The sequence below is a fragment of the Heterocephalus glaber genome, unplaced genomic scaffold (assembly GCF_053883595.1).
Source record: "Heterocephalus glaber isolate CG9 unplaced genomic scaffold, H.glaber_assembly_v1.0 deba00000281, whole genome shotgun sequence".
NCBI classification, from domain to species: domain Eukaryota; kingdom Metazoa; phylum Chordata; class Mammalia; order Rodentia; family Bathyergidae; genus Heterocephalus; species Heterocephalus glaber.
Window position 1 is genome coordinate 33,927,814 of NW_028258139.1, and position 72,089 is coordinate 33,999,902.

The 72,089-nt window shown below is 40.5% G+C and overlaps 1 long non-coding RNA gene and 2 pseudogenes across 1 annotated transcript; all 3 read right to left on the reverse strand.

The window, feature by feature from the left end:
- Window positions 1–16,666: 16,666 nt before the first annotated feature.
- Window positions 16,667–24,985, reverse strand: LOC147830274 (uncharacterized). Its single transcript, XR_015441725.1, has 2 exons — window positions 24,564–24,985; window positions 16,667–18,677 (listed from the first exon to the last, which is right to left on the reverse strand). It is a non-coding gene; the product is annotated as an uncharacterized LOC147830274 (long non-coding RNA).
- A 4,955-nt stretch (window positions 24,986–29,940) lies between these two features.
- On the reverse strand, window positions 29,941–33,668 carry LOC101698037 (RNA exonuclease 1 homolog; annotated as a pseudogene).
- Window positions 33,669–54,480: 20,812 nt separating this feature from the next.
- Window positions 54,481–55,567, reverse strand: LOC101698413 (transcription factor Dp-2 pseudogene; annotated as a pseudogene).
- Window positions 55,568–72,089: the final 16,522 nt, after the last annotated feature.

Consider the following 72,089-nt stretch of genomic DNA (forward strand, 5'->3'; position numbering starts at 1 on the left):
TAGCAGCTGCTGGATTGATTGCTTGTGGTCCCTTACAATTTTGAAGCTGGTCACTAATTGCAATCTTACCTTCTATATCTGAAATTCTGTCCTCACATTGGCTCATTTTGCTGTGTAGACTTTCAATGGAGTTTTTCATCTCCTGGAAATCTGTTTGTATCTGTTTTATGGATTCCATTTGTTTCGTATGTTGGAATTCCATCATGTTCCTCAGCTCCTCTCTAGATTTATTAATCATGTCTTTGCACTAGGGGCACAATTTCTCCTGTTATCTGAGAAATTATTTCTGATTTTATTTTTTCCAGATCCTCTTTTGTTGCCAGTTCAGGGAGTCCAGATGTTTGAGTATCAGAGGGTTCCATCTCATTTCCCTTTGGGGTTGCTGTAGGTGATCTGGAAATTTGGTTTTGAGACTTGTTTATGTGTCTTCTCATTTTGTCATGGCGGGGTGGGGGTCTATTGGCATCTGTGTGGCTCAACTCCTCTGAGCTGGGAGCAGTAGAATGGTGGCCCAGAAGTCCTTTCCTCTGGGCTGGGAGTGGTGGAATGGTGGCCCAGAAGCCCCTACCTCTGGGCTGGGAGCAGTGGAATGGCAGCCTGGACGCCCCTTCCTCTCAGCTCTGTTTCTTCTTTTATAAAATTTGAGGTGGGGCTTTAGCTTAGTGGTGCTGCTCCTGGCTTGCAAGTGCAAGGTCCTGAGTTTGATATCTGGTAAAATGCAGTCCCCACTGGCTACATCCACTGAAGCAAAACAGGATTCTGCCAGTTCTAGTTATTTCTATCAATATCCCCAAATGCAAGTTGTCTTCAGAACCCACCTTGGCAAACACCAGCCATAGCATGGAGATGGTCTGCTGGCCTGGCCTCCAAAGCCTTCCATGATCTGGCCCTAGTGGTCTGCCTAGCCTGATTCTTGACTCTGTCTTTTACATCCTATTTTCTGGTCAAGTAGGGTCACATGCTGTTGCAAACTTGTCTTTGTCCCAAGATATGACTGCTTGGCTAATCTCTGTCCAAGTCCCACCTACTATTCAGGACTCAGAGATGTAGCTCAGAGCCACAAAGGGACAAAAAAAATCCCTTTAGCTAGACTCTGCGGCTCCAAGGGCCCTAGGTGATAGAGCAGGCCAGAAAGGAGAGGCAGGAGACACAAGGGAAGAAGCAGGAAGTTTCAATACCCCACACCTGCCTTCCAAACACAAAAATAGGGTGAAGCAATTCTGCAGGTCAAATGTTTGAGGAGAAGTATCATTTGGGGTTTCTGGAATCTTAATAATTATATCCTTATGTGTAGATTTTTTTGATCAAGGCTAGTTGCAGTCCTATATGCCTCACTTATCTGTCTGTGAAGTTCTTTTCCCCTGCTTGGGAAGTTTTCTGCCATCACTTCTGTGAACATTTTTTTTATGTCATCTGCAATGTCTCCTGTTTCTTCATTGACTCCAATCTGTCTTATGTTATTCTTCTTTGCATCCTCTAGCAGCTGCTGGATTGATTTCTCATGGTCCCTTACAATTTTAAAGCAATTTTTCTTTTCCTAGTCACTAATTGCAATCTTATCCTTCATATCTGAAATTCTGTCCTCAAATTGTCTCATTCTGCTGTGTAAACTTTCAATGGAGTATTTTTTTAAATCTGTGTCCTCTCTAGATTTATTAATCATGTCTTGCACTATGCACACAATCTCTGCTGTTATCTGAGAAATTATTTCTGATTTCATTTTTTCCAGATCCTCTTTTGTTGCCAGTTCGGGGAGTCCATGTTTTTGAGTATCAAATTGTTCCATCTTGTTTCCCTTTGGTGTTGCTTTAGGTGATCTGGAAGTCTACTTTTGAGACTTGTTTATGTGTCCTCTCATTTCAATGGGGTGAGAGGGATTGTGTGTTGCTGGCAACTGAGTGGCTCACCTCCTTGGCAGTGGGGATGGTGGTACAGTGGCAGAGAAGGGTCCTCCTCAGCACTGGGGGCAGCTCTGATCCTCAGTACTGGGTGTAACTCTGCTCCTTGGTACTGGGAGCAGTGCTACAGATGTTCAGAAGGCTCACCTCTTCCTTAGCACTGGGGGCCTGCTCTGGTCCTTGGCACGGGGGGTGGTGGTACAGATACCTGGAAGGCTCCTCCTCAGCCAGTCAGCTGACATTATTGCTTTTAGGCCCTTTGTGACATTCCCCTAGTTATAGTTAGCTTGCCTTTTTTTTTTGTATTAAATTCTTTTATTGGTACATTGTAGATATACAACACAATTACATTTCTCATTGGGAATTGTACCTTTATATAATGCATCTTGGTTCTTATTTTTTCCCCATTCCTAGCCCTCCCTTCACGCCCTCCACCCTTCCCTATTTACAGAGACTTTATTTCCATTTTTTCCATTTCTCATCATTTTTTCCTTTCCCTTCTTTCCTTTCCCCTGCCCCTCCCACTACCCCTACCCCTTTGGACCTTTTCTTCCTATTTTACATTATTGATTATTCATTCTAATCATTGGTACATTTTAGGTAGACAATATAATGACATTCATCATTGGAAATTTGCACCTTTACATAGTCTCTCTTGGTTCTTATCTTTCACCCTTGCCCAGCCCTCCCTTCAACCCCTCCATTCTTCCCTGTTTACAAAGATTTTATTCCTATTTTTCCATTTTCTCATATTAATCCCACTCCCTCCTATCCTTTCCGCTAGCCCTCCCACTTCCTTACCCTTTGCCCCTCTTCTTCCTATTTCACATTACCTGTTATACATTTTAGTCCTTACTTACACTTTCAGTTTCTCACACCAGAGAAACTATTTGGTATTTACACATGTGTGTCCTATTTATTTCACTTAAGAGTATTGCCTCAATGTGCATCCACTTAGCTATAAATGTCTCTAAATTCTCATATTTTATGGCTGAGTAGTACTCCATTTTATTAAAAAAACCACATTTTCTTTATCCAGTCTCCAGTTGTTGGGCATTTGGGCTGTTTCCAAGTTTTAGCTATTACAAACTGTGCTGCTATGAACATGGGTGCACATATATCACTGTGGTATGATTCTTTTAATTCTTTGGGGAAGATCCCCAGCAGTGGAATAGCGGGGTCAAATGGGACTTCCAGTCCTAGTTCTTTGAGGTATCTCCATACTGATTTCCACAGTGCTTGCACCAGTCTACACTCCCACCAACAGTGGAGCAGGGTTCCTCTTTCCCCACAGCCCCGCTAGCATTTGTTATTGGTTGATTTCATGATAGCAGCCATTTTTTCTGGAGTGAAGTGGAATCACAGCGTTGTTTTCATTTGCATCTCTCGAATGACCAGTGATGTTGAACATTTTTTCCTGTATTTATTTGCTATTTTTATTTCTTTGTCTGAGAAATGTCTGTTCATTTCAGATGCCCATTTTTGGATTGGATCTTTAAATTTGGGAGGTCTGATCTTTTTAAGTTATTTATAGATTCAAGATAGTAGACCTTTGTCTGAGGAAGAGCAGGTGAAGGTTTTTTCCCACATTGTGGGTTGTCTCTTCACACTGCTGGTGGTTTCTCTTGCTGTGCAGAAGCTTTTTACTAAGAACAGAGCCCATTTGTTGATTGTTTGTGCTAGTTAACAGGCAACTGAGGTTTTGTTCATAAAATCTTTTCCTACACCAATGTCTTCAAGGGTTCCACCTAACCTCTGTTCCAATTGGTTCAGAGTTTCTATTTTAATATTTAGATCTTTAATCCATTTTGATTTTAGTTTAGTGCATGGTGAGAGATACAGGTCTAATTTTAATCTTTGGCAAGTTGAAGCCCAGTTTTTCCAGCACCATTTATTAAAGAGGCTATCTTTCCTCCAGTGAGGGTGTTTGGCTCCTTTGTCGAAGATGAGATGGCTGAGTTTGTCTAACGTTGTTTCTGCATCTTCTAATCTGTTCCACGGGTCTTCAGGTCTGTTTCTTTGCCAGTACCATGCTGTTTTTATCACAGTAGCTTTGTAGTATAGTTGCAGGTTGGGGATTGTGATACCCCCTGCCATGTCTCTGTTACCTAGAATTGCTTTTGCTATTCTGGGTCTCTTCTTGCTCCAAATGAATTTTTGGATTGTTTTCTCAAGGTCTATGAGGTATGCTGCTGGGATCTCAATTGGAATTGCATTAAATCTATATAGCAGTTTTGGAAGGATGGCCATTTTCACTATATTAATCCTCCCTACCCAGGAGCAGGGGATGTCTGTCCATTTTCTGATATCATCTTCAATCTCTCTTTTCAGAGTGCCATAGTTTTCAGAGAAGAAGTCTTTGATATCTTTTGTTAGGTTGATTCCTAGATATTTAGGTTTTTTGGATGCTATTGTGAAAGGAATTCTTTGCCCTATTTCTCTCTCAGTGAGTCTGTCATTGATGTAGAGGAAAGCTATTGATTTTTGTGTGTTGACCTTGTAACCAGCTACTTGACTGAGTCTGGTTATTAGGTCTAGAAACTTTTGGTGGAGTTCTTGGGGTCTTCTATATAGAGTATCATGTCATCTGCAAATAATGACAATTTGACTTCTTCATTTCCTATCTTTATTCCTTTATTTCTTTCTCTTGTCTAATTGCTGTGGCTAACGTTTCCAGAACTATATTGAATAAGAGTGGTGATAGTGGACATCCTTGTCTTGTTCCTGATTTTAGTGTGAAGGATTTCAGTTTTTGACCATTTAGTATGATATTGGCTGTTGGTTTTTCACAGATGGCTTCTATCAGTTTGAGGTAGAGACCATCTATTCCAATTTTTTGTAGGGTTTTTATCATAAATGCATGTTGGATTTTGTTAAATGCTTTTTCTGTGTCTATGGAGATAATCATATGGTTTTTGTCCTTGGCTCTATTGATATAGTGTATTATATTAATTGATTTGCATATATTGAACCATCCCTGCATCCCTGGGATGAATCCCACTTGATCAGGGTGTATGACCTTTTTGATGATCTTCTGCATTCTGTTTGCCAGTATCTTATTAAGGATTTTTGCATCTATGTTCATTAGTGAGATTGGCCTATAGTTCTCTTTTTCAGTTGGGTCTTTCTCTGCTTTGGGGATCAAGGTGGTGCTTGCTTCCAGGAATGAATTTGGGAGTATTGCTTCCCTTTCAATTTCATTGAAGAGTTTAAACAGTAGTGGCAGCAGTTCCTCTCTGAATGTCTTGTAGAATTCTAGCTTGCCTTTTTAAAAAAACTAATTTTATTCATATATTTTAGGTATACAATACAGTTATATTTATCATTCGAAATTTGCACCTATACATAGTCTCTCTTGGTTCTTATTTTTTCCCCATTCCCCTTCAACCCCTCTATCCCTCCCTATTTACAGAGAATTTCTTTCCATTTTTTGATTTTCTCATATTGATTCCATTCCTGAAGCTCCTTTAAAAACACATCACTTACCCCTCTCCTTTCAATCTGACCACTTTGATACAGCTGAGTTAGCTATTTATATTTATTCATCAGTATCTGTTATTCTTTCTTCTAAAGCAAGGTGAGAAAATTTTTTTATAAAGTGCTAATTAGTAAGTATTTTATGGACTAACTCACTCTATCATTGTGGTGTGAAAGCAGCCATATGTAAATAAATGAGTATAGCTGTGTTCTAATACAAGTAATTTGTGAACATTAAAATTTGAACATATAATTTTTATATCACAAAACATTCTTTTGATTTTACTTAAAAATGTGAAAAGAATTCTTAACTTGCAAGTCACTTAAAACTAGGTAGACTTGGCCCATGAATATAGTTAACCAATTCCTGAACTAAATTCATAGAATTATTGATATTTGGCTGGCATCTGCATGCCCAAAATAAAGACAACATATTTTTAGACTGACCACATGACTATGTTACAGTCAACATGATGTAGGCAGAAATGATATTTGTAGATTCCAAGCCACACTCCTGAAGGAAAGTTGTGTGCTATCTCTTCTTTCCTTTTACTCCTTCCTACTGGCTGGAATGAAAATTGTCTTAGACTATGTAGGTAATGCAACTGTCCTTGGTATGGTGGAAAAGAAAGAGCAAGAATTTTTCCTCTGGACTAGGGATAGCCATGCTGTTTAGAGAATGAGAAACTACAGCCTTGTTACAACCTCTTTTTTTAGGTTCCTTTTCACACAACACCAGATGTGTATTCTACTTAATTCAGCTGGATAGACTGGTTCTGATTTCTTCTCAACAGAACAACAGCTTAAGATGTTTCACTTTGAACAAGCAACATGGGCAGTGGTTCACAGAACCACTGTATGGAGTTAAAAAAATTCTTTCTTGGTTCGTCACCATGTCAGGGTAATTTGAACAGGGTAACTTTAACTTTAAAAAAAGCACTAGAATTTCTAAAAATTTACAATTATGGTGTGTTGATTTCCTTGGCATTGGAATTGAATTGAAAAAAAAAGTGCCTTTGTATCTTTTTTCTCTTGCTACCATCATACCCAGGGCAAGGGTGGGGTAAAACTGATTTGGAGAACATAAATAAGTTCTTATCATCTCTGAGGATGAATTCACTCACACTGTCCTTTGTGGCACTTATTTTTACAAATGATCAGTTTTAAAATTTTGTCCCTAAAGTATTTCATGGTTGTGTGGGTATTCATGTTCCTGCTACAATGGGAAAAATTGTAGTTATAAAGGACATACTTATCCTATGAGTGTTTCATATTTCCTACAGCAAAATTTGGGGGCCCCAAGCTGTGAACAACAGTGGAAAAGTCTAAAAGACACAAGAATTATCAACCACCACTTGGAAGGAACAGTGCCTCAGGCATTGTCAAGATATAATGTTTTGCATTTTTGTGCTAACACAAAATATTTCCCATTCATCTCTCTCCCTCTTTCTCTCTTCCTCTCACTGCCAAAGACTCAGATCAATTTGAGTAAGCACAGTGTTCAAAGTCCTGGCTGCTGGTGTCCCGCAGAGGTTTCAGAGAGAAGCAATTCTGAGAGTTAGAGCTAGTTGAAGCTGGCCAGTTCAGGGAGCAATGTCTGGGTTTCGAGAACAGGTGGAGCTTTGGAGGAAGAAAAGCAGCTTCGTGGATGGGGAAAGAATGTGTGAGTCACTTCAGAAGTGAGAGACTTAGATTTCCCTCCCACCTCTGCCAACAAGTATTTATTGGAAAGGGCACAGCAGTAGTGATGGAAAGTGGCTTTTGTTTTGGAATTTATGGAATTTTTCAAGTTTATTTTACCTTTTCAAACAGCAGATAAATGTACAAATCCCACAATATAACCACTCTGAATTCTGCTAGTGTTTTTATTGGATATGAGTATTGTTCCTCAGAGTGATTTGTAAGAATGCCACCTCTGGCTCATGTTGAAACTCTGTTTGTTTTCCTTACATGTAATCTAATATTTGTTGCAGGAATTTTGGAGGAAAGTAGCAGAGAGTATTAAATGAAAAGTGAAGACCCTGAGGGGATGGATCCTGATCTGAGAGCATGAGCCAAATTTACAGTTGGAGAAAAAGATGGGTTTACTGAGATAAAATGAGGAAGTGTCAGCTGAAACCACAGGTGAAGCTCTGAAAAGTTAGAGAAAAAAGTTTTTAAGATGTCATATTTTGATTTTTCTGTGATTTTCTTGAATTCTAATGGAAATGGATAAAACAACAATGACTATTTTCCTGTTGTGAATTTCCATTTGTGAGCCTGGAAAGTGAGACTTGATTTAAGTATCTCTTATAAAACAACAAAAAGACATTCCAATATTAATATTCAAATAATAATTGCTATCATTTTAAGATCTCTTGGCTGCCTTTGTCAACTCTCAACAGCTTTGCCTACTTCAGGATTGCCACAAACATTCTCTAGTTCCAGCTATGTGACAGACCCCTGTATCCAGTACTTTCCTTGTAGGAACCTGCGAAGTAAGAATTATTACACTCACTCTAAAGGTGAGAAATTGGCTCTCCTTGAGGGTCTTCATAACTTTTCTAGTGTAATCTGTATTAGCTTTGCCATCACTGGGACATGATACACAACTTAAAAGAGGTGAGGTTTAATTTGGCTCACTTTTAAAGGAAATTAAATCAATGACCACTTGAAATGGTATATTCTTGTCCCCAGCTCCTTCCCTGTCTCTGTTTTTTGGCCTCCATAGGTTGAGCAGCTTCCCTCTGCCATATCTTTCCACCATGACATTTTTTTGCCTTGAAGTTGGCCAGCCAACTGTGTGGGCCAAGATAAACCTCTGTTTTTGTAAAGTTGATGGTGGTAGGTATTTTGTTCCAGTGATGGGAAAGTGACTAATACAGATTTTGGTACCAGGAGTGAGGTTGTTGCTATGACTATACTTGACAATGTAGCTCAAAAGTCTTTAAAACTGGCTTACATGAAGAACTGCAAATGGCTTGGAAATGCTGGCTAGAGAAACCTTAATGTGCTGAAAACAGAGATAAACGAGAAATTCTGGTCAGAGCTCAAAAGGCCAAAATGCTAGTAAAATTGTTGATAATAAAAGCCAGGCTCATGAAGTTTCAATTAAAAATAAATACTCTATTGACAATAAGAGCAGCAGCCATACATGTTACATTATGACAAAAAAACCTGTTTACATTTTGTTCATGTCCCAAGAATTTTATATGAGGCTAAATTTAAAGATAGTGGACTAATCTAGTGAATAAGGAAGGGAAGGAGGGTTGAAGGGAGGGGAAGGGGACTGAGAAAAATAAAATAAGATATATTGTGTACAGGTACAAATTTCATATGATGAATGTGATCATTATGTATATCTGAAATGTACCAATACAATTAACTAAAAAAAAAGGAAATAGGCAACAGAAATGAAGACACTTCACAGAGGAAGAAATGCACATGTTCAATAAATATATGAAAAAAATTCAATATTTCTGGCCATTAAAGAAACACAAAGTAAAAAACTAAGATTCCATTTACTCCAGAAAGAATGGCAATCATTAAGAAATCAGACATTTAACAAATGCTGATGAGGCTCTGATGGAAAAGAAACCCTGATACATTGTTGGTAGGAATGTAAACTAGTAAAATCTTTATGGAAATCAGTATGGTGATTTCTCAAAGAAGTGAAACTAGAAATTCCACATGACCTATGTATCTTTCTTCTAGGTATCTTCTCCAAAGAGCTTAAGACATCATACTACAGTGATACATACATACCAATATTTTTAGCAGCACAATTCATAATAGCTAAATCCTGAAAGCAGCTTGTATACCCATCAACAGATGAATGGATAACAAAAATGTGGTATCTATCTTTAATGGAATACTATTCAGATATAAAGAATGACAAATTTGAGACAATTATAGGAAAATGGATGCACATTTATAATGTGCATTGTATATAATATAATGTTGAGTGAAATAAACCAGACACACAAGCTTAAATGTGATATGGTATCTCTCATTTGAGTGAGGCAAAGTACAAACAAAAACAATGATAAAGGATGGATGGAAAAGGACAAGGGCATGGATCTCTAGCAATAGGGAAAGTGTCCAAACAAACAAGGGTGAGAGGTGCAGAGGAGGAGAAGGGGCAATAATTAGAAAAAAGTTATACCATATACAGGAACCTAATAACCTCAGTTAATGGAAACATTATATGCCATAACATGAGCTAAGATTAATAATATAAATAAGAATGAAAATTTCAATGATTGCAAAGTGGCTGTACTGCAAACATGTACTAATAAAATTTTTAAAAGTTAAAAATAATAATCTAGTGAAACAAATTTTAAGGCTGCCCAGTGTTCATGTTGTGGCATGAATATTGTTGGCTGCTTTTAGTCAGATCTACAGTAAAAATTTCTAAAAAGGGAGATAGAGATAAATTATCTTAAAATCTTGCAGCTTGGCAAAAAAAAAAGTACCTGAGAAATTTGAGCCATGAATATAATGGTTGCCAAAAAGATAAACATTAGTAAAAGCCAAATATTTTACATGTGAACAATAAAAATGGTTTAAACAAACCTCAAAAGTCAACAAGAGACAACATTTCCCAGGCTCAGAGGTACAAACATGTTAACCTTTCATTTGAGAAGAGAGCCTCCGGACTCCCTGCTTCCAGGTACTAACAGCTAAGAGTTTGCTTTCAGTCTCAGAGGAGACTTGAACTTGAACTTTTACAAAATGCCAAAACTGTTAAAATTTTGACAACTCTTGGTTCTTCAAAAGAATCAACAAACCTTAGCCAACCTTGTCAGAAAAAGGAAAGAAAAGGCACAAATCCATGCAATTAGCAATGAAAAGGGTGAAATAATGACAAACCCAGCAGAAATCCAGAGGATCATCAATATCTACTTCCAGAACCTATACGCCAATAAGATGGACAACACAGAAGAAATGGACAGATTCCTAGATACATATGAATTACCAAAGTTGAACGAAGAAGACCTAAAAATTCTGAACAACCCAATATCAACCAATGAAATTGAAAATGTAATTAAAAACTTATCAAGTAAGAAAAGCCCAGGCCCTGATGGCTTCACTGCTGAATTCTATAAGACATTTAGAGAGGAACTGCTGCCACTACTGTTTAAACTCTTCATTGAAATTGAAAGGGAAGCAATACTCCCAAATTCATTCCTGGAAGCAAGCATCACCTTGATCCCCAAAGCAGAGAAAGACCCAACTGAAAAAGAGAACTATAGGCCAATCTCACTAATGAACATAGATGCAAAAATCCTTAATAAGATACTGGCAAACAGAATGCAGAAGATCATCAAAAAGATCATAGACCCTGATCAAGTGGGATTCATCCCAGGGATGCAGGGATGGTTCAATATATGCAAATCAATTAATATAATACACTATATCAATAGAGCCAAGGACAAAAACCATATGATTATCTCCATAGACACAGAAAAAACATTTCACAAAATCCAACATGCATTTATGATAAAAACCCTACAAAAAATTGGAATAGATGGTCTCTACCTCAAACTGATAGAAGTCATCTGTGAAAAACCAACAGCCAATATCATACTAAATGGTCAAAAACTGAAATCCTTCACACTAAAATCAGGAACAAGACAAGGATGTCCACTATCACCACTCTTATTCAATATAGTTCTGGAAACGTTAGCCACGGCAATTAGACAAGAGAAAGAAATAAAAGGAATAAAGATAGGTAATGAAGAAGTCAAATTGTCATTATTTGCAGATGACATGATACTCTATATAGAAGACCCCAAGAACTCCACCAAAAGTTTCTAGACCTAATAACCAAACTCAGTCAAGTAGCTGGTTACAAGGTCAACACACCAAAATCAATAGCTTTCCTCTACATCAATGACAGACTCACTGAGCGAGAAATAGGGCAAAGAATTCCTTTCACAATAGCATCCAAAAAACCTAAATACCTAGGAATCTTCCTAACAAAAGAAATCAAAGACTTCTTCTCTGAAAACTATAGGACTCTGAAAAGAGAGATTGAAGATGATATCAGAAAATGGACAGACATCCCCTGCTCCTGGGTAGGGAGGATTAATATAGTGAAAATGGCCATCCTTCCAAAACTGCTATATAGATTTAATGCAATTCCAATTGATATCCCAGCAGCATACTACATGGACCTTGAGAAAACAATCCAAAAATTCATTTGGAGCAAGAAGAGACCCAGAATAGCAAAAGCAATTCTAGGTAACAGAGACATGGCAGGGGGTTTCACAATCCCCAACCTGCAACTATACTACAAAGCTACTGTGATAAAAACAGCATGGTACTGGCAAAGAAACAGACCTGAAGACCCGTGGAACAGATTAGAAGATGCAGAAACAACGCCAGACACACTCAGCCATCTCATCTTTGATAAAGGAGCCAAACACCCTCAGTGGAGGAAAGATAGCCTCTTTAATAAATAGTGCTGGAAAAATTGGGCTTCAACTTGCCAAAGATTAAAACTAGACCTATGTCTCTAGCCATGCACTAAACTAAAATCAAAATGGATTAAAGATCTAAATATTAAAATAGAAATTCTGAACCAGTTGGAACAGAGGTTAGGTAGAACTCTTGAAGATATCGGTGTAGGAAAAGATTTTATAAACAAAATCTCAGTTGCCTGTTAACTAGCACAAACAATCAACAAGTGGGATCTCTTCTTTTTAAAAAGCTTTTGGACAGCAAGAGAAACCACCAGCAGTGTGAAGAGACAACCCACAACGTGGGAAAATATCTTCACCTGTTTTTCCTCAGACAAGGGTCTACTATCTTGAATCTATAAAGAACTTAAAAAGATCAGCCCTCCCAATTTTAAAGACCCAATCTGAAAATGGGCATCTGAAATGAACAGACATTTCTCAGACAAAGAAGTAGAAATAGCAAATAAATACATGAAAAAATGTTCAACATCACTGGTCATTCGAGAGATGCAAATGAAAACAATGCTGAGCTTCCACCTCACCCCAGAAAGAATGGCTGCTATCATGAAATCAACCAATAACAAATGCTAGCGGGGCTGTGGGGAAAGAGGAACCCTGCTCCACTGCTGGTGGGAGTGTAGACTGGTGCAAGCACTGTGGAAATCAGTATGGAGATACCTCAAAGAACTAGGACTGGAAGTCCCATTTGACCCCGCTATTCCACTGAGGGGGTACTTCCCAAATGAATTAAAAGAATCATACCACAGTGATATATATGTGCCCAAGTTCATAGCAGCACAGTTTGCGATAGCTAAAACTTGGAAATAGCCCAAATGCCCATCAACTGGAGACTGGATAAAGAAAATGTGGTTTTTTAAATAAAATGAAGTACTACTCAGCCATAAAAAATGAGAAATTAGAGACATTTATAGCTAAGTGGATGCACATTGAGGTGATACTCTTCAGTGAAATAAATAGGACACACATATATAAATACTGAATAGTTTCTCTGGTGTGAGAAGCCTAAAGTGTAAATAAGGACTAAAATGCATAATAGGTAATATGAAATAGGAAGAAAAGGGGCAAAGGGGGAGGGGAAGTGGGAGGAGTAGGGGAAAGGAAAGAAGGGAATGGAATTAATATGAGAAAATGGAAAAATAGGAATAAAATCTTTGTAAATAGGGAAGAATTGAGGGGTTGAAGGGAGGGCTGGGCAAGGGTGAAAAATAAGAACCAAGAGAAATTATGTAGAGCTGCCAATTTCCAATGATGAATGTCATTATATTGTATACCTAAAATGTACCAATGATTAAAATGAATAATCAATAATGCAAAATAGGAAGAAAAGGTTCAAAGGGGTAGGGGTAGTGGGAGGGGCAGGGGAAAGGAAAGAAGGGAAAGGAAAAATGCTGAGAAATGGAAAAAATGGAAATAAAATCTTTGTAAATAGGGAAGGGTGGAGGGGGTGAAGGGAGGGCTAGGAATGGGGAAAAAATAAGAACCAAGATGCATTATATAAAGGTACAATTCCCAATGAGAAATGTAATTGTGTTGCATACCTACAATGTACCAATAAAAGAATTTAATAAACAAATTTATATTAAATCTTAATGAAAGTTTGAATACAAAAAAAAAAACTTTGACAACTCTTAAATATCCCCTAAATAAATTTTATGTAATGAGATGGCATGAGCATTTTGGGAGCCAGGGACATAATGTTATGATTTAGATGTAAAATGTCCCTCAAAAGTCTCAGCTTTCTTCCACCTTACCTTTCTACCACTTACTTCTGCTCTGGACTCAGCCAACTGTGGATCAAACTGTGAGTCAAAACACACTTCTTCTTTAAGTTGTGTGTGTCAGGTATTTTGTCCCATTGATGGAAAAGTAACTACTACAATGGGTCTCTTTAGATTTTCTTTCTTTTTGATTCAATTTCCATAGTTTATATGTGTTAAGGACTTTATCCATTCCTTTTAGGTTTTCCAACTATTTTTTAGCTCATGATTAATCAGAGTAGTTTCTTAAGTAGTTTTTTTTTATTTCTGTGGTATTAATCTATCATTTTTCATGTCTGATTTTATTTATTTTGGCATTGTCTTTATTTCTTGATTATTATAGGTAATGGTTGAACAATTTCCCTTTTCAAACAATCAATTCTTTTATTGATCTTTTGTATTGATTTTTTAGTTTTGATTTTATCTATTTATGTTTTGATCTTTATTATTTCCTTCCATTTATTAATTTTGGATCTGGGTTCTTGTTTTTCTAAATCTTTGAGGTGATTTGTTAGATTGTTCATTGGATTCTTTCTACTTTTTAATATGTATATTTATTACTGGTTGATTTCTTTTTTTATTTATTAAGTTTATTGGTACATTTTAGGTATACAATATGATGACATTCACCAATGGGAATTTGTACCTTTACATGATATATCTTGGTTCTTATGTTTTTCCCCATTCCCTGCCTTCCCTTCAACCATTTGATTTCTTTTTTTTTTTTTTTTTTTGCTACTGAGGATTGAACTCAGAACCTTGCACTTGCTTGCAAGGCAAGTGCAGTGCCACTGACCTAAATGCCCAGACCTACTGGTTAAATTCTTTCTCTCTCTCTCTCTCCTTCCTTCCTCTTTCTCTTCCTTCCTTCCTTCCTTCCTTCCTTCCTTCCTTCCTTCCTTCCTTCCTCTCTCTCTCTCTCTCTCTCTCTCTCTCTCTCTCTCTCTCTCCTTTCTTGTACCGGGGATTGAACTTGGGACCTTACACTTGAGAGGCAGGTGGCAGAACCACTGAGCTAAATCCCCACTGCTATAGGTTAATTTCTTGATAGCAGCCATTCTTCTGAAGTGAGATGGAATCTTAGCATTGTTTTCATTTGTATTTCATGAATGACCAGAGTTGTTGAACATTTTTTCATATATTTATTTGCTGGTTCTACTTCTTCATCTGAGAAGTGTCTTTTCATTTCAATTACCCATTTTGGATTGGGACTTTAAATTGGGGGGTCTGATTTTTTTGAGTTCTTTATATATTCTAGATAATAGTCTTTTATCTGATGAATAGTTGGTTAAAAATTTTTCCCAAACTATGTGTTATCTCCACTCTGTTGGTGGCTTCTCTTGTCGTGCAAAAGCTTTTTAATGAGATGAAGTTCCAGCTATTGATTCTTTGTAGTATTTTCCATGCTGTCTGGGTTTTGTTCATGAAGTCTTTGCCTACTGCTATGTCCTCAAGCATTCGAGCTATTCTCTCTTCCAATAGATTTAGTGTTTCCATTTTAATATTTAGATATTTGATCAATTTTGATTTTAAGTTATTGCATGGTGAAAGATATGGGTCTAGTTTCAATTTTCGGCATGTGGAAAGCCAGTTTTCCCAGCACCATTTATTAAAGAGGCTATCTTTCTTCCAATGAAGGTGTTTGGTTCCTTTGTCAAAGATTAGGTGGCTGAGTATGTCTGGAGTTGTTTCTGCATCTTCTAGTCTGTTCCATTGATCTTCAGGTTTGTTCTTTGCCAGTACAATGCGGTTTTTTTTTTTTTGTATTAAATTCTTTTATTGGTACATTGTAGGTATACAACACAATTACATTTCTCATTGGGAATTGTACCTTTACATAGTGCATCTTGGTTCTTATTTTTTCCCCATTCCTAGCCCTCCCTTCATGCTCTCCACCCTTCCCTATTTACAAAGACTTCATTTCCATTTTTTCCATTTCTCATCATTTTTCTTTTCCCTTCTTTCCTTTCCCCTGCCTCTCCCACTACCCTTACCCCTTTGGACCTTTTCTTCCTATTTTACATTATCAATTATTCATTCTAATCAACAATGCTGTTTTTAATCACAGTAGCTTTGTAGTATAATTTCAGGCCAGGGATTGTGATACCTCCTACTTTGCCCTTGTTGTCCAGAATTGATTTTGCTCTTTTAGGTCTCTTCTGGTTCTGAATGAATTTTAGGATAATTTTTAATTCTGTGAAATAGGCTGTTGGAATTTTAATTGAGATTGCGTTAAATCTGTATAACAATTTTGGAAGTATGGTAATTTTCACTTTATTGGTTCATTCAATATAGTTCTTGTTCTATCCAGGAACAAGGGATATCTTTCCATTTTCAGATCTCCTCTTCAAATTTCTTTTTGACAGTACTGTAGCTTTCAATGTAAAGATCTTTACTTCCTTCATTAGATTGATTCCTAGGTATTTAATTTTTTTGGATGCTATTGTAAAATGGGTTGCTTCTCTTATTTCTCTCTCAGTGATTTTGTTATTTGTGTAGAGGAAGGCTAGTGATTTTAAAAAATATTTTATTTTATTGGTATATTTTAGGTATAAAATATAATGACATTCATCATTGGAAATTTGCACCTTTACATAATCTCTCTTGGTTCTTTTTCTTTCCCCCTTCCCTTGCCCCCCTTTCAACCCCTCTATCCCTCCCTATTTACAAAGACTTTGTTTCCATTTTTCATTTTCTCATATTAATGCCATTCTCTTCTTTCCTTTCCCATACCTCTCCCACTTCCCCTTTCTCTTTGCCCCTTTTCTTATTTCATATTATCTATTATACCATTTAGTCCTTATTTACACTTTCATTTTCTCACACTAGAGAAACTATTCAGTATTTACACCATGTGGGTCCTATTTATTTCACTTAAGAGTTTACCTCAATGTACATCCATTTAGCTACAAATGTTGCTAATTTCTCATTTTTTATGGCTGAGTAGTATTCCATTTTGTAAAAAAACATTTTCTTTATCCAGTCATCAGTTGATGGGCATTTTGGCTGATTTCAAGTTTTAGCTATTACAAACTGTGCTTCTGTGAACATGGCTGCACATATATCACTGTGGTGTCCCGGCCCGCGGGTAAGTCAACGGAGACCCTAGAGGGGGAGCGAGGATGAGAGGGGACAGGGGACACGAGAGATGGAGACAAGACAGGTTTCTGATCAAGTCTCGTTTATTGCAGAAGCTGTTACAACATATATACCGTAGGGCTAGAGGGGAGGAGCAAGAGGAGGGTACTGGGGCTACTTCCTTGTTGCCGGGTAGATTTGTAGCAGGCCCGGATATGTCCGTAAAAGGCACTCAAGATTTCCAGCGGGGGGGGGCAGGGCCCCCTACAGGTCCTCCCTTTTAAAATTATTTTTTAGAAAAGCGTCAGGAGAATCAAGCCTGCGGGGGCTGAGCCTGTCTTGGGTCAGAGCAACATACGTGTCTGCACCGTGCACCTTACCCGTCATCGGTTAACCAGAGAATCAAGGCTCTGGCACCTGTCTTAGGCGGCACACGAGGGCTCTCTCATTGCATGGCACGCTTGCTCAGTTGCCCGTCATTGGCTTGCCAGCCCGCTCACCAGGTGGGGCGAGAATTTTACGCCGTGGCAGAGATGGAATCGGCCCATGTAGCGTATGTCCAGCCAACATCCCGACAGTAATTTACCGCTGATTTTGACGTACATCTTTGTCTCCACTATAGCTCCAGGGGAAATCACAACCTTACAAAATCAGAACTATCCGAGGACATTTTAGTTACTAAGATTAACATAGGTTAAAATACAAAGGGGAATACAAGGCTTTTAAATCATATCAGCCTGAACCTTTTATCTAAAAATCAAAGCGATTTCTACGTATAAGCATTGGTATCCATTGTATGCAGCAGCATGACAATAACAGACAAACACATACAATTGCAATGGCAAGAAACAATTGTTTTACCCATCGTAGGTTGGGTAGCCATGAGGTCAACCATTTAAATAGGTCTCCGCCATCCTCATTGTGCACCTTATTAGCCAGGTCTTTCAATTGTTTTATTGTATCATCGATTTTTTCTCCATTGTCAGTCAAATTAAAACAACACATATTTTTTATTTTTTCACAGCCCTGGTGATGAAAAAGCAACAAATAATCTATTGCTGCTCGATTATCCAAAATAGCTTGTCTTTGTTCCTGTAATTCTTGATTAATCAACGCCAGGGCGGTGGAGGTGGCATTCAATCCTTTTACCACTTTACAGGCTAATCTTCGTACTGCCGCTTCCGCGTGCACCCCGATGGACGGCAGAGCAACAAAAGACCCTATCATGACTAACACTTCTGCATCAGTCAATAGACCCACATCATCATTACATCCCGGGGCGGTATACGGCGACCACCGTCTAATTCGATTAGGTACAATCAAATCAGTTCTGTCTGGTAATATCACAGCCAACCGACTCAAGCAACAACGAGTGTCACTCAAGTTGGCCGGAATGTAATTAAAAGTTTCCCTTTCACAAGTGTAAAACCAACCCATTGGCAAAGAGACATGGCAATTACTATACATAATTTCTTGTTCAACACGGCAGGACATGTTTTCCAAACGTTTAACTTGCAGGCATTTAGTTGTACAATTTCTGTATACAGCACATTCGGTCTTATTAGACATAATTACCTTAGGTGAATATAATTTGACAGCATTCTTGGGCCTGTGACAAGTAGCAGATCCCCAATTGTAACTATCTGCATATGTGAGATTTTTTCCTGGGATATCTTTAAACAGAGTATAAGGCCGCAATGATTCCAATGGGGTACATACAGGAACGAGGCAACTTCCCAACATATAATGAAAGTTTACATCAGCACTTAGACAAAACTCAGACAAGTTGAGTGAGCCTGCCAACTGAATCCATATATTTTTCATGTGGTCTAACCCTTCTGAAGGCGACACCACCCATACCCTGGTCAGCAACATCAGGGGAACTAGGCATTTCCAGCTCATCCTATTCTTGTTTTCGGATCGTTCATTCAGCCAGATGTCCTTCATGAGTTCCCTCTTCATTGTGCGCCGGAGGTCCAAACTTTAAATGATGACGATGTTCCCTAAGATCACATGATATAAATTTCACTAAGGAGTCCCTTTGAGGAATTAAGACCAGAACAATATTTTCTGGGTGGCCACTTCTATATTCATCAAAGGGAGTTCCCATCTAAAAATCACTTTAATCTAATAAATTCCAGTGATACCTTGATCCAAGAGAAAAGCATATCTTTAACAAAATAACATCATCAATGTAACAATGGGTGAATATCCCTTGAAGAGAAAAGAACATTTTGAGCTCAATTACATGACCACAAACAACAAACACTAGACAAACATGTAAGACGGTGTAGAACATCAGGGTGCACCCAAACATTACTAGATAAGCTGAATTATATCCTTGCTCATTTTAAATTGAAATTGTGGGCGCCATTGTTAACTGATCAGGATTGGACAACGTCAGGTCATCGGCATCATCAGCACGCCCATCAACTTGTTTTACTAGGCGTTCTGGGAGCCATCTGGCTGACTTCATTTCCTTGGAGTAAATACACACCGATCCTCGGCCCCAGATAAGTACAGGATCGGGCCCATGCCATGAGTGGTCCAGGGGGTCTTTCCACATCACCGAGGCAAATTGTCGTTGCTTCTCTGGTTGCCAGAAATGATTGGCTGCAGATGAACCTTTGGCATCCAAATTTAAGAAGTTAAGAATAAATAGTGCATGTGATATCAGGTTTCTAGGAGACCCCTTGGTAGGGTACCATTCCCCCTTTTTTATTTTGTCTAAAGTAATTTTGAGTGTGAGATTAGCCCTTTCTATAATGCCTTGTCCTTGAGGATTATATGGGATTCCCGTTATATGTGTTATTTCAAATTGTTTGCAAAAGTTGGAGAAGCCAGAGCTGGTATAGCCGGGACCATTGTCTGTTTTAATTTGTTGTGGACATCCAAGTACTGAGAAGGCAATGAGGAGATGAGCGATGACATGTTTAGTAGCTTCCCCGGACTGCAGGGTGGCAAATATGAATCCACTATAGGTATCAATGTTGACATGTATATATTTAAGATGTCCAAATTCAGGGTAATGCGTGATGTCCATTTGCCAGAGGGCATTTGGAATCAAGCCACGAGGATTAACTCCCAGATGAGGTGTAGGAAGGTGTAGAGTGCACGTAGGGCAGGCCTTAACAATTTGTCTAGCTTGTTCTCTAGTAAGCTTATACATAAGGCGAAGCGTGTGAGCATTAAGATGATGCAGTTGGTGTGCCTTTTGTGCCTGGTCAATTGGAATGGGGGCATCAGTATTTATTGAACAGGCCAAAACTTGAGGTCTTGTAGCTAGGTCTGCTAAGCGGTTGCCCTGTGTGAGTGGGCCAGGTAAGTTAGAGTGGGCACGAAGGTGTCCAATGAAAAAGGATTCGGATCTCTTTCTGATTAAATCTTGTAATTGGAGGAAGAGACCACCAGTCTGAGAAGCAAGTTTGATCAATCCACATGTTTCCAATAAGGGGACAGATTGAGCAATATAAGCACTGTCAGTAAAAAGATTAAAAGCTCGGGCAGGGAATGTAGAAAAGACCGCTATAACTGCCTGCAGCTCGGTTAATTGGGCCGAAGAGTGGGCGGTTTGGAACTGGGCAATGTTATCGTCCCACACATAGGCAGCCATCCCAGTGGAAGAACCATCTGTAAAAACGGATAGGGCTTCTGGCAGAGGAGAACAAGAAGTGACCTTCGGGAAAATGAAGTCATGTCTGTTAGCAAAGTCAATGAGTTTGTTGGGAGGATAGTGATTGTCCAATAATCCTGAATAAGAAGCGAGAGCAATTGGCCAGGAATCGGTAGTCTGCATAAGCCAATCGATTTGATCTTTAAGGTAGGGTTGGATAATGACATCAGGTTCCTTTCCAAAGTACATCTTTCCATGGTCTCTACCTAGAACAATCAGGTCTGCAACTGCAACATAATAAGGGTAAAAGGCCCGCTTAGGGGAAACTGGGAGATGAACCCATAAAAGGGGAGCGGTTTGCCAAAAGACAGCGGTGGGGGAGAGAGAGGTTCTGCAAACGATATATTGTAAAGGAGAGTTATAATCTACAAAGGTAATTGTCTGATTTTGAATGGCTTGTTCTACCGTGCTAATGGCTTTGCGCCCCTCAGCAGTGAGCTCCCGAGGCGAAGTGGGGTGGCTATCACCTTGCAGGGTATCATAGAGAGGCTTCAGGTCATGTTTAGTGAGCTTTAAATAGGGCATAAGCCAATTAATATCTCCGAGCAGTTTTTGGAAGTCATTCAGAGTTTTAAGACCGTCCAGCCGCAAGGTGAGCTTCTGGGAGGAAATATGACGTCCCTTCATCTGAAATCCGAGGTAACTGTAAGGGTCTTTTAGTTGAACCTTATCAGGGGCAATCTGGAGGCCACAAGATTCAAGGGCCCGCCGAAGGTCAGCATAACAAGCCAAAACCTCACTTCCCAATTGTCCCGCCACGAGAATATCATCCATGTAATGGATAATATACATTTGAGGCCAATTGTCTCGGGTGGATTGAAGTGCTGTGGCTACAAATGACTGGCACAGGGTGGGACTATTGGCCATGCCTTGGGGTAGCACTAGCCATTGAAAGCGCTGCATTGGGGCGCAGAAATTGGTCGCCGGGAGGCTAAAAGCGAAGCGTTTTTGATCTGCAGGATGTAAGGGAATGGTGAAAAAACAATCCTTTAAATCAATAATAACCTTATAATATCCAAGGGGGATGGCTACCGGTGAGGGAAGACCGGGTTGTAAAGCTCCCATGAGTACCATAGTTTTATTAACTGCTCTGAGATCTTGCAAGAGCCTCCATTTTCCCGACCGTTTTTTAATGACAAAAATGGGAGTATTCCAAGGGGAGTGGCTAGGAATGATATGGCCAGCATGAAGCTGCTCCTGCACCAGCTGTTGAGCTGCTAACAACTTCTCCTTGGAGAGGGGCCACTGATCGACCCACACTGGATCATCCGAGAGCCAGGTGATCTTTTCAGCATGGACCGCAGGAGTGTCAGCGACCCCTATGGAAAATGGCCCAACCCTGCTCGAGGGGGCCGAGGGACAGGCTCAATGGGGTGAGTAAGGCTAGTAGGGTGTTTTCCCAGCCCTGTTCCTGGAATGTACCCATTTTTAAACATCTGCATAGTGACAATTTCATTGGGGCTGGAAATAATTATCCCCATTTGTGATAATAGGTCTCTCCCCCATAAATTAATGGGTAACCCTGAGATGATATAAGGTTGAATGGTGCCCTGATTACCATCTTGGTCCCTCCAGGTCAGATCTTTGGCACTTTGTTTAGGATTTTGACTCTGCCCTATACCCTTGAGATGGGTGAGGGTGTCCTTCAATGGCCACGCCTGAGGTCAATCCTCTCCCTTTATGATAGTTACATCGGCACCAGTGTCGACCAACCCAGAAAACTGTCTCCCATCTAACCACAAGGTCATGAGAGGCTTTTGTGCTGAAAGTACCTCCGACCAGTAGACATCAGATGAGCCGAAACCCTGGCTGCCTCGGGCGTTTTTAAGAGCCTTATTAGAGGTGGAGAGAAGGGGAAGGAGTAACAATTGGGCAAACCTTTGGTCTGATTGAATGGTATTAATAACTTTGGGGGAAGAAACCATAACTTTAATTTCCCCAGAGTAGTCACTATCAATCACTCCTGGGTAAACCAGCAGTCCATTCATGGTACTGCTGCTTCGGCCTATTACGAGGCCAAAGGTCTCCTTAGGTAAGGGTCCAAAGACTCCCGTAGCAAGGGCCTGAACTCCCATTTCTGGGGTTAATACTGTGTGGGTGGTGGCACTGAGGTCCAATCCGGCACTTCCTTTTGTGGCTCTGACGAGGTCCGAAATGGATTGCTGTTTATTGGAGCAAAATTGAGCGCCCCGTAAATTTGTTTGGAATTGGGGGCCCGGGGCTGGCCCCCTTTCCCGTTTCCCGAATTCAAACCCTGGAGAGGGGGGAGGGGTCGACCCTGGGCATCAGTCTTGGATCGGCACTCACTCGCCCAATGCCTCCCCCGATTGCATCGGGGGCAGGGCCCTGGGGGCGGAGCGTCGGGGCCCTGCATTTTAGCGGTCGGGCATTCTCTAGCAAAATGGCCGATGGCCCCACACCGGAAGCATTTATTGCCGATGTGGCGTTGTAAGAATTGTTTGACTGTGAAGCCTTGCATGGCGGCCGCCATGGCAAGGCCCTGTTGGTAGGCGGCCCCAATCTCAGAACAAAGGCGAATGTAGCCGGAAAGGTCAGTTTTCTTTTTATAGGGGCGGATAGCGGCCTGACAGGCGGCATTGGCGTTCTCAAAAGCAAGCTGTTTAACAAAATCTGTCCCTGTCTCCGCGCTCCCAAAAATCCGGCCTGCCGCCGTGAGAAGGCGGTGGACAAAGTCCGCAAACGGCTCGTCCGGCCCCTGCCGGATATTAGTGAGGGAGGCACTCACGTCTCCTTTGGAAGGGAGTTTCCTCCAGGCCCTAGTGGCTGCGGTCTGAATCTGGGCATACAACCCCACGTCAAATTGCATTTGCTGGTCGTTAGCGGCGTAGGCCCCCTCCCCAAGAAGCATGTCAAGCACCCAACCATTCCCCGCCTGAGCATTGCGTCTAGCGGTCTCTCGACAATTCTCAACATACTCAGATTTCCATAATAAGTAGTCACCTCCTGCAAGGGTGGCACGGGCCAGAGTCTGCCAATCAATTGGGGTGAGCCAATTTTCTGCCACCGATTCTAGAATAGCCATGGTGTAAGGTGCAGTGGCCCCGTACTGAGCCGCAGCCGTTTTAAGCTCTTTAATAACCTTAAAATCAAAGCCGCCATGGTGTCTCCATGCCTGACCCTGTGCGTCAACAGTCTCAGTGACAGGGAAGGCTTCCACGGGCTCAAGTTCTAGGGGTACCCTTGACCCGGACGGCACCCTGGGGGTCGCCCCTCTAATGGGGGGTTGTGGCTTATGGGTGTCCTCTCTAGGGACATTTCCATGAGCCTTGCCTGTTCTTAAGCCCTCAAGCTGGGTAATAAGTTCTTGATGTTCCTTTTCTAACCTTATCTGTTCTTTTAGAAAGTCTATTTTGTCCCGGAGTTCCTTTTGGGGATCAACAACAGGATAGGCCAAAGCGGGAGTGCTGGGGCCTGGACGGATATAAGGAGGGGGGCACCCAGAGCCGCCCCGCAATGCTTCCCCCGCAGACTCGTCAGTTCCGGAGTCCTTTTGGGGTGGATCTGGTGGCGGAGGCAAGCAGCGATAGGCTTGAAGGGAGGGATATAGGGGCGGAACCTCCCGCGAGGGTGGGGTTGCCTTAGAGGCAGTGATGGAGGAAGAGGAAGCGGGGGTCCGGCAAGGCTTTGCCTTATAGGGCTTGGCAGGGATCGCGGCCGTTTGGGATTGGTCCGAGGGAACGTTATGTCCGTCGGGGGCGGGATCATCATCACTGTCAAAGGACATCAAGTCCTCTTCCTCGTCTGGCGAGGAAGGCGTGGCCTTAACTGGCCTGGGTCCCGGCGCCATATTGGCGTCCCGGGGAACTGCGTCAGTGTCACCAGCGGGTGTCAGCTCCTCACCACTACGGAGGGCTACCTCCCCAACCTGTATAGCCTGAGCTACCAGTGGATCCCTTGCTTTTTGGGAAATAATATCATTAATCAAATTCCAATATGAGAACGCCGCAATCGGGACCTTCCCGGGTCCGCAAGTGGCATAATAATCCTGGAGAGCCTCCCCCACCTTTTTCCATCTCTCTTCGTCAATGGTTCCCTCAGCAGGGAACCAGGGACAGAGATGTTTAATAAAATCAAAAAATTTCAGCAATTGTTTGACTGTAACCTTTACCCCTCGTGCCTGTAATGTCTTCTTGAGACCTTGCACAAACAGTTCGTGCTGACTAATGCCCTGTCCCATAATCGCTGCTCAACTTACCGAGGTGCAAAAAGACGGCAGGTCCACGTCAATCGCAAGCCTCTTCTATGTCGAGTATGCTCTTTGTTCCTCAATCTTAATCTTAGGGCCCCTGAGCAGCGTCCTTCACTGGATCCCCCGTTCTCTGGCCCCACGTTGGGCGCCACTTGTCCCGGCCCGCGGGTAAGTCAACGGAGACCCTAGAGGGGGAGCGAGGATGAGAGGGGACAGGGGACACGAGAGATGGAGACAAGACAGGTTTCTGATCAAGTCTCGTTTATTGCAGAAGCTGTTACAACATATATACCGTAGGGCTAGAGGGGAGGAGCAAGAGGAGGGTACTGGGGCTACTTCCTTGTTGCCGGGTAGATTTGTAGCAGGCCCGGATATGTCCGTAAAAGGCACTCAAGATTTCCAGCGGGGGGGGGCAGGGCCCCCTACACTGTGGTATGAATCTTTTAATTCTTTGGGGAAGATACCCAAAAGGGGAATAGCTGGGTCAAATGGGTCTTCCAGTCCTAGTTCTTTGAGGTATCTCCACACTGATGACCACAGTGGTTGCACCAGTCTACACTCCCACCAGCAGTGGAGCAGGGTTCTTCTTTTCCCACAGCCCCACCAACATTTGTTATTGGTTGATTTCTTGATAGCAGCCATTCTTTCTGGGGTGAGGTGGAATCTCAGCATTGTTTTCATTTGCATCTCTCAAATGACAAGTGATTTTGAACATATTTTCATATGTTTATTTGCCATTTCTACTTCTTTGCCTGAGAAATGTCTGTTCATTTCAGATGCCCATTTTCAGATTGGGTCTTTAAATTTGGGAGGTCTGATTTTTTGAAGTTCTTTGTAGATTTTTGATAGTAGATTTTTGTCTGAGGAACAGCTGGTAAAAATTTTTTCCCACATTGTGGGTTGTCTTCACACTGCTGGTGGTTTCTCTTGCTGTGCAGAAGCTTTTTAGTAAGAAGAGATCCCACTTGTTGATTGTGCTAGTTCACTGACAACTGAGGTTTTGTTCATAAAATCTTTCCCTACACCAATGTTTTCAAGAGTTCTTCCTAAACTCTCTTCCAGCTGGTTTAGTATTTCTGTTTTAATATTTAGATCTTTAATCCTTTTGGATTTTAGTTTGGTCCATAGTGAGACATACAAGTCTAGTTTTAGTCTTTGGCAAGTTGAAACCCAATTTTTCCAGCACCATTTTTAAAAGAGACTATCTCTATCCTTCAGTGAGGTTGTTTGGAACCTTGTCAAAGATGAGGTGGCTGAGTGTGTCTGGAGTTATTTCTGCACCTTCTAATCTGTTTCACTGGTCCTCAGGTCTGTTTCTTTGCCAGTACCATGCTGGTGGTTTTTTTTTGTTTTTTTGTTTTTTTTAGGTTGGAAGTTCTTTTCTTAAATTCTTGGTACATTGTAGGTGTACAACAGGATTACATTTCTCATTGGGAATTGTACCTTTACATGATGTATCTTGGTTCTTATTTTTTCCCCATTCCTAGCCCTCCCTTCACCCCTCCACCCTTCCCTATATACAAAGATTTTATTTCCATTTTTTCCATTTCTCATCATTTTTTCCTTTCCCTTCTTTTCTTTCCCCTGCCCCTCCCACTACCCCTACCCCTTTGGACCTTTTCTTCCTATTTTACATTATCGATTATTCATTCTAATCATTGGTACATTTTAGGTATACAATATGCCATTCATCATTGGAAATTTGCACCTTTACATAATCCCTCTTGGTTCTTATTTTTCACCCTTGCCCAGCCCTCCCTTCAACCCCTCCATTCCTCCCTATTTACAAAGATTTTGTTCCTATTTTTCCCTTTTCTCATATTAATTCCATTCCCTTCTTTCCTTTCCCCTACTCCTCCAACTTCCTTCCCTTTTTCCACTTTTCTTCCATTTCACATTACCTATTATACATTTTAGTCCTTATTTACACTTTCAGTTTGTCACACCATGCTGTTTTTATCACAGTAGCTTTGTAGTACAGTTTCAAGTTGGGATTTGTGATACCCCCTGCCATGTCTCTGTTACCCAGAATTGCTTTTGCTATTCTGCATCTCTTCTTTTTCCAAATGAATTTTTGGATTTTTTTCTCAAGGTCCGTAAAGTATGCTGCTGGGAATTCAATTGGGATTGCAGTAAATCTATATAGCAGTTTTGGATGTATGGCCATTTTCATTATGTTGATCCTTCCTACCCAGGAGCAAGTGATGTCTTTACATTTTCTGATATCATCTTCAATCTCTCTTTTCAGAGTGCTATAGTTTTCAGAGAGGAGGTCTTTGATTTCTTTTGTAGGGTTGATTCCTAAGTATTTCAGCTTTTTGGATGCTATTTCTAAAGGAATTTTTTGCCCTGTTTCTGTTATTCATGTAGAGGAAAGCTATTGATTTTTGTGTGTTGACCTTGTATCCAGCTACTTGACTGAATTTGGTTATTAAGTCTAGAAGACTTTTGGTGGAGTTCTTGGGGTCTTCTATAGAGTATCATGTCATCTGCAAATAATGACAATTTGACTTCTTCATTTCCTATCTTTATTCCTTTAAATTTCTTTCTCTTGACTAATTGCCATGGCTAATGTTTCCAAAACTATACTGAGCAGGAGTGGTGATAGTAGACTTCCTTGTATTTTTCCTGATTTTAGTGTGAAGGATTTCAGGTTTTGACCATTTAGTATGACATTGGCTGTTGGTTTTTCATAGATGGCTTTTATCAGTTTGAGGTAAAAACCGTGTATTCCAATTTTTTGTAGGGTTTTCATCATAAATGCATGTTGGATTTTGTCAAATGATTTTTCTGCATCTATTGAGATGATCATATGGTTCTTATCCTTGGCTCCATTGATATAGTGTATTACGTTGATTGAATTGCACATGTTGAACCATCCCTGCTTCCCTGGGATAAATCCAACTTGGTCAGGGTGTATGATCTTCTTGATGACCCTCTGTATTCTGTTTGCCAGTATCTTGTTGAAGACTTTTGCATCTATGTTCATTAGGGAGATTGGCCTGTAGTTCTCTTTTTTTCTTGGGTCCTTCCCTGGTTTTGGAATGAAAGTAACACTTGCTTCCAGGAATGAATTTGGAAGTATTGCTTCCTTTTCAATTTCCTTCATGAGTTTAAAGAGTAATGGTGATAGTTCTTCTCTAAATGTCTTATAGAATTCAGGAGGGAAGCCATCAAGTCCTGGGCTTTTCTTTGTTGGTAAATTTTGAATTATGTTTTCAACTTCACTCATTGTAATTGGGGTGTTTAGACTTTTTGTATTTTCTTTGTTCTACTTCATTAACTCATATGTATCTAGGAATCTGTCCATTTCTTTGGTGTTTTCCATTTTATTAGAGTACAGCTTCTTGAAGTAAGTATTGATGATCCTCTGGATTTCTGCTGGATCTGTTGTGACTTCACCTTTTTCATTCCTAATTGCATGAATTTGAACCTTTTCTTTCCTTTTTTGATAAGATTGGCTAAGAGTTTGTCAATTTAGTTTATTCTTTCAAAGAACCAACTCTTGGCTTCATTGATTTTTTTTTTCGTCATTCTCCTAGTCTCCATTGAATTGATTTCTGCTCTGATCTTTATAATTTCCTTCCTTGTATGGGCTTTGGGTTTGTGCTGCTCTTCTTTTTCTAGAAGCTTGAGGTTCAGCATCAGTTTGTTTAATTGGGCTCACTCTGTTTTCCTAATATGACTATTCACTGCTATGAATTTCCCTCACAAGACTGTTTTCATTGTGTTCCATAGATTCTGATATGTTGTATTGTCATTGTCATTTGATTGAAGGAATTGTCTGATTTCTTCTTTAATTTCCTCCGTGACCCATTGGTTGTTCAGGAGGGTGTTATTCAATTTCCATGTGTTTTTGGAATTCTTATGGTTTCTTTTGCTATTGATCTTCAATTTCACCACACTATTGTCTGATAATATATGGGGGATGACTTCAATTCCTTTGCATTTACCTAAACATGTTCTATGAGCTAGCATGTGGTCTATTTTGGAGAATGATCCATGTGCAGCTGAAAAGAATGTGTATTCTGATTTTGTGGGGTGGGACATTCTGTAGACATTCATTAAATCCATTTGTTCCAAAGCTTGGTTCACTTCTAGTATTTCATTGTTGATTTTTTGTTTAGATAATCTATCTATTTTTGACAGTGGGGTATTGAGTTCCCTCACTGCAACTGTATTGGTGTTTATTTCATTTTTCATGTCCATTAATATTTGTTTTGTATCATTGGGGCCATTAGTATTTGGTGCATATATATTTATGATTGTCTTCTCTTCCTCTTGGATTTTTCCTTTTATAAGTATGTAGTGGCCTTCTTTGTCTCTCCTAATTAGTTTTAGTTTGAAATCTACTTTGTCTGTGATTAAGACAGCTACCCCTACTTTTTTCTGGATTCTTGTCACATGCAGTATTGTTTTTGACTCTTTAAACTCAGTTTATGAGTTTTTTTTAAAGTGTGTTTCTTTTATGCAGCATATTTTTGGATTTTCTTGCTGATCCATTCTGTCAGTCTCTTTTGATTGGTGAATTGTGACCATTAATATTGATGGATGGTTATAACTGTTATGTATTCACTTAGCCTTGTCATATTATTTTCCTGTTGTTGGCTCTTTTATATTTTATTTTCCCCCCTCTCCCTTTAATTTCTTCCCTTGCCTGGTGGATTTGCTCTGTTGGGCCTTATGGTGTTGTGACCTTTATTGACGTTTTCCAGGATATATATATTTTTTAAGTCTAAAATTCATACAAATGTTTATTCCGTCCCTGCCTAGGGGCCATGGGGAAGGGGATACAGAGAGCCCAGGAAGGATGGGGGCTCCTGTGGGAAGACAGTGTCCCAGAGGCCATCAGGTCACAGGGCATCCAGCAGGCGAGGCCCTGGGCCAGGCTGGCTCACTTCTTGGAGGTCACGGAAGTCCGTGAGCCAGGAGGAGACTAGGGAGCCACCACCCCAAGGCAGCAGGACTGCCCAGAGGTGGGGTTACTGCCACACTTGGCTCTGGCTCCTTCCCATGCCCATCCCCAAGGAGGAAAGCAGCACCAGGGCCTTGCTTCTGGGGTGGGGACAGTAACTGCACGAGTCAATGGGTTTAAGTTAAAAAATAATAAAAATAATACAAAAAAAAGAGAAAAAGACAACCCCTGTCTCAAACAAGCCCACAACACCACCCTGCCCCACACAGGGGACAGGGGACTAGAGGGGAGGGGCAGGGCTCTACAGGCCTGCCTGGGCACCTGTCCCACCTGTCTGCCTGTTGCCCATTTTGGCATGGCGGCCAGGTGACTGGATTAGCTCTCAGATTTATTGCACTGTTTTGGAAGACGCCTGGGGCTGGAGGGGGCAGTGTGGGGGCAGGCACCACGGGGAGGGCAAAGCGGTGGTGTCATCGCTTGGTCTTGGCGTCCTCCCGGATCTTCCAGATCACCAGGTGCATGCAGGCGCTGGCGTTCTCACTGGAGCTATGCCCGTCCACATTGTCCTGGATGATCTGTCTGAGGTAGTCCGCCATGAGGTTCCGGAGGGAGCGCTTGTAAGGGAGGCCCAGGCGGTGTGGGAACAGCACAGCCGTGTCCACCACGGTGCTGTGGATGACCTTCAGGGCCAGCAGGTCGCTCTCCAGGCTGTGCCCAATGAGGATGGTGTCGGTGCTGAACATGCTCAGCAGGACAGCCTGCACATCCCGCAGCGTGATGCTCGTGTCTGCGAGGTCGGCCTCTGTCACCCCTGAGAACCTGGTGTTGTAGTCCACAATCTTGTTCTCAGGCTTGACGAACGTATCATACACCACTTGCATGTCCGTGTCCACCACCGTGACTTGGGTCAGCTCCAGGCCGTATGTGGTGTAAGACATCTCACAATAGAGGGCATAGATGTGCTCGTGGGCATCCCCCGAAAGCTCCTTCTCGAGGGTCCTCGCAAAGCCATCGAGATTCTCTTTCCGGCCCTCCTGCATATGTTGCTTCGCAACCTGACAGCCGACGGAGCCCTCGGAGGCCGAGCAGCACATGTACTGTGTCTCCCAGCCCCCAGCCACTCAGTTCCAGCGGAGCCGCCCCCAGTGGTAGTAACACTCCTCATCTCGGATACAGCAGCCAGAGGAGGACACGAGGTACTCAGAGCCACAGCGGCAGCAGATTCTTCAGGAGGGGTCCTTGGGCTGCTTCTCCTGGGCTGTGAAGATAACAGCGCCCCCTGGCTGCTCGGGGTGGGGAAAGGGGTAGCCGTTCTCCTTGAGCTGCTCCTGGGTGAGCAGGTAGTCCCTGAGGTGGCTGTACAGGGTGGCCCCTTTCAGGTCTTCCACTAGGGGGCTGCTGGGCCGGCTGAGCGAGAAGCTGGTCTTGGCGTCCAACTTGCCCCCCAGCACCACCTCATGGGACACGACCCTCTGGCCACTGGGTTTGCTGAGGCTGGGCACGGGGCTGGGGCCCTCAGCTTCTTGAGGGTGTTCACAGCGACGTTCAGGTAGATGTTCTTGCTGGGGCTGCAGTCGTAGGCCACCTTCTCCTCATTCAGCGCCTTCTCGATGGGCTCCTGATTAGACGGGCAGAACCGGAGGCACTCCTCGATGAACAGGTTGAGATAGCGCTGGCGGATGGCGGTGGGGACCTTGCCCCCAAACTCCTTCAGGATAATGGGTTTCTTTAGACTCTGGAGAAATAGGCTGCTCGCAATGGGCTTGGGGGTGATGGTGGTGGTGGTCTTGGACGCCATCCCCAAAGCTTGCGGGTCTTTAGCGGCTGGCTGCCAGGCTCCAGGCCATGGGGCACCTGGCTGCTGCTGGCTGAGAGGGTTCTCTTGGCACCTGTAGGGGCCGTGGCCAGGCGGGTGTTGGGCACGTGGGGAGTCCTCCTCTTCTCTCCAGGGCAGAGATGTGGACAGAGGTGAGTTTCTCTGGCTGTCTTGGGACAGCCTGTAGCCAGCTGGCTGACTCCCTCTGAGCCTGTTGGGCCCTTCGGTAGCACACTTCCTGTTGGGCTGGGGGCGTTGCTGGGCCCCTCCTGGGGGGGCTCCACCTCCTTGCCTTGCTTGGTGAGATGTGAGATTCTCCTCTTCTGCCCCAGGAACAGAGTGGTCAGGCTCGTGTGCCCCTTCTCCTCACTTTTCTCATCCTTGGGGGGCTGCCGCACCAGCCGGCCCTTGTCCTCTGTCTTCACGCTGGTGGACTCATTGAAGATCTGCAGGCATTCCTCCATAGGGTCTGAGTCAAAGTCAACTTCCTTCTCCAAGGCGAAGTAGTCCATATCCTCCTTCTCTGACTCCTCCCTGGCCCCCGGGAAAGAGGAGGAAGACAAGGAGGAAGAAGGAGAGGGGGACAAGGACAAGGCTGCCAGGCTGCGGTGGTGGTGGCTGAGGCTGCAGTTGAGGTGGCTGGGAGTTCGGGGGTGAGGTTGAGTGTGGGCGTGGGTGTCGGAGAGGACCTGAGCCACTTGGGCAGCTGCACTTCAGAAAGACCTAGGCTGGATTCTCAGTCCAAGTCTGAATCTGAGTCTGAGCTGAGGCTGGGGAGGGCAGGGAGCCAGGCCTGTGGCATCCCAACCCCTGGGCCAGAGTCCTCATCCTCACTCTCATCCCCAAAGAGCTCAGCATGGCTCAGGGCCCTCTTCTTCAGCTTGGGGGCATCCTCATCCAGTGATCGGGCCTTGCGCTCCCCTAGCTTGCCCGCTGGAGCCTTCCTGCTGCCTTTCCTCTCTGGCAGCTGCTGGGGGCCTGGACGAGAGTCTTGGGCCCAGGGGGCCCCACCACTTGGGCAGTCAGGCTTCCCTTTCCCTGAGCTGGCCACTGGAGTGGTTGAAGATGGCTTTTTCTTGGTCCCGTTTGGCTTCTCAGCCTTGTGCTGGGGGCTGCTGGCCTGCAGGCTCCTCTTATCCAGCCCAGACTTACCCTGGGCCTGCCCTCAGTCTCCGTTTTTCAGCTTGTCTTTCTTCTGGGACTTATCCTTGTGGCTGCGGGTGGGTGGAGTCCCACATTTCTTCTTGGGTCTGTCCTCCTTGGGGCAACCCCCATCCTCCAAGGCCCTGGCTGGGGAGCTGGACTTGGCTGGGGGCACCACATCCAGGTCCTTTGGGGCCTGCCCAAGGTCCCCAACATCATACTGAACGGCTATCTCTTTGGTCTCCTGAAGGCCACCCTCCTCAGGCTCCAGGCGCTCCCTGGAGGATGGCTTCCCAGTGGCCTTGCTCTCAGGGCCAGCACCGGCCTTGGGGGCGCTGGCTATGACAGGCCTGTCGCCACCTGGGGGCATGGTAGTATCATCTTCAGAGTCTGAGAACCTGGCTTCACAGCTGCTGAATGGGTCATAGGGCTTCTTGACAGCAGGCATGTAGGGCTCATTGCTACGGGGGCACCGGGGGTGCTTTGTGGCCCTCTCGTCCCTGGAGCTGGCCCTGCTAAGGTGCTGGGCTGAGTAATTGGAAAGTGGGTCATATTCCAGGTCTGTGGATGGCTTGGAGTTGTCCACTACGTACTTGCTGCTGGCCATGGGGCGGCTGTACCGCTGGGGCTGGCCTATGGCCTTGGGTCCGTACTCCAGGGTGGCCCCCACCTTCCCCTGGCCCCTCTCCAGAGACTCCAGTGAGTACTTGCTGCCCGGCTCCGCAGGGACCAGTGGAGTGGGCTGGTAGCTGGCTTCTGGGGTGAGCAGGCCATGGCTTCCGGGGGTATAGGTGAAGGCCAGTGGAAAGGCCCCCTCATCCAGGCCCCCGGAGGGGCTGGCAGCCAGGCCTTGGGGTGCCAGGGCGCAGGCCCCGCCAGCACTGGGCTCGAGCTCTCTCCAGGAGCTCCTGGTAGAGCCGCTGCTCCAGCTCCACCTTGCTGCGCACAGCCTCAATGGCCTGGTTGAACAGCTCTAGCTCCAGGATGTCTGAGCTGGACTCATCACCGCGGCCTAGCACGCCATTCTCCCGTTGCACTGGGGGCTTGGGGAGCTCGAGGTTGTACGGGTCATAACCGAGGCCTGCTGCCGGGGGCGTCGCTCCGCCGCGGCTGAGTGCCCCGGGAACCCGGCCCCTCGGTGTCGGAAGTGGCAGTAGAGCCGCCGGCCTGGGCCCCCGGGACTCCCCGCCCAATAAGGGCAGTGGATAGCCCGGAAGAAGCCAGTGGAGCGTAGCATAGTCCGTCCCGCGGCGGCACCCCGGCCCGGAGCCCGCCGGGCCCCCGGGCCCCTCACAGGCCCCGCAGTCGTCTCTGCCCTCGCCTCACGAACTCTGCAGCCGCCATCTTGCTCCGAGGCCCCCCAGGATATTGTTTATAATTGTTTGGAGTGCTGGTTAAGTATTCATGAAGTTGCTCAGGTGTTCTTTGTCGTGGAAATATCTTATTTCTCCATCAATTTGAAAAGATATTTTGAAGGGTACATCAGTCTAAGTTGAAGGTTGTTTTCTTTTAGGGCTTGAAATACCTCACTCCAGGCTCTCCTTGACTTGAGGGTTTGTGCTGATTAGTCTGTTGTGATTTGGCTGGGCTTTCTGTTGTATGTGATCTGTATTTTTCTCTAACTGCTTGTAGTATTTTGTTCTTCTGTTGGATTTCTGGAACCTTGATTATGATATATCTAGGTTTAGATTGTTTTTGATCATGGCTAGTTGGAGTCTTACATGCCTCACTTATCTGTGCGTCAAATGCTTTCACTCTGGAGTGTATTCTGTCATTAATTTGTGAACGTTTTTTAAAAAAATTTAAGTTGTGCTTTCTTGTGCTTTTCCATGGATTTCTATCAGTCTTAAATTATTCTTCTTTGTACTATCTAGGAGCTGCTGGATTGATTTCTCATGGTCCTCTACTATTTTTAAAAGATCTCTCTTTTCACAGTCACTGATTGCCATCCTGTCTTCTCTACCTGATATTGTGTCTTCACTTTCACTCATTCTGCTGCAAATACTTTCAATAGAATTTTTAATCTTCTGGATATCTGTTTGAATCTGCTTCATGGATTCTATTTCTTTCCTATGCTGTTTGTTCATGGTTTCCATTTCTTTCCTATGCTGGACATTCATGGTTTCTTTTTCTTTTCTTTTTTTCTCCCCATTAACTTTATTGGTACATTTTAGGTATAAAGTACAGTTACATTCATCATTGGGATCTTGTACCATCACATGAGTCTCTTGGTTCTTATTTTTTCCCCCTTCCCTTGCCCTCCCTCCACCCCCTCCACCCTTCCCTATTTGCAAAGACCGTGTATCCATTTTATTCCTCTTCTCATATTTTTTCCTTTCCCTACCCCTCCCAATTCCCCTGCTCTTTTAGACCTTTTCTTCCTGTTACACAATATCAGTTACACATTTTTTAAATTACAATATTAAGATCTAGGAGACATTACCAGATTTTACAGAATTGAAAAGGATATAGAAAGCATATTACAAAAATCTTTTTTGAAATAAATTTGACAACTTCTAAGAAGTAACTTAGAAGACAAATTAATGAAACTAACTCTGGAGGAAATATAAAATTTGAATAGGACCTATTAAAGAAAGTATATTCCTAGCTTGAAAACCTACCTATATGACAACAGCAGGCTCATAAACATTTTAACTGATAAATTATATCAAACAATTAAAGCAGAAAAAAGAAGGAACACTTTTCCCCTCATTTTAGGAACTTAACATTGTGCTAATCCTAAAACTGGATAAAGATAATAGAAGAAAAAAGTATGAACATGGATAGAAATTTGCTTAACAAAACAAACTATTAGAAGTCAGATCTGGCAGGATGTAGAAAGTGGTTTTATTATCGGGATGGCAGTGTTGGTTCAGCATTGGAAGATCCACCCCCAAAGTCATCATTTTAAGAGAGGAAAGGAAAAAGCCATATGAACCTGTCACTAGTTGGAGAAAAAGTATTGGACCAAGTTCTACAGCTGTTCATGGTAAAAGCTGTCAGGAGACTAGAAGTAGAACAGAACCTTCTCAACAGATTAAAGACATGTACTCCATACTTCCAGCGAAAACGCCTTGTATGAATGGAGAAGATACAATGCTTTCTCCTTAAGGTGGGGAACAAGGGCAGATATGCTTACTCTTCATCTGTCCATTAAACTTTGAAACATAAGCTCAAACCAAAATAGTCTGGCAATAAAATGACACAACTAGGATAGGATTGGCACGGCAGAAGCAAAATCTTTATATGTAGATGAAATGATCATCTACAGAGGAAATATTAAGAAACCTCTAGGAGCCCCTAGAACTTGTACTTGACTTTAGCAGGATTAGAAAACACAAGGTATATATAAAAATTCAGGTCTGTGTATACTTGCTATAAATGAAGAACTGGATATTGAAATTTAAAAGTTATGTAGGAGTACAAAGGACCCAGAAAAGCCAAAACCAAAAATGAAAACAAAAACAAAAACAGTGTTGGAAGACATTTAGCACCCAATTTTAAGACTTCTTCTAAAGCTACAGTAATCAAGGCAGTGTTGGTGTAAGGAAAGACATATAGATCATTGGAATAAAACAGAGAATCTAGGAATAGAAACACACATATATGGTCCACTGAGTTTTGAAAGATTATTTAACATTAGCATTTTATAGAATATAAACTTGATTCAAGAGCCGAGGAAGAGATAGTATCTTCAGCAAATGGCACTGGAACACCTGGTATCCATATATAAAAAATTAACCTCAACCCTTTTTTTCCATACATGAAAATAACTTGAAGGGATCTATGAACCTAAAGAAGAAAGCCTAAAAGTATAAAACTTTAAGAAGAAATTATAAGGGAAAATATTTATGAATTCAGGGTAGGCAAGAACTACCTAGGATGCAAAAAACATGATGTATAAAAGAAAAAAATTGATAAATGAGATTCCATCAAAATTTAGAACTTTAAATGACATCATTAAAATGAAAAGTAGTCCTTAAACAGACCATATTTACAATGCATATAACCTATGAGCAGAATATATAAAGAATTCTTAGAGCTCATTAATAGACAACCCAATTAAAATGTAGACATAAGATGATAAATAGCCAGTATAGCACAGGGAATGGTGTGCAACTCTAGAATCAGAAAAATACTAATGAGTACAATAATAAGATTGAATTATACACTCATTAGGAAGATGAAGTCAAAAGTTTTAAAAGCCTTGTTATGACTTTTCCTTTTTGTTGGATTCTCCCCCTTTGCGTTTAATTTGTCACACCCAATGGATTCATTCTGCTGGGTTTCCTGGGGTTGTGATCCTCATTGTCTTCTCCTAGGGTATCGTCTAAAATTTTTTGGAGTGCTGGTTTAGTATTCATGACGTTCCTGAGGTGCTCTTTATCATGAAAGTATCTTATTTCTCTATCAATTTTGAAAGATAGTTTTTCAGGGTACATCAGTCTGGGTTGGAGGCTGTTTTCCTTTAGAGCTTGAAATATATCACTCCAAGCTCTTCTTGCCTTGAGGGTTTGCATTGAGAAGTCTGCTGTGATTCTGATGGGCTTTCCTTTGTATGTGACTTGTTTCTTTTCTCTCACTGCTTGTAGAATTTTATTCTTCTGTTGGATTTCTGGAATCCTAACTATTATATGCCTATGTGTAGATTTTTTTTGATTAAGGCTAGCTGAAGTCCTATATGCCTCACCTATCTGTATGTCAAGTTCTTTTCTCCTCCTTGGGAAGTTTTCTGCCATCACTTCTGTGAAGAGTTTTTTTATGTCATCTGCACTCTCTCCTCTTTCTTCATTGACTCCAATCAGTCTTATGTTATTGTTCTTTGTATCGTCTAGCAGCTGCTGGATTGATTTCTCATGTTTCCTCACAATTTTAAAGTAATTTTTCTTTTCCTGGTCACTAATTGCAATCTTATCTTCTATATGTGAAATTCTATCCTCACATGGGTTCATTCTGCTGTTCAGACTTTCGATGGAGTTTTTAATCTCTTGAAAATCTGTTTGTATCTGTTTTATGGATTCCATTTGTTTCCTATGTTGGGATTCCATCATATTCCTCAGATCCTCTATTTTTTTTTATCTGTGTCCTCTCTAGATTTATTAATCATGTCTTGCACCATGAGCAAAATCTTTGCTGTTATCTGAGTAATTATTTCTGATTTCATTTTTCTCAGATCCTCTTTTGTTGCCAACTCAGAGCGTCCAGGTGGTTGAGTATCAGTGTTCCATCTCGTTTCCCTTTGGGGTTGCTGTAGGTGATCCAGGAGTCTGTTTTTGAGGCTTGTTTATGTGTCTTCTCATTTCCATGGGTGGGGGGGGGGAGAGTGCTCCTGACACCCATGCAGTTCTCCTTCTCTGCCCTAGGAGCTTGGGATGGCAGCGGGGGAACTTCCTTCCAGGTGCTGGGACTGGCTAAGCTTCTCTACCCTAGAAGCTTGGGATGGCAGTGGGGGAGCTTCCTTCCGGGTGCTTGGACCGGCTCACCCTCTCTGCCCTAGGAGCCTGGGATGGAGGTGAGGAGCTTCCTTCCAGGTGCTGGGACCGGCTGTGCTTCTCTGCCCTAGGAGCCTGGGATGGAGGTGGGGAGCTTCCTTCCAGGTGCTGGGACCGGCTGAGCTTCACTGCCCTAGGAGCCTGGGAGCCATTCATGGTTTCTATCATGGTCCTGATCTCATCTATTTTTTTTTTTTTATCTATTTCTGTTCAAGTCTCTAATCATGTGTTTCATTCTGCTCACCGTCTCTGTGGTTATCTGGGAAATTATTTCTCTTTTGAAGTTTTCTAGAGCCTTGTTCATCTGTTTTGTTACTTCCTGTGCTATCAGTTCAGGGTGTCCATGTGATTGATTATCTCAGATTTTTACACTTTGTTTCCTCCAGAATTTGCCTTTGATGATGTGGTAGTCTTCTTTTGTGCCTTGGTTGTCTTCTCATTTCTTTTTTTGCGGTTGGTACTGTTTTTGTTTTAATTCTTGGGTTGATACTTCCATAGTGGTTGTTGCAAGTACCTTTGTTGGTTGCCTTTAAAATCCTTATGGATGATTGCTTCACAGAGGTGTCTTCCATATATAGCTGGTCTTTAGGTTTTGAGTCTCTAATGACTCTTAGGCAATCTCATTTGCAGTATACCAAGGACAACTGATTAGATCAATCACAACACCTTAGCCCAAGTGATACAATCAGCAGTAACAATAGCTAGACCATATCCTTAATTGAAATAAATTGGACACATGATTGAGTGCTACATTGTTTTTCTGATGTGAGAAACCCAAAGTGGAAATAAGGACTAAAATTCAGGACAGTGAGTCAGTAGTGTCCAAAATTTGTGAGTTTCTTCCTATTCTGGGAAAGGAGAAGAGGCCATCCTTATGTCCAAGATTGAATGAATGTTTGAGACTTTGTCTAATGGGGAAGACATCTTTAGAATGGTATTTCCTAAGTCATGGGCAAGAATCCACTAGATGAGGGCTGTGTTTAAGGATGGTGCCTTTGAAATATTGGTGGTCCCTGCACCTGTTTATCTACTCAAAGGCCTGCATTTTAACCTTTTTAAACATCCACTTAATCTGGCAGTCTGGACCTTTTTTCCCAAGAGAACTCTGGATTCATGCTCTGAGAAAATATCCCACAGGATTAGGCCCTCCTTAACTGTCTATCTTCCTCCTAGTCTATGGAAATTACTCTGGTCACTATCTTATGTAAAATACATAGCTTGTACATAGCTTCTCTAAAATATTAAAGAAACATGAAAATAAGAAGAGAAATAGGAAGTAGGAAGACATTCTAATAATTCTTCAAATTACGCATTCCTTGCTTTCCAAAATATTTTAATATATATGCTATTTTGTTTCATAGTTCATAGAAAAGAAAGTTTTGTGCTATTATCTATTTTTCTCCTTTTTGTAAGAGTCCTTTTTATCTATGACTTGTACTCTAACATTTTTGCCATTCTTTTAACATTATGGTACACACTGTATTAACTAATGTTATTCTTTAATTTGTTATGAAATTTTGCTTTATTTTTTCATAGAAGACTGTTTAAAATATTTTCTTTATTAATAACAACTTGTATTACATTGAGATAAAAAATGTAAAAAGAAAAAATATATTTATTGCTATAAATTTCTTTCTCAGTCTTGCTTTGCTTCATCCTACAGATTTTGATACATTATATTTTCATTTCTAGAATTTTTAAAAATTTCTCTTTTAATTTCCTCAATTACCCTTTGGTCATTTAGAAGCATGTTGCACAATTTCCATGTATATGTAATCTTTTCATTCTTCTTCTTATTGATTTGTAGTTTTATTACATTGTGACCAAAGAAGATACATATGGCTCAGTTTTTAAAAATTTTTATGGAGGAATTGCAGCTTAACATCTGATCTATTCCAGAGAATATTCCATGTGCTAATGATAGGAATTGTATTGTTATTATTGTATGAAACATTCTGAAAATGTCTGTTAAATCCATGTACTCTATAGTATGGTTCAACTCAGATATTTCTTTGTTGATTTTCTGTCTGGATGATCTGCCATTGAGAAAAGTGGGATGGATAAGTAGCCAACTAAAGGAGAAGCTATAATCATATCAGATAAAGCAGACTTTAAATCCAAAATTGAGAAGAAAGAAAAAATGTCACTATATATTGATAAAAGGATTGATTCAGCAAGAAGATATATAAATTGCAAATGTTATGCATAATATGCATAATAGTACATAATATGTATAATATTTACAACTAGTATTATTGCATTAGAATCTATCCCTCCTTTTAGATCTAATGATATTCATTTTATATATTTTGGTCGTCTCATGTTGCATAATTATGTGAAGTAGATTTTTAAGGCTTTTCTTCTTTTCTTCACTTTCTGGAATTCCCATACAGAAATATTTGGAGGCTTTCTTCATTTTTTAAAATGTCTTTTTTGGAAGACTTTATGAACAAAACCTCAGTATCAAGGGAACTAGCACAAAGAATCAACAACTGGGATCTCATCTTATTAAAAAACTTCTGCACTGCAAGAGAAACAACCAACAGAGCTAAGAGACAACCTACAATGTGGGAAAAAATTTTTAGCAGCTGTACCTCAGACAAAGGTCTACTATCTAGAATATATAAAGACTTGAAAAAAATCAGATCCCCCAAATTCAATGACCCAATTCAAAAATGGGCATCTGAAGTGAACAGACATTTCTCAGACAAAGAAGTAAAAGCAGCAAATAAATATATGAAAAAATGTTCAACATCACTGGTCATTCAAGATATGCAAATGATAACAATACTGAGATTCCACCTCACCCCAGAAAGAATAGCTGCTATCAACAAATCAACCAATAACAAATGTTGGCAGGGCTGTGGGGAAAGAGGAACCCTTCTCCATTGTTGGTGGGAGTGCAGACTGGTGCAACCACTGTGGAAATCAGTATGGAGGAACCTCAAAGAATTAGGGCTAGATGTCTCATTTGACTCAAATATTCCCCTGCTGGGTATCTTCCCAAAAGAATTAAAAGGATCATATCACAGTGATATATTTGCACCCATGTTAATAGTGGCATAGTTTGTAATAGCAAAAGCTTGGAAATAGCCCAAGTGCCCATCAACTGGAGACTGGATAAAGGAGATATGGCTCTTTTTATAAAATGGAGTAATACTCAGCCATAAAAAATGGGAAATTAGAGACATTTATAGCTAAATGGATGCACATTGAGGCGATACTCTTAAGTGAAATAAATAGGACACACATGTATAAATACCAAATAGTTTCTCTGGTGTGAGAAACTGAAAGTGTAAATAAGGACTAAAACGAATAACAGATAATGTGAAATAGGAAGAAAAGGGGCAAAGGGGGAGGGGAAGTGGGAGGAGTAGGGGAAAGGAAAGAAGGGAATGGAATTAATATGAGAAAATGGAAAAATAGGAACAAAATCTTTAAATAGGGAGGGATGGAGGGAGTGAAGGGAGGGCTGGGCAAGGGTGAAAAATAAGAACCAAGAGAAATTATGTAGAGGTGCCAATTTCCAATGATGAGTGTCATTATATTGTATGCCTAAAATGTACCAATGATTAGAATGAATTATCAATAATGCAAAATAGGAAGAAAAGGTCGAAAGGGGTAGGGGTAGTGGGAGGGGCAGGGGAAAGGAAAGAAGGGAAAGGAAAAATGATGAGAAATGGAAAAAATGGAAATAAAGTCTTTGTAAATAGGGAAGGGTCGAGGGGATGAAGGGAGGCCTAGGAATGGGGAAAAAATAAGAAGCAAGATGCATCATGTAAAGGTACAAGTTCCCAATGAGAAATGTAAATGTGCTGTATACCCAAAATGTACCAATAAAAGAATTTAAGTAAAAAAAAAAAAAAGGAGTACTACTCAGCCATACAGAATGAGAAACTAGAGACATTTATAGCTAAATGAATGCATATTGAGGCCATACTCTTCAGTGAAATAAATAGGACACACATGTGTAAATACTGAATAGTTTCTCTAGCATGAGAAAATGAAAGTGTAAATAAGGGTTAAAATGATTAAAATGAATAATTGATAATTTCAAATAGGAAAAGGTCCAAGTGTGTAGGGGTGGTGGGAGGGGAAGGGGAAAGGGAAGAAGGTAAAATAAAAATTATGAGAAAAGAAAAAAAAATGGAAACAAAATCTATGTAAATAGGGAAGGGTGGAGGGGGTGAAGGGCACACTGGTAATGGGGAAAAAAATAAGAACCAAGATACATCATGTACAGGTACAATCACTCAATAATGAATATAAATGTATTGTATACCTAAAATGTACCAATAAAAGAATTTAAGAAAAAAAAACATTCTTTTTTTGTCTTGCTGTGTTAATTTAAAAGGGCTGCCTACTCATCCAGAAATTCTTTCTTCTGCTTATTTTAGTATTTTGTGGAAGCTGTTATTGTATTTTTATTTCATTTACTGCAGTTCTAGCTCTAAGAGTTTTGTTTGATTCCGGGGATGGAACTCAGGACCTTGCACTTTCGAGGCAGGCGGTGGCACCACTGAGCTAAATCCCTGGCGAACCTCTAAGATTTTTTTTTATTTTTTATTTTTTAGTTCTCTTATTGGTACATTTCAGGTATAAAATTCATTTACATTTATCATTGGATGTTTGTACCTGTACATGATATATCTTGATTCTTTTTTCCCCCCCATTGCCTGTGCACCCTTCACCCTTTCAGCCCTTCCCTATTTACATAGATTTCATTTCCATTTTTTTCTTTTCTCATAGTTTTTCCTTTCACTCTTTTCCTTTCCCCTTCCCCTCCTTTCACTCCTTTGTTTTTGGACCTTTTTTCCTATTTCATATTATCAATTATTCATTTCAATCATTTTAACCCTTGTTTACACTATCAGTTTCTCACACTAGTGGAACTATTCGGTATTTACACATGTGTGTCCTATTTATTTCACTTACGAGTATGGCCTCTCAGCCGTGGAATTTAGCTCAGTGGTTCCACCACCTGCCTTGCAAGTGCAAGGTCCTGAGTTCGGTCCCCAGTACCAAAAAAACAAAACAAAACAAAACAAAACCAAGAGTATGGCCTCGATACGCATCCATTTAGCTATAAATGACTCTAGTTTTTCATTCTTTATGGATGAGTAGTACTTCATTTTATAAAAAAACCCACATTTTCTTTATCCAATTTCCAGTTGATAGGCACTTGGGCTGTTTCCACGCTTTAGCTCTTACAAACTGTGTCGCTGTGAACCTGGGTGCACATATATCACTGTGGTATGATTGTTTTAATTCTTTTGGGAAGATACACAGCAAGGGAATAGCTGGGTCAAATGGGACCTCCAGTCCTAGCTCTTTGAGGTATCTCCATACTGACTTCCACAGTGGTTGCACCAGTCTGCACTCCCACCAAAAATGGAGAAGGGTTCCTTTCTCCCCATAACCCCAACAGCATTTGTTATTTGTTGATTTCTTGATAGAAGCCATTCTTTCTGGGGTGAGGTGAAATCTCAGTGTTGTTTTCATCTGCATCTCTCGAATGACCAGTGATGTTGAACATTTTTTCATATATTTGTTTGCTGCTTTTACTTCTTTGTCTGAGAAATGTCCGTTCATTTCAGATGCCCATTTTTGAACTGGGTCTTTGAATTTGGGGGGGTCTGATTTTTTTCAAGTCTTTATATATTCTAGATAGTAGACCTTTGTCTGAGGTACAGCTGCTAAATTTTTTTTCCCATATTGTAGGTTGTCTGTTAGCTCGGTTGGTAGTTTCTTTTGTAGTGCAGAAGCTTTGTAATAAGATGAGATCCCAGTTGTTGATTCTTTGTGCTAGTTCCTGTGCTGCTGAGGTTTTGTTCATGAAGACTTTTCCTATGCCAATGGCTTCAAGAGCTCTATCTAATTTATCTTCCAGCAAGTTTAGTATTTCTGGCTTAATATTTATATCTTTAATCCACTTCAATCTTAGTTTAGTGCATGGTGATAGGTATGGGTCTAGTTTCAATCTTTGGCAGGTTGAAATCCAGTTTTTCCAACACCGTTTATTAAATACTCTATCTTTCCTCCAATGATGGTGGTTGGCTCCTTTGTCAAAGATGAGGTGGCTGAGTATGTCTGGAGTTGTTTCTGCATCTTTTAATCTATTCCACTGATCCTCAGGTCTGTTCCTTTGCCAGTACAATGCTGATTTTATCACAGTAGCTTTGTAGTATAGTTTCAAGTTGGGGATTGTGATACCCCCAGCCATGTCTCTGTTGCTTAGAATTGCTTTAGCTATTCTAGGTCTCTTCTGGTTCCAAATGAATTTTTGGTTTGTTTTCTCTAGTTCTGTGAAGTATATTGTTGGAATTTCAATTGGCATTGCATTGAACCTATATAGCAGTTTTGGAAGTATGGCCATTTTCACTATATTGGTTCTTCCTACCCAGGAGCAAGGGATGTCTTTGCATTTTCTTGTATCCTCTTCAGTCTCTTTTTTCAGAGTGCTGTAGTTTTTAGTGTAGAAGTCTTTTGGTTCCCTTGTTAGATTGAGTCCTAGATATTTCATTATTTTGGATGCTATTGTAAAAGGAATTGTTTCCCTAATTTCTCTCTCAGTGAGTCTGTTATTTATGTACAAGAAGGCTATTGTTTTTTCAGTGTTGACCTTATATCCAGCTACTCTACTGAATCTGTCAATTAAGTCTAGAAGAGTTTTTTAGTGGTCTATGTAAAGTATTATATCATCAGCAAATAATGACAGTTTAACTTCTTCTTTTCCTATCTCTATTCCTTTTATTTCTTTCTCTTTTCTAACTGCTTTGGCTAATGTTTCCAGAACTATATTGAACAGCAGTGGTGATAGTGGGCATCCTTGTCTTGTTCCTGATTTTAGCATGAAAGTTTTCAGTTTTTGACCATTTAGTATGTTGTTGGCTGTTGGTTTTACACACATAGCCTTATTGAGGTTAAGATAAAGACCTTCTATTCCAATTTTCTGTAGGCTTTTTATCATGAATGGGTGCTGGATTTTGTTGAATGCTTTTTCTGCATCTATTGAGATAATCATATGGTTTTTGTCCTTGACTCTGTTAATATGGTGTATTACATTTATTGATTTATGAATGTTAAACCATCCTTGCATCCCTGGGATAAATCCGACTTGGTCAGGGTGTAAGATCTTCTTGATGACCCTCTGTATTCTGTTTGCCAGTAACTTGTTGAGGATTTTTGCATCAATGTTCATTAGTGAGATTGACCTGTAGTTCTCTTTTAGGGTTGGATCTTTCCCTGGTTTTGGAATCAAAGTATCACTTGTTTCCGGGAATGAATTTGGAAGTATTGCTTCCCTTTCAACTTACTTGATGAATTTAAAAAGTAATGGCATTAGTTCTTCTTTTAATGTCTTGTAAAATTCAGCAGTGAAACCATCTGGATCTGGGCTTTCCTTTGTTGGTAAGTATTTTATTACATTTTCAATTTCACTCATTGTAATTGGGGTGTTTAGAATTTCTATATCTTCTTCATTTAACTTTGGCGATTTGTATGTATCTAGGAATCTGTCCATTTCTTCTGTGTTTTCCATTTTATTGGAGTAGAGGTTCTCAAAGTAGGTATTGATGATCCTGTGGATTTCTGTTGGATCTGTTGTGACTTCACCTTTTTCATTCTTAATTGCATGGATTTGTGCCTTTCCTTTCCTTTTTTTGATAAGGTTGGCTAAAGGTTTATCAATTTTATTTATTCTTTCAAAAAACCAACTCTTTGATTCCTTGATTTTTTGTATTGTTCTCTTAGTCTCCATTGCATTGATTTCTTCCCTGATCTTTATCATTTCCTTTCTTGTAGGAGCTTTGGGTTTGTTATGCTCTTCTTTTTCTAGGAGCTTGAGGTTCTGCATTAGGTTATTTAACTGAGTTTCTCTGTTTTCCTAATATGGGCATTCACTGCTATGAATTTCCCACATAGAACTGCTTTCATTGTGTCCCACAGATTCCTGTATATTGTACTGGCATTATCATTCACTTGTAGAAACTGTGTAATTTCTTCTTTAATTTTCTCTGTCACCCATTGGTTGTTCACAAGGGTGTTGTTCAATTTCCATGTATTTGTGGGAGTTTTGCGGTTTCTTATGTTATTGATCTCCAATTGTATTGCACTATGGTCTGGTAATATACAGGGGGTAATTTCAATTCTTTTACATTGCCTTAGACATGTCCTATGAGCTAGCATGTGATCTATTTTGGAGAATGACCCATGTATAGCTGAAAAGAATGTGTATTCTGATTTTGTGGGGTGGAACACTCTGTAAACATCTATTAAGTCCATTTGTTCAATAGCTTGGTTCAGTTCTAGAATTTCATTGTTAATTTCTTTTCTAGTTGATCTGTCTATTTGTGAGAGTGGGGTATTGAGGTCCCCCACTACAACTGTATAAGTGCTTATTTGGTTTTTCATGTCTATTAATATTTGTTTTGTATAATTGGGGGCATTCATATTTGGTGCATATATATTTAGGATTGTCATCTCTTCCTCTTGGATTGTTCCTTTCACAAGGATGTACTGATCATCTTTGTCTCTCTTAATTAGTTTTGGTTTGAAATCTACTTTGTCTGCAAATAAGATTGCTACGCCTGCTTTTTTCTGGGTTCCTGTGGCATGGAGAACTGTTTTCCATCCTTTTACTTTCAGTCTATGGATTTCTTTTTGAGTTTGGTATGTTTCTTGTATACAGGATACTGCTGGGTTTTGCTTCCTAATCCATTCTGCCAGACTATTTCTTTTGACTGGCAAATTGAGGCTATTAATATTGATAGTGAAAATTGAGAGATATTGACTCATCCTTGTCATGATGTTTTACTGTTGTTGGCTCTTTTATTTCTTATTTTCCCCCCTTTTACTTTAGTGTCTTACCTTGCGTGGTGCCTTCCCTCTGCTGGGTCTCTTGGAGTTGTGACCTTCATTGTATTTTTCTAGGATATTGCTTAGAATTATTTGGAGTACTGGTTTGTTGCTCATGAAGTTTCTCAGGTTTTCTTTATCATGAAAGTATCTAATTTCCCCATTGATTTTGAAAGATAATTTTGCTGGATACAATAGTCTAGGTTGGAAGTTATTTTCTTTTAGGGCTTAAAATACTTCACTCCAGGCTCTCCTTGATTTGAGGGTTTGTGTTGAGAAGTCTGCCATGATTCTGATGGGCTTTCCTTTGCAGGTGATTTGTTTCTTTTCTCTAACTGCCTGTAGAATTTTGTTCTTCTGTTGGGTTTCTGGGATCTTGACTATTATATGTCTAGGTGTAGATTTTTTTGGTTATGGCTGGTTGGAGTTCTATATGCTTCACTTATCTGTATGTCCAATTCTCTACCTCTGTCTGGGAAGTTTTCTACTATTACTTCTGTGAACAGTTTTTTTATGTCAATTGTACTTTCTCCTGTTTTTTCGTGGACTCCTATGAGTCTTATGTTATTCTTCTTTGCATCTTCTAGCAGCTGTTGGGTTGACTTCTCACGGTCCCTTACTATCTTTAAGAAATCTCTGTTTTCATGGTCCTTAACCACAATCCTGTCTTCTACATCTGATATTCTGTCTTCAGATTCTCTTAGTCTGCTCTGCATGCTTTCAATGGAGTTTTTAATCTCTTGAATATCTGTTTGAATCTGTTTCATGGATTCCATTTCTTTCTTATTTTGGGCGATCTTGTTTTCCATTTCTTTCGTATGCTGGGCATTCATGGCTTCCAGCATGTTTTTGATCTCATCTATTTTCTTATCTGTTTCTGCTCAGAGCTTCTAATCATGTCTTTCACTCTGCTCACCATGTCTGTATTTATCTGGGAGATTATTTCTGCTTTGAATTTTTCTAGAGCCTCATGCATCTGCTTTGTTACTTCCTGTGCTATCAGTTCACGGTGTCCAAGTGGTTGCTTGTCAGACTTTTCCACCTCATTTCCCCCAGAATTTCCTTTTTGTGGTGTGGAAGTTTGTGCCTTGCTTAAGTGTCTTCTCATTTTTGCTTTTGGTACTGTCCTTGGTTTAATTCCTGGGTTGATATTTCAAAATTGCTTAATGTAGATATCTTTATTGCTTCTGTTTAGGACCCTTGTGGAATGATTGCTTTTCAGAGGTGTCTTCTAGATATAGCTTGTGTTTGGCTATTTTATTTTCCTTATACCAGGTAGGAAAATGACTCTGAGGCTATTTAATTTTCCTTATTCCAGGATGGAAAACTAATTAGATCAATCACAACATGTTAGCCCAAAAGACATAGTCAGCAATACCATAGCATCAAGCACAGCTTAGAAAATGACAATTTGTGATAGTTATTAATCTATCAATTTTAACTATGTGAGTTAAATTAAAACTGAGGACCAACCTAATATAAGTTTATAATGAATAAGCTCTTCAATATAGCATCGTTCCCCTTTGGGGTGGGGAGTTAAAAGGAGTTGGGGAGGGAGGGGCAGGTAGAAAGAACAGGTAAGATTAGTGGTGAGGCCTGAAGACACAGAAAGACCACACAAACTCTAAGAAGTTGTTAAAGGCAAGAGAAAATGGCAGAATGGAAGAACAAAAATGTGAATAGAATCACCTAACAGCAATAGGGAGCCTAAGTACCAAATTTACTTTCCTGTAAACCTAGTGATAATCAAGAGAAGGAAAAAGAGAAGAAAACAATAAGGGAGAAATCCAAATTCAGTGTAGAAAGGAACAAATGGGGAGATGGGGAGCAATGTGGGACAGCAAGAGAATGAGTGAGAGAGAAGGGAAAAGAAGATAAAAGAAAGAAAAGTATAACTTTGAAGAGTAGAGTGAAAGTAAAAATTAAGAATTGAAAATAGGAGAAAAATTTTTTTTTTTCTTTTTTGCAAATAGCACTAGAAATTATGGGTCTCCTTCAGGGCATGTCTCTGCTGTCACAATAGGCAATGTAGGAATCCATGTGCATATATGAGTCAATGAGTCTCAGCAAGCCAGCAGCAGACCAAGTACAATGATCTGATGTGCCTTTATTGTAGAGATTCTCTTTACTTTTCCGCTGAGCTTCAGTTTTCATCAAGGAGCCTGAGAAGCCCTCTTTCTGTTACTAACTTCTGCTCTATCTTGTGGCACTCAGGACAAGGGTCTTTATAATTTCCTGTGCCTCTGCAGTGTGGGACCAGGTAGCAGAAAAGCCAGAAGGCCAGAGGTGGGGGTGGGGGAGGGGGGCGGGAATTGGGCCTTGAATGGGGCTCCTGCGAAGGGAAAGGAAGAATGATGAGAAATGGGAAAAATGGAAATAAAGTCTTTGTAAATAGGGAAGGGTGGAGGGCGTGAAGGGAGGGCTAGGAATGGGGAAAAAATAAGAACCAAGATGCACTATGTAAAGGTACAATTCCCAATGAGAAATGTAATTGTGTTGTATACCTACAATATACCAATAAAAGAATTTAACAAAAAAAAAAAAAAAAAAGAAGGAAAAGTAATGCTCCTGGGAGACTAAGGGGACCTCACTGTCCCGTGGGCGGGGCCCAGGACAGCCGCGTAGCTTCAAGCTGCTCCTCTCACCTAGCCGGTCGAGCTTAGGGAGCCTCCCCATCAATTTTGAAAGATAATTTTGCAGGATACAACAGTCTAGGTTGGAAGTTATTTTCTTTTAGGGCTTGAAATACTTCACTCCAGGCTTCCTTGATTTTAGGGTTTGTGTTGAGAAGTCTGTTGTGATTCTGATGGGCTTTCCTTTGTAGGTGATTTGTTTCTTTTCTCTAACAGCTTGCAGAATTTTGTTTTTCTGTTGGGTTTCTGGGATCTTGACTATTATATGTCTAGATGTAGATTTTTTTTGATCATGTCTAGTTGGAGTTCTATATGCCTCACTTATCTGTATGTCCAATTTTCTATCTGTGTCTGGGAAGTTTTCCACTATTACTTCTGTGAACAGTTTATTTATGTCAATTGTGCTTTCTCCTGTTTTTTCATGGACTCCTATCAGTCTTATGTTATTCTTCTTTGCATCGTCTAGCAGTTGTTGGATTTATTTCTCGTGGTCCCTTACTATTTTTAAGAAATCTCTATTTTCATGGTCTCTAACCATGATCCTGTCTTCTATATCTGATATTGTATCTTCAGATTCCCTTAATCTGCTGTGGATACTTTCAATGGATTTTTTGATCTCCTGAAAATCTGTTTGAATCAGTTTCATGGATTCCATTTCTTTCTTATGTTGGGTATTCATGGCTTCCAACATGTTTCTGAGCTCATCTATTTTTTTATCTGTTTCTGTTGTAGATCCTCTAATCATGTCTTTCACTCTGATCACCATTTCTGTAGTTATCTGGGGGATTATTTCTGCTTTGAATTTTTCTAGGGCCTCATTCATCTGTTTTGTTACTTCCTGTGTTATCAGTTCAGGGTATCCAGGTGGTTGGTTATGGAACTTTTCCATCTCATTTCCCCAGGATTTACCCTTGGTGGGGTGGAAGTCTGAATTTGTGCTTTGCTTAAATGTCTTCTCATTTTTGTTTTTGGTACTGTCCTTGGTTTAACTCCTGGGTTGATAGTTTGAAATTGCTTATTGTAGGTATCTTTGTTGCTTATAATTAGAACACTTATGGAATGATTGCTTCTCAGAGGTGTCTTCCAGATATAGCTGGTATTTAAGTTTTGAGTCTCTAATGACTCTAAGGCTGTCTCATTTTCTTTATACTAGGAAGGTTCATTGACTAGATCAATACCAACACCTTAGCCCAAGTGATACAATCAGCCACCCCACTGCATCAAGTACATATTTGAAAATGACATTTTGTGGTAGTTATTAATCTATCACCTTTAGCTGTGTGACTTAAATCAAGATCGAGGACCAACCCAACATAACATATAGTGAATAAACTCTTCAATATAACAACTTTACCCTTTGGGATGGGGAGTTAGAAGGGGTTGGGGAGGGAGGGATAGAGGGGAAGAAGAATAGGGGAAGGTTAGCAGTGTGGTCAGAGGACACAGGTGAGAAGGAAAAATAGAATAATAGGAAAATAAAGAAGAACTCTGACTGAGGACCAAAACTGGGACAAAAAGGAAAGATGAACAATGTGGGAAAGCAAGAGTATGAGTGTAAGAGAGAGAGAAAGGAAAGAGAAAAGAAAGAAGAAAAGAGGAAAAAAAGGAGAGGAAAACAAATATTTGCAAAGAGTAGGGGAAAAATTAAAGATAATAGGAGCAAAAGAATGGAAAAGAGAAAAAAACCAAATAATAAAACTAATTTTTGAATAAAAAATAACCATGAAGATGAAGGGCCTCTTTCAAGGTATGTCTCTGCTGTCACAATAGACAACGTGGGTTGCAGTGTGCAGGTATAAGTCAATGAGTCTCAGCAAGCTAGTCAGAGATCCATGAGATTCAGGTAGATTTCTGGCTGCAGGTCCCAAGTTGAGCTCCCTGTAGGGTTGAATTCTGAAGAGTTGTATTGCAGGTTTCAGCTGCCCTTCCCCTGAAGATAGTCCCAGTCCTGATGGGAGGTGAAGATGACTCCAACTTACCCAGTACAGTGGTCTGGTGGTCCAGTGTCCTCTGCATCTTTGTAGTGTGGAAGCAGGTGGCTGTACCGAGAAGAGGCCAGAGGAGCGGGAGTGGGGAGGAGGTGGGTGTCCAGTGGATTGCTGCCGGGCACGGGCTGATTTGACATGTTCTGCGCAACTTGCAATGTTGCTACGGCATCCGCAGACTTGCCTGTCTGCAGCGGGCTGATTCAGATGGGATGGTCTTTTCCTCAGTTCTCATACAGTGAGCACAGTGCTGACATCTGTGACAACAGAAACTATGCATTTGAAGTTGTGGAACTTCTTTAGGTCCTATAGGCCAAGTGCAATTGGTTCTAGGTCTTATAGTACTTTTAGCTACTTTGGTGGTGATGTGGGACCTAGCTAACAATTTCTACAGGCCTCAAGAGACAAGGAAAAGTGGAAGCAGGGATTTTGATACCAACATCTGTAGCCCCAAGTTCACAGGCCGTAGAAGAGATCTCCCTGAGATCTTCTGGGACATGTACAGCTAACACTTGGGCTTCTGGCACTGATACCATTTTTCTAGAGGTGTATGATATAGAAAATACTGTCTTCAGGCCCCACAGGTTCAGGACAGTGGGGCTAGGTCTTATGGATTTAGTGCTGTGATCCTAGAGCTGCAGGACACAAATGAGATTGTCCCAATGTGGGCAAAACTTGAGGCATTGGTAACCACAGTCCTAGAGCTTTATGATATGGAGAGGACCTTCCCCTGGTTCCTAGGGACAAGCTTGAGTGGTGCCAGGGCTTTCTGCATGACAGCCACTGTTCCAGGGAAGTAAGCTGGGAAGGAGACCTTCCTCAGTTTCTGCAGGTGCACACAAGTGGTGCTAGAGACTGGGGCCACTGGCAGCCATGTTCCTTAGCTGGAGGAGTCAACTGGGACTTTTCCCACCTGGTAGTGGACAGGCAGCCATGAAGCTGAGACTGTGCAATAGTAGCTACAGTACAAAGATTAAAGCATTGGGAAGAGACATTCCTTAGTTGCTGCCAGGTAGGTACAGGTTTCTCCAGCTTGTGGCTGTAATAGCTGCTGGTCCTGAAGCTGCAGGATGTGGAGGGAGCTGTCTTTCTCTCAGTGAGAAACACACCTGCTCAAGACTTTCAGGTGAGTCAGGGGGTCAGCTGCCAAGCCCTAAGGCATGGTGCTGTCTAGCACTGGCAGTTGTAGCAGTTTGGGTTCTAGAGTTGGGAGGGGCCCTTTATGATTGTATCTCTCATACTTTCTGCTTATATTTTCCCAGAAGTATAGGCTCTACCATGCCCTTTCGCAATTTGCTTTGTTCTTTTTTTCCTCTAAGTTGTCTTTCTGACTCTCCATGCTGTTTAGGGTTCCCATCAATTACTTGATGATTTCTAGAATTCTCTCTCAATCATTGTCCTCACAATATAGTTTTCCTTTGAGAAAGTACTGTTAGTGAAATAAATCAGACACACAATCTTAAATATCACATGGCTTGTCTTATATGAGAAACCTGAAGTATAAATAAGAAGCAGCTGTTATAAAAATCATTTATAGTCTGTCAGTGGTGTCTCTATTTATTTATTGTTGGTCATTTCAATTCCATGTTTGTCATCCTCCATGAGCTGAAATCAGAGCCTTGTTGCTTGTGGGCTACACTGAAACTTCCAGTGGGGAATCAGTACCTGCAATTTAAGTTGCTGTGGGTGCCCCCCTATTATCCCTTGCAATCAACATACCACTTCCATTAAAGAGACCAAATTTGCATCTCTTTGCCTGACATTTCCTCTGAAGCTAAGGGTGGTTCCTGCTCCCAGGCAGGTGGCAGGGCCAGGGCACTAACGTTCTCAAGGAACAGCTCTTACCAGTGACTATCTGGAGTTGGTGTAATTTTTTTAGCTCCCTTAAGTGCTCCAGTGACAAAATTTTCAGAGCAATAAAAATCACAGTGGTGATTGTGGGAGGTTTGATGTGAGGGGAAAAATGAAATTGATGGGGGAACTGGAAGGTCCCCTGTTGAATGTCCATTTTAATTACATGACACTGTGATAAACCTATAGGAGACAGGTCTTGATTTGGAGCTACTTACATTCTTTTAGGAAAGATAAACATACTAATTTGACATCAAGCTTCAAGTGAGCTGTGACTAAGAAAGCCCAGTGCACTGCACTGTGGGAATGCAGATGAGACAGATGCTTGGCAGGTTGGTAGGGTTATATTTCACATTCATAAAATAAGTAACTATGTGTGCTAAAGGACAGGGTGGATTTGGGTGAGAAGCATATTCTAGACAAGGAAAACAACAACAGTTTTGAAGATACTTGGAATGCTTGGGTAGACAACTAGAGAAAAGTTCATTTTGGGCTGGAGAGGTAGCAGGAGCTAAGGCTGCCATATTAGGTAAGGATCATGTTGTGAAAAATCTTGTCTCCTTCACTGTAGAGCAGATAACAGGAAAGAGAAGGGCTTGATCCTTCACAAAAGGAAGCTGAATACCTCATTCAAGAACATCTTTCTCTCTGTGTTTCCAGAGGAAGAATAAAAGGAAGAAGAAAGAGACATATATGTGAAGCTGTGTATTTTCAGCTACCACTCACGAGGCAGCTCATGCCTTGAACAGGCATTGTACTAGGCTTTATCCAATCATTGTCCCATTTAATTTTCACATTAAGTCTCTGAGCTAGAACTCTTGTCAGGACCTTTTACAGGTGAGTACAGTGAAGCTAGAAATAGAGTGAGTGGATTTTGGCCAATTGTTGCCCTGGGAGCCCTCCCACAGCACCACTGGAATTCTATACCACTTCAAAGTTCATCTTTTAACAAAGCCATAAGTAGACAAGTCCTAGCTATTCTGCTATGTGAACAGTAGTTTTGAAATATTTAAATTCTTTGAAGTTTGAAAATTTTAGAGCCTAATGAAGTTTTGTCTTCAGAGCTTAGTTATGTAAATGGAATTTGGCATTAAAATATGTTAACACTTGAAAAGAGACTCAACTTGGTATAACTTAAAAATTTTTTCTATAATACTATTTTTAAATCCAGATAAGTTAAAAGTAAAATTGATCTTATCTTTTTTTATTAAAATGTGACTTTTTTCTCATCTTTATTCTGGAGAGGAGAAATCCTCTTTGTCATCTTCCTCTTCTTAATCATTGAATGAGCAGGGGTCTCACCTCGGGTCTCAGAACAGTGAGAGGCCACACTGCAGGACTGGTGACTGTTTGGGGCAAGGAACTGCCCAGTGGCTAAGGCCACTTCAGCATCCAAACATAACCCTTAGTTTACACTTGATTGGCGTAGGGTTGCACTGGCGGTCAAGTCTTAGTTTGATGCCGATTGGGCAGAGTTCAAAAGTAGTCCCTAATTTAAACAAGAAGGTCCTGTGGAGATATCTGCGATGTAACATTTTAAAGCCTTTGGCCCCAGCAATTTAGCTAGTTTCAGGTCCTCCAGAGACCATTTGCCTGACTCCAGGCCAAAGGATATTACCATGTATTTCAGTACCTCTATGTCATTGTAGATCTCAAAGATGTTGTCAAAATTAAAAAGATATTCAAACTTGTCACTGGAGATGCTGCAATCTATCACCGTCTTTCTGCTAGTATTGATGATTATAAACAGCAGCTGAATGGTGGAGTTCAGCGCTGAGGGGTCCAGGTTTTGTTGTTCATTTTGTCATTTTCTCTGCAAAAGGTTTTTGAAAGCAATTTGCTGTAGGAGAAGTTCTTGCAGCTGGGCCCACTTCTGCTTTATCCATTCTATCTGCCTCTTCTTCTCTGTCTCCCGGTTTTGGCATTCCTGAGCAGAATTGGTAGGCAGATCAATCCATTGATTTCATTTTTTTCCTTTGAAATTATGTTCATTGCCATTAGCACATTTAAAGCATCATAAACTCTTCTCCTAATGTTCTTCTGATCATAAGCTGAATCAGCTGCCAAATGATTATTTGAATTGGTGTACTCTGATACTAGTTCATCAGCTACATCATTATATGATGGTATACCTTTCTGCTGAACTTTTTCACACACTTTCACTGAAAAATGTCTCAAGCCTTTTCCATTTTTATCTCCTTTTTTGCTTTGTTTACTTTCTGAGAAATCAGATTTTATAAATTCTCTAGCCTGTTTTCTATCACCAGAAACCCAGCTAGTTGCTTCTGCTATGTGTGTCTGAGTGACCATTGCTGGTGCAGGAGTATATGAATTCCCAATCAGAACACTTCCTTAACTGGTACGTCTCTGTAGTATGCTTATTATTGTTCCAGAGAATGAGAAGTTTGAGGCTAAACATCAGCAGATTCAGTGTTTGATGAGGGATAGCTCTCTTCTTTCTAGATGATGCCTTCCTGCTGTGTAAGGGCTGATCTTATCCTTTGATAAGTAAAGCCTCAGATTCATCAGTGCCTCTGAGAACTTTAGGCAGCTTGCATTCCTATGCCACACTAGAGCAGGATGGGGAGGGAATGGAGCAGAGACAGTCTGGGGCCTGAGATATACACTTCTTTACTCTGTTTTCTATACCATAACAGAACATCTGAGACTGGGTAATTTACAGTGAATAGAAATTGATTGGCTCACAGTTCTGGAGTCTTGCAAGTCCAAGGTCAAGGTACTGACCTTTGATGAAGGAATTTTTGCTGCAGCACCACATCACATGGTAGTAAATGACAGAACAAGCAGGAAGTGGCCAAAGGCATCCTTTTGTGAAGGTGCCAACCATGAAGACTTTTTGATCCAGTCCCCTCCCAATGAGGTGTGACCCAGTCCCATTTCCCAAGATGGTCACAATGACAACTAAGTTTCAACATAAATTCTGGAGAGGACAAACATTCAGGCCACACCAGTACTTTTACACACCTGACCAAAAGCTCAATGAAAAATTCTCTAAGTCACAGAACAACCATTAATCTTTCAGAAATGTAAACACAGTATAAAAACATTTAAAATTGCCCTACCAAAGTTGCCAGTTGTGTGGAACACGCTAAATCAGCCCACTGCACACAGGCAGGTCTTCAGACACACTACCAAAGTTGCGAGTCATGTGGAACATGCCGAATCAGCCTGCTGCAGACAGGCAGGTCTGCAGATGCTCTACTGAGGTTGCGAGTCACACGGAATGTGCCAAATCAGCCCATGCCCCAGCAGCAATCCACTAGACAACACCCCCCGCCCACTGGTCCTCTGTATAGCTACCTGGTTCCACACTATGAAAATGCAGAGGACACAGGACCACCAGACCACAGTACTGGGTCCTGCCACTCCTGACCCAGAGGTAGGGGCTTCTGAGCCACCGTCCCACTGCTCCTGGTCCAGAGGAAGGGGCTTCCTGGCCACCATCCCTCCTGCTGCTCCCAGCCAAGAGGAAAGGGCTTTTGAGCCACCATCCCTAACTCTGCTCCTGGCCCCTGTCCCACCTCTCCCAGTTCAGAGGAGGTAATCTGTGCAGGCACCAACAGCACTCCCCCCAGTAAAAATGAGAAAATACATAAATAAGTCTCAAAACCAGACTTCCTGATCACCTACAGCAACCCTAAAGGGAAATGAGATGGAACACTCTGATACTCAACCACCTGAACCCACTGAACTGGCAACAAAAGGGGATCTGGAAAAAATGAAATCAGAAATAATCTCTCAGATAACAGGAGAAATTGTGCTCCTAGTGCAAGACATGATTAATAAATCTAGAGAGGAGTTGAGGAACATGATAGAATCCCAACATAGGAAACAAATGGAATCCATAAAACAGATGCAAATAGATTTCCAGGAGATGAAAAACTCCATCAGAAGTCTACACAGCAGAACAAGCCAATGTGAGGACAGAATTTCAGATACAGAAGATAAGATTGCAATTAATGACCAGAAAAAGAAAAATTGCTTCAAAAATGTAAGGGAACATGAGAAATCAATCCAGCAGCTGCTAGATAATGCAAAAAAGAATAACATAAGACTGACTGGACTCAATGAAGTAACAGGAGAGAGTGGAGATGACATAAAAAACTTCACAGAAATAATGTCAGAAAACTTCACAAGCAGGGGAAAAGAAATTGACATACAGATAAGTGAGTCATATAGGATTCCAAATAGCCTTGAACAAAAAAAATCTACACATAGGCATACAATTGTTAAGATTCCAGAAACATAACAGAAGAACAAAGTTCTACAAGCACTTAGAGAAAAGAAACAAATCACATACAAAGGAAAGCCCATCAGAATCACAGTAGACTTCTCAACATAAACCATCAAGGCAAGAAGAGCTTGGAGTGACATATTCCAAGCCCTAAAAGAAAACAGCCTCCAAGCCAGATTGATGTACTCTGCAAAACTATCTTTCAAAATTGATGGAGAAATAAGATACTTTCATGACAAAGAGCACCTTAGGAACTTCATGAATGCCAAACCAGCACTCCAAAGAATTTTACACAATATCCTAGGAACAGACATTGAGGATCACAACCCCAGGAAGCAAAGCAGAATGAACCCATCTGGCATGACAAGAAATTAAATGTAAAGGGAGAGAACCCAACAAAAAGAAAAAGTCATGGCAATGACAAGTCAATATGTTTCAGTTATAACCATCAATGTTAATGGTCTCAATTCACCAATCAAAAGAAATAGACTGGCAGAATGGGTCAAGAAGCAAAATGCAACAATATGCTACATACAAGAAACACACTTCATTCAAAAGGAAACTCATAGACTGAAAGTCAAAGGTTGGAAAACAATACTCCATGAGATGGGAACCAGAAAAAAAAGCAGGAATAGCTATCCTCTTTGCAGATCAAGTAGATTTCAAACCAACACTGATTAAGAGAGGTGAAGAAGGACACTACATCCTTGTAAAGGGAACAATCCAAGAGGAAGGGATGACAATCATAAATATTTATGCACCAAACACTAGTGCACCCAACTATATAAAACAAATGCTAAAGGACATGAAAAGTCATATATTCACTAATACAATTGTAGTGGGGGACCTCAACACCCCACTGTCACAAATAGATCAACTAGACAAAAAATAAGTAATGAAATACTAGAACTCAATCGAATTCTTGAACAAATGAACTTAACAGATGTTTACAGAGCTTTCCACTCCACAAAATCAGAATACACATTCTTCTCAGCTGCACATGGGTCATTCTCCAAAATAGACCACATTCTCACACATAGAACATGTTTAAGTAAGTGCAAAGGAATTCAAGTTATCCCCTGTATATTATCAGACCATAGCGTGATGAAATTGGAGATCCATAGCAAAAGAAACTCAAAAAAATTCATAAACACGTGGAAATTGAACAACACACTTCTGAATAACCAATGGGTGAAAGAGGAAATGAAAGAAGAAATCAGACAGTTCCTTCAATTAAATGACAATGACAATACAACATATCGGAATCTGTGGGACACAATGAAAGCAGTCTTATGAAGGAAATTCATAGCAGTGAATACGCATATTAGGAAAACAGAACAAGCCCAGGGAAACAACCTGATGCTGCACCTCAAGCTTCTAGAAAAAGAAGAGCCGGACAACCCCAGAGCTCATACAAGGGAAGAAATTATAAAGATCAGAGGAAAAATCAATGCAATGGAGACTAAGAGAACCATAGAAAATATCAATGAAGCCAAGAGTTGGTTCTTCAAAAGAATCAACAAAATTGACAAACAAGCCAATCTTATCAGAAAAAGGAAAGAAAAGGCCTAAGTCCATGCAATTAGGAATGAAAAAAGTGAAATTACAGCAGACCCAGCAGAAATCCAGAGGATTATCAATACCTACTTCCAGAAACTGTACACCAATAAGATGGACAGCACAGAAGAAATGGAGAAATTCCTAGATACATATGAATTACTAAAGTTGAACGGGGAAAACCTAAAAATTCTGAAAAACTCAATATCAATCAATGAAATTGAAAACATAATTAAAAACTTATCAACTAAGAAAAGCCCAGGCCCTGATGGCTTCACTGCTGAATTCTACATGACATTTAGAGAGGAACTACTGCCACTACTCTTTAAACTCTTCAATGAAATTGAAAGGGAAGCAATACTCCCAAAATCATTCCTGGAAGCAAGCATCACCTTGATCCCCAAAGAAGAGAAAGACTCAACCAAAAAGGAGAACTAGAGGCCAATTTCACCAATGAACATAGATGCAAAAATCCTTAATTAGATACTTCAAACAGAATGTAGAAGATCATCAAGAAGATCATACACCCTGATCAAGTGGGATACATCCCAGGGATGCAGGGATGGTTCAACATACAGAAATCAATCAATGTAATACACTATATCAATAGAGCCAAGGACAAAAGCCATATGATTGTCTCCATAGATGCAGAAAAAGCATTTGACAAAATCCAACATGCATTTATGATAAAAACCCTACAAAAAATTGGAATAGATGGTCTCTACCTCAAACTGATAAAAGTCATCTATGAAAAACCAACAGCCAATATCATACTAAATGGTCAAAAACTGAAATCCCTCACACTAAAATGAGGAACAAGACAAGGATGTCCACTATCACCACTCTTGTGCAGTATAGTTCTGGAAACATTAGCCATGGCAATTAGACAAGAGAAAGAAATAAAAGGAATAAAGATAGGAAATGAAGAAGTCAAGTTGTCATTATTTGCAGATGGCATGATACTCTATATAGAAGACCCCAAGAACTCCACCAAAAGTCTTCTAGACTTAATAACCAAATTCAGTCAAGTAGCTGGTTACAAGGTCCACACACAAAAATCAATAGCTTTCCTCTACACCAATGACAGACTCACTGAGAGAGAAATAGGGCAAATAATTCCTTTCACAATAGCATCCAAAAAACTGAAATACCTAGGGATCAACCTAACGAAAGAAATCAAAGACCTCTTCTCTGAAAACTATGGCACTCTGAAAAGAGAGATTGAAGATGATATCAGAAAATGGACAGACATCCCCTGCTCCTGGGTAGGGAGGATTAATATAGTGAAATTGGCCATACTTCCCAAACTGCTATATAGATTTAATGCAATTCCAATTGAGATCCCAGGAGCATACTTCATGGACCTTGAGAAAACAATCCAAAAATTCATTTGGAACAAGAAGAGACCCAGAATAGCAAAAGCAATTCTAGGTAACAGAGACATAGCAGGGGGTTTCACAATCCCCCACCTATAACTATACTACAAAGCTACTGTGATAAAAACAGCATGGTACTGTCAAAGAAACAGACCTGAGGACCAGTGGAACAGATTAGAAGATGCAGAAACAATGCCAGACACACTCAGCCATCTCATCTTTGATAAAGGAGCCAAACACCCTCGCTGGAGGAAAGATAGCCTCTTTAATAAATGGTGCTGGAAAAATTGGGCTTCAACTTGCCAAAATTTAAAACTAGACCTATGTCTCTAGCCATGCACTAAACTAAAATCAAAATGGATTAAAGATCTAAATATTAAAATAGAAACTCTGAACCAGTTGGAACAGAGGTTAGGTAGAACTCTTGAAGATATCGGTGTAGGAAAAGATTTTATAAACAAAATCTCAGTTGCCCATGAACTAGCACAAACAATCAACAAGTGGGATCTCTTCTTTTTAAAAAGCTTTTGGACAGCAAGGGAAACCACCAATAGTGTGAAGAGACAACCCACAATGTGGGAAAATATCTTCACCTGTTTTTCCTCAGACAAGGGTCTACTATCTCGAATCTATCAAGAACTTAAAAAGATCACACCTCCCAAATTTAAAGACCCAATCCAAAAATGGGCATCTGAAATGAACAGACATTTCTCAGACAAAGAAGTAGAAATAGCAAATAAATACATGAAAAAATGTTCAACATCACTGGTCATTCGAGAGATGCAAATGAAAACAATGCTGAGCTTCCACCTCACCCCAGAAAGAATGGCTGCTATCGTGCAATCAACCAATAACAAATGCTAGCGGGGCTGTGGGGAAAGAGGAACCCTGCTCCACTGCTGGTGGGAATGTAGACTGGTGCAACCACTGTGGAAAGCAGCATGGAGATACCTTAAAGAACTAGGACTGGACATCCCATTTGACCCCACTATTCCACTGCTGGGGATCTTCCCCAATGAATTAAAAGAATTATACCACAGTGGTATATATGTGCCCATGTTCATAGCAGCACAGTTTGCGATAGCTAAAACTTGGAAACAGCCCAAATGCCCATCAACTGGAGACTGGGTAAAGAAAATGTGGTTTTTAAAAATAAAATGGAGTACTACTCAGCCATAAAAAATGAGAAATTAGAGACATTTATAGCTAAGTGGATGCACATTGAGGTGATACTCTTCAGTGAAATAAATAGGACACACATATATAAATACTGAATAGTTTCTCTGGTGTGAGAAGCTGAAAGTGTAAATAAGGACTAAAATGCATAATAGGAAATGTGAAATACGAAGAAAAGGGGCAAAGGGGGAGGGGAAGTGGGAGGAGTAGGGGAAAGGAAAGAAGGGAATGGAATTAATATGAGAAAATGGAAAAATAGGAATAAAATCTTTGTAAATAGGGAGGAATGGAGGGGTTGAAGGGAGGACTGGGCAAGGGTGAAAAATAAGAACCAAGAGAAATTATGTAGAGGTGCCAATTTCCAATGATGAATGGCATTGTATTGTATACCTATAATGTACCAATGTTTAGAATGAATAATCAATAATGCAAAATAGGAAGAAAAGGTTCAAAGGGGTAGGGGTAGTGGGAGGGGCAGGGGAAAGGAAAGAAGGGAAAGGAAAAATGCTGAGAAATGGAAAAAATGGAAATAAAATCTTTGTAAATAGGGAAGGGTGGAGGGGGTGAAGGGAGGGCTAGGAATGGGGAAAAAATAAGAACCAAGATGCATTATGTAAAGGTACAATTCCCAATGAGAAATGTAATTGTGCTGTATACTTAAAATGTACCAATAAAAGAATTTAACAAGATAAAAAAAAACATTTAAAATTTTGTGATAAAATCGTTATTTGAAATACTCCATTTCTGTAATAGTGTTTTTGTTTTGTTTTATTTTTGTGGTGCCAGGGATTGAACTGGACTTCAAACATACTAGGCAAGCACTTGAATAGATTTTTTTTTTTTTTTTTGGTACCAGGGATCCATCTCAGGACCTTGCAGTTATGAGGCAGGAGATGGAACCACTGAGCTAAATCCCCAGCCCATACTTTAGTAGATTTTTAAATACCCACATCTTCTGGGGTCCTAAAAGCTACCAACCAACCCATATATGTAGACTAGATTTTGAGCAGAGCTGTTTCAGGAAACAGTCCCATAACAAGCACTTAGGGCATTTTTCCAGCAGCTGCTTGAGTCTAGTCTCCTCCTAGGACCCAAGGAGGTCGGTGAGAAAATAGTCAATAGTCAGTGAGAAACAGCCTGGAACTGTCAACTTGCTGATTCTGATGATGGTTCATGATAATTCCTCTGTAGGCGGAAGAGGGAAAATATCTGATACATTCATCTAAAAATCTTTATTAGCTAAGGGAATTTGCTTTGGCTAATGCAACTTTTAAGACCTGTTGGTTCATTCCAAGGTCAAGGAATATTTATGTGAGGAATCTTCAATAACATTCTTGCAGCTTGGCAAGCAGAGAATTCCAGATGCCATTTTTCCCTCTTTTGAGTATTAAATTTGTGTATGGCTTCATTTGACTTCCCTAACATTTCAAATGTTTTAGAAAATACAGATAAGATCATATAACCATAAAGGGATTTATTTTACTTTTACTTCCTTTTTACTTTCTTTCTTGACTTTTCAAAAGCACTGTTTGGAAACAATCATAAGCAAAGCCTGAAGTATGACTTTTTTTTTTACTAGACAAGTCAATTTGCATTTAGGATGCTTCCAAGGAAGCTTATTTGTATTTCTCAAAGTGTGTTCTGCCAAACTTTAATTCTGAATCCTGGGCCATTAGGATAGTAATAGGTGTTATTCCATGAATGTGCTCTCTGGTTAAGTAAGTGTAGGTATTCTGGAAATATGGTGATCAGAACATGTTCTCTTTCTTCCACCTCATTTTGAAGTGATTCAGGGAACCCTGGTGTGAGTAAAGCCTGGGGATCTGGGGCACTGGGGATCCTTTTGGTGAGAACTTGTACAGGGCTTCCCTGGATCATAGCATGAAAACCACGGGGAGTGAATCCTGAGCAAATCTGGGGGAAGTAGCCACTGAATTCCAGGTGAGCACCCCTTGCAAAGTGTCAAAGACAAGGAGGGATCAGAAAGACCAGTTTGCCTCGGCCCTGCCAGGAGATGGCTGGAAAATTCTGCATTGCCTGATACCCTGCCTTGTCATCACCCAGGTCCTCATCACCTTTTTACTGTCTCAATATGAAGCAAGATGACAGCCCACATAGGAGTCTCTAGGCAGCCAACAGAGAAAGTACAAGCTGAGCCATTAGCATGTACCATAGGAAGATAGAAATAGAAGCACTGGGGAAGAGGCAGGATGAACTCTTGGATTAAATTGTGAGAGCATTTAAGGTGATCCAGGTACAACCCAGAAAATACTTTTCCTAGCTTAAAAATATAACTTGAAGACTAATATATTCAGTACAGGAAGTAATGATTTCTGTTGAGACACAAATTGGTGATCCAGAAGACCAAATGCAAGAAATAATGTCAAACATAGAGCAAAAACCTAGATGGAAATTAGAAGAGAAAAGAAAAGAGAGTAGAGGATAAATTCAGAGATACAATATCAAGTCAGTAGGTATTCAGAGGGGAAAAGAGCAGACATTGGAGAAACAATAAGGGAGTGCTTCTCAGGCCGAACCTACTCTTGGGTCTGACTATTTAATACACTCACATGACTGAGAAAAAAAAATCAATCATCCACCTCTTTCTTTTTTCAGTACTGGGGATTGAACTCAGGGCCTAGAACATGCTAGACAAGCACTACTCACCACTTTATTTCATTTGGAGATAGGATCTCTGGACATAGTCCAGATAAAATATAACCGAGCTCACATTAAGAACTCAAGCCAGGAAAAGAATAAAGAGGGTAGGAAATAAGGATGAACAATAGGTTGTTCCATATTAACATATTCATTCATCAAATCAACAAATATTTATGGAATGGCTAATATATGCCAAACATAGTTATTGAAAAGAAGGATACTGCAGTGGGTAAGAGAGATAAGAATGAAATCTGGGGGCCAGGGATTTAGCTCAGTGGTTCTGCCGCCTGCCTTGTAAGCGGAAGGATCCGAGTTTGATCCCCAGTACCAAAAAAAAAAAAAAAAAAAAAAAAAAGAAGGAAATCTTGATGGATGAACATAAAATATCTGGAAATCAATAATGCAATGTTAAATAAGAATCACTGAAACTCAGAGAACAACTACTGTATAATGAATATTTAGATAAATATCAATAAATGTCAGCAAAACCTAGGAGAAGAAGGTGGGGAGGAATGAATGTATGTCAGAAGCCCCTCAGGGGCTTCTGTAGACAGAGGAGTGACCACCATTGGGAGTTGGGAGGTGGAATTGAAAGAATTATGAAGAACTTATTAGTTTTAAATTTTTTGTGTATTTTAAATAGTACCTGTTTGCAGCCCATAATGATTACAGTCATTGTGGAGAGTTGGTACATGTACATAAAACATCTTAATTCTTTTTACTTCCTCTTTCCTTCCCTAACCTTCCTCCCTCCATCTCTTATTGGGAAGAGTGGCAAAGGAGTTATTCTAACTGCAGATGTCAGATTTGATAGGCAGAAATCTAAAGATGGTCTCTCAATATTTCTTGCCTTAATCTCCAGGACTGTGAGATTATACTAATGATCATGTTATTTAAAGGTTTGAGGATGTAATTAGTATTACTAATCAGTTGGCTTTGAGCTAATAAAAAAGAATATTGTTAGTGTAGCCCTAATCTAATTGCATGAAAACTTTAAAATCTGAGAATATTCTGTGGCAGCTTGCAGAAGAGGAAGTCAGGTAGAATGAAAGCATAAGGAGGATTTGAAGCATATCTGATGGCTTTGAAAATTGGAGTGGAGCCTGTAATTCCAGCACACAGGGGGCTGAGGCAGGTGGATTTCCATGAGTTCGAGGCCAGCCTGGGCTACAGAGTGAGTTCAAGTCCAGCCTAGACTATACAGTAAGACCCTGTCTCAAAAAAAGAAAGAAAAAAAGAAAGTTTGGGGTAGATGGGGGACAAACCAGAGCAGGGCCTGTAGTTTCTCAGAGCAAATAAAGACCTCAGCCATACAAATGCAAGGAACTAGATTTCTGCTAGCAATCCAGGTGAACCTGGATGTGTTCTCCCAGACCTTCAGGACTAGAACCTAGCACAGCCAATACCTTGGCTTTGGCCTATGAACCTCTAAACAGAGACTCCAATGAGCCTGCCCAGACTTCAGACATATGAAATTGTGGGCTAACAAATGAATATTGTTTCACATTATGGAGTTTTTGGTAATTTGAATTAATCATTCAAAATATAAATAAAGAGCAAAATAAAAGACAGATAATAGGAAGTTGGGAGATATTTTTCAAGTGGAAAAGGGAAAAAGAGTTGGAGGGAGGGAGGAGGGAAGGAAGAGGAAAGGGATGAATAAAAGGAGAAATGAAGAAAAAATTCAAAGAGCTTTTGCAAATGGGAAGAGTAACAAGAACTGGAGGGAGCAAGGAGGAAGGGAAGGGGGAAGGGACAAAAAAAATAAGATGTGTTGTGTACATAGACAGGCTCCCCAAGGTAAATGTAATCATTATGTGCTACAAACATATAGTAATGAAAAAATGAAAAGTCAAAGAATAAAGCCCGCCGTGAATATCACAGCTTGAAAAAATACCAACTTGAGATCTGATCTTTACAGTTTGATTCTTTTGAGTAAACTTATAATTTGAACCTAATGGCATTCACAAGTTATTTTATAATAAGCTAATAACAAACATCTAACTGAAACAGATAAGGAAGTGGTGTTATGTGAAGCCCTTGGCAGACAACAGAGTGCTGCATCCCATGGAACTGTATACTTGCACACAGGCTGTACTTGTTGAGTGTCTTCTGTGAGATCCTTATCAACATCATGTATAATGCAAGTGGAAGTGACCTTGACTAAGTTAAGGAACACACAGAAAATGTTGTGTGACTTTTGCAGAGGTGTCCCTGGTTAGTGGATTTTCTAATGATTTTAGATTTTAAATCTATTTTATTATTTAAATTTATTATGCCAGCCTCTTATCATCATCAGCTGTGTCCTCACTCTTACACCATTCTTAGCTTTCACAATATCTCTTTATCCTCATTTCTGCAACATGAAATATAGCACTTCTTAATTTAGATACAACCTCTGGGTTTATCTAATTTCATGACTTCTTGATTAAAAGACATTTCAAAGTTTACAAAGCTTGAGAAACTGAAATAAGAGAATATTGTTTTATTTTAGAAATTAAAGGGCCTAGCTCACACTCCAAATCTCCATTAGCACTAGGCACTTGGGCAACCCTTTTCCTTCCCTTTCAAGGTCTATTTTTTGACATTTGTAGTTCATGGGTGTGCTTTCCTCATGCAGACCCTAGGTCCTCCTCCGAGGTTCCCAGGTTTGCTCCAGTGTTAAGAAGCCAGAAGCCAAAAGGGGAGCTTTGGAATGCGAATTCCTGTTGAAGAGATATAGTTCTCATTTTATCTGTTTCATATAGTAATGTGTATCATTTCATCTCCAGAAATTTCTGCAGAGCTTTTTCATAGTGAACACTGGGGATTAGATGATTACTAGTATTTATCAAGTGATTGTGGATGCTGATAAATTCACAATCTGCAAGGTGAGCCAGCTGACTGGAAATGTGGGAGAGAGGTGCAGTTCTGGTATAATCACAGACCCACCTGTTACTAAAAGTGCTTTTTACTGCACTGAGTTCAGTTTTTATACTATTAATTCTTTCAGTTGGTTGAATGAGGCCCACTCGCAATTTAGAAAGTAATCTGTTTTACTCAAAGCCCTTTGATTTAAATGCTAATCTAATCAAAAATACCTTCAAAAAAACATTTGACTAAATACATGGACACTGGGTTCCAGAAAGTTGATGCACAAATTAACACTCACAATTAGAAGAAACTAGGACATCGTAACTACATATTCATCTTTCAGAAACAATGAATATGCTCTATTGTAAAATATTAAGTAGATTTTATTCTATAGAAGATCACAGAATTAGAAAATCAAAGATTCTTTGGGTAAGACGTAAAGCCTACTACTTTTAGAAGCCAAAATAGCTTCTAAATTTTAAATTAAATTTCCGTCTTAGTTACTTCTTCATTGCTAGGACAAATACCCAACACCCACAAGTTAAAAAAGGAAACGTTTATTTTTAGCTCACAGTTTGTAGTGGTTTCAGTTGTTTGTAGAGGTTTCAGTTGCTGGCTTCAAGGAAGGGTGGCACATGGCAGAGGGACATCATAGAGGAGAAACAGTTCATGGCAGGGCAGGCAGGAAGCACCAAGCAGTAGCCTGTCTTCCATCTTTCCTTTTTTATTCTATCCAGGCCACAAACCTATTGATTGGTGCCACCTACACCTACGGTGCTAAATGCTAAATTAATTTAGTTATCATACACCCTAATCCAGCATCACACACCCATGACCCAGCCATCTCCTCAAAGCCCCATGTATGAATTTATGAAGCTTTGAAGGACATCTAGATGTAAGCCAGAACAATTGCTTTAAGAAAATCTCTCCCCTTTGAGTGAATGTTGGACGGTGTTACAAGGAACTAGCTCCCCCTGCCCGCCACATAGTACCTTCCATGAAAGTGCTATTTCTGTGGTCCTAAAGGTGCATGGGGTAAGCCCTGTCCCAGCTTAATCTCTGTACCTTTCTACTTCCCTCCTTCCTCTATTTTATTTTTTTACTGTCTCCTTTTAATATTCTTCCCATCTTGTTCATTTGCTGCTATTGTCTTCAGGAACTTATTAGTATATCATGATATTTTATAAGAAGTAAATTGATGTACTTTTAATAGATAGTCCAATATAAAAAATCATATACATCTCACATCTGTTTATTTGGTATTGTGTTTGATGCAAAAGGAGAGGGCAAGGTAAACTTATTTATTTATTTATTTGGTATCAGGGATTGAACTCGAAACCTTGTGCTTGTGAAGCAGGCGGCAGCACCACTGAGCTAAATGCCCGGCCCAGTAAACTCATTTTACAGAACAGTAGAGAAATGAAAAAGATGTTCAAATTTACTTCTGAGCATAATGAATGATAAAACTTGCCTTTTCTCCAATGTCCAAGTGAAATTTACATAGTTTAATAATGTATAAAATTGAATAAAAATGAAAATAGCTTCCTTTGAAATAGGTTCCCCCACAATTTGACAAGTTAAATATTACATATTTAATTACTTTATTTTCTGTCCCTTTAGAGTTCCAGATATTAGTATGTCTCTTAAAAAAGAAAAGTTTTATTATGGAATGACATGCATGGCATATTTGTTTATAATGACACCAGAATGCCAAATTCCCTAAGCAGCAGCAACAAAGCTTCTCTGTTTCTTTTAACAGTTCATTTGTATTCCTGCAACAAGATTCTATCCCTAGTAACTGCTTCCTTGGGCTGGGCCAGGGTCATAACTGATGTGTCTACTTTGCATCCTCAGGAGAACACTGACACTTTTATCTCTTGGAAAAGAGATGATAAATGAGGCATTCAGTAATATTTTATTTTTGGTACCAGGGATTGAACTCAGGACCTTAAGCTTGCAAGGCAGGCAGCGGCACCACTGAGCTAAATCCCCAGCCCTGTAATATTTTTCAAGACTGAAAAAAACTGATATAAAACTCCGAAATAGACAGTAAAACTTTTTGATGTTTCCAAAGTAATTAAATGCCAGGAAAAATGTGCTGTTCAGGGTGAGCAGTGAAGATACACTCTGGTAAGAGTGTGATCTTTGTCTTCCAGGAAGCAGCCGAAGTCAAGTGGAAACATCACCAGCTTTGGGGAAAGACACCGAGCCTGTAGCCAACATGATTGAAGCCTCTTTAGAGATGGGAATGAGAGAGTAGAGTTGATTTTTGAGATAGCTCTAGTTGCCTTGAGATGGGTGAAAAGAAGTTTATCCATTTCCAGAGATGAAAGGAGAAAACAGCAGGTTCTTTAAACATTTGAATGCAGAGTCTGGCAGGTGGGTTAGTGCTTCTCTCTCCACAGTATATTTTCTTCCCTCTTGTTTCTTTCAATTTCAGGAAGACAGAGACTGTGTCTGACTTACTTTTGTGTCTTTGAAACCTCACATCAGTCTTGGTGTAGCTTTTGGTAATACCAGCACTTGAGAGGCTGGGGCAGGAGAACCTCAAGTACAAGGGGGAACTTAGAGAGATTCTGTCTCAAAATAAAAAATAAAGGTTGGGGATGTAGCTGCGTGAAGGCCCTGAGATCAATCCTCTGTACAAAACAAACAAACAAACAAACAAAAAAACCCCAAAAGGATTGTTCAATAAATTTGGTTAAATTGAGCTACTAATTTCTCAATGTTTTTGTCCTATCATTTCTACTTTCTGCCTGTGATACTGCTATTATAGGATCCTAGAATTACTAGGATGGAAATAGTAACATCATCTGTGTTTTTGAATCAACATATAAGAAAAGACTTGGAGGCAGGATTGAAAATAAAACTTCCATCTCTGAATTAAATTTAAAGCTATGGAAACCCTGACATCATTTCAGGGTTTACCCAAAGAAAATAAATATTAATTTCTAGAAAGTCAACCCAATTAGAATTTCTCAGAATTTTTCTTAAACATTTTCCTAAAGCCAATCAACAAATAGTTATGACCCTCTGTTTTTACTCACATGGAGTGAGCACTTCATCACCTGTGTTTGGTTCTTTCTAATAATGACCTTGTGAGGGGATAAAATTAGAGAGCTTAGAAGTTGCAGACTGGTGATTTGCACCCACATCTGGCCCATCAAGTTTGTTCTATTTGGTAGCTTCAGTGTTTGTATTTGGTATGAAAGTGTCCTTATGACCACTCTTAGGTTCAATAATTAGCTAGATGGACTCAAAGAACAGATAAACCCTGCCATTTTCATGATTGCAGTATTAATTATAGCAAAAGGATTCAGATTAGAATTGGCAATAGAAAACCATGTATAGGAAAAAGTCCAGGAGACACCAGGCACAAACTTTTTGTTGTCCTCTTCCATGAGAATCATAGGCACAGTGCTCAATTCTCCCAGCAAAAAACTGTGTGACAGCTAAGCAGGGAAGCTCAGCTAAGTCTTGATGTCCAGCATTTTGTTGGTTGGTCCCAAATCTGTGGCTGATCTAACTCTCCAGTCCCTCCAAAGATCAAATGATAAATAGTGCATGGCCCAAAGCACCCAGCTACAAGTCACACTGTTCGTACTACCTGCTGTGGTCTGGATCCTTATGTAAACAAAAAACTCTTTGGAGGTAAAAGTATATCAAGGGTTTGGAAATTACCTTCTAGGAACCAGGCAAGGGCCAAGCCTTTCTTTGGAATGAGTAGGGTGTGGATAACCCAGACCTGTTATTTCTTTACTGCAGCAGTATTAACAGTAAACCTATGAGTAAGGTTTAGAAGATGATACATATCTTAAATATGGATTTGGGGTTCTTTTGAAAAACAGTTAGCTCTGACACATGCTTTCACCTGACCACTACTGACAGGAGCTGAGGTATTGTTCCTGCTTTATGCCTTCCAGTTCACCAGCCCTTCAGGATTATATCAGCTGGGTTCACTCCATTACACTGGGGTAGGAGAGAAGAAATACGGATAGGTAGCAAGGAGACAAGGACCATCATAATTTTAAAATTGTGCTTTTAAGAAAAACTGCAGCTTCAAGATATAAAGCTACCCAAGGTCAAAATGCCTTTTTCCTTTCCAGGAATCAACTCTAAGAAAAAAAGAACCCAAAAGATCTTAATGGTACAATAATCCTATAAATTGAGCCCTTTATGCTTTTCACCTATAAACTGATCCTGTCCATTTCTTCTTGCAGTCTTCCTTCCTGAGGAAGCAGCACATCTCTAAGGTCCAAACACATGCAAATGGTTTGCATCTTCACCTAGCCCACAAAATGGTAGCCTGACAGTAGGAACACACATCTTCGGGCACTCATCTTGAAAATATCCCAAGACTAATGGGATTATGGGGCTACTCTCCTCCACTCACCTGAGTCCAGGCAACCCCCTAGGGCCAACCTCCACCCCTACTCTTGTTCTAAGATTTAGTATAGAGAAGCAGTGAGAAGAAAAGCAAAGACCCCTGAGCCCACTCTAGAAAATTCCAAAATTCCAAACCAGGACACATGTGTACCAATGACTTCCAGTAATCTTTCTTCCCCAGAGCTCACTGAAGGTTCATGCATACACACTGCATCTCATACAGCAGAGTGAGTTATGGAAAAGAACATGCACCGTAGATACAGCTGACATGACTCAGCACCCTGTCAATCATGTTGGCAATCCTGCTCTAGAAGACCCAATGGGAGGTGCTCCAGAACAGACACAGCATTATAAACCGCTACATCTTGTGGGGTATGGTGGCACATGCCTGTAATTCCAGCACTCAGAAGCAGAGTCAGAGAAGGCAAGAGGCCAGCCTGGGCTCCATAGCGAGTTCAGGCCAGCCTGGAATATATAGGAAGACCCTGTTGCAAACAAACAATAATCAAACAACAAACAAGGCTCTACATCTTATGCCCTCATTATTTGTGACATTTTCCTTTCGAAGGCTGGAGCC